Below are 68,820 nucleotides of genomic sequence, written 5' to 3'. Positions count from 1 at the left end.
TGGGCTGATAGCTTTGAAGATATGTTCTGATGGTGGTGAGAGTGGAGCAGGACTGTCTCCATGGCGCAATTGGCTAGCGTGATCGGCTGTTGACCGAAAGGTTGGAGTTTCGAGCCGTCCCGGGAGTTGTGTGTTGCTTTTTTCTTTGCGCTGATAGCTTTGAAGATATGTTCTGATGGTGGTGAGAGTGGAGCAAGACTGTCTCCGTGGCGCAATGGGCTAGCGAGATCAGCAGTTAACCGAAAGGTTAGAGGTTCGAGCCCACCTGGTGTTGGTGCAGCGCTTTTTTTCCTTGCGCTGATAGCTTTGAAGATATGTTCTGATGATGGTGAGAGTGAAGCAAGACTGCCTCCATAGCGCAATGGGCTAGCGCGATCGGTTGTTAACCGAAAGGTTGGAGTATCGAGCCCTCCCGGGATGGTGTGTTGCTTTTTTCTTTGCGGTAATAGCTTTGAAGATATTTTCTGATGGTGGTGAGAGTGGAGCAGGACTGTCTCCTTGGCGCAATTGGCTAGCGTGATCGGCTGTTAACCAAAAAGTTGGAGGTTCGAGCCCACCCGGTGGTGGTATGGCGCTTTTTTTTCTTTGGGCTGATAGCTTTGAAGATATGTAATGATGGTGGTGAGAGTGGAGCAGTACTGTCTCCGTGGCGCAATTGGCTAGCGCGATCGGCTGTTGACCGAAAGGTTGGAGTTTCGAGCCCTCCCGGGAATGGTGTGTTGCTTTTTTCTTTGCGCTAATAGCTTTGAAGATATTTTCTGATAGTGGTGAGAGTGGAGCAAGACTGTCACCGTGGCGCAATGGGCTAGCGCAATCGGCTGTTAACCGAAAAGTTGGAGGTTCGAGCCTACCCGGTGGTTGCGCGGCGCTTTTTTCTGTGGGCTGATAGCTTTGAAGATATGTTCTGATGGTGGTGAGAGTGGAGCAGGACTGTCTCCATGGCGCAATTGGCTAGCGTGATCGGCTGTTGACCGAAAGGTTGGAGTTTCGAGCCCTCCCGGGAGTTGTGTGTTGCTTTTTTCTTTTTCGCTGATAGCTTTGAAGATATGTTCTGATGGTGGTGAGAGTGGAGCAAGACTGTCTCCGTGGCGCAATGGGCTAGCGCGATCAGCATTTAACCGAAAGGTTAGAGGTTCGAGCCCACCTGGTGGTGGTGCAGCGCTTTTTTTTCCTTGCGCTGATAGCTTTGAAGATATGTTCTGATGATGGTGAGAGTGGAGCAAGACTGCCTCCATAGCGCAATGGGCTAGCGCGATCGGCTGTTAACCGAAAGGTTGGAGTATCGAGCCCTCCCGGGAGTGGTGTGTTGCTTTTGTCTTTGCGGTAATAGCTTTGAAGATATTTTCTGATGGTGGTGAGAGTGGAGCAGGACTGTCTCCTTGGCGCAATTGGCTAGCGTGATCGGCTGTTAACCGAAAAGTTGGAGGTTCGAGCCCACCCGGTGGTGGTGCGGCGCTTTTTTTTCTTTGGGCTGATAGCTTTTGACCGTAGCTTTGAAGATATGTTCTGATGGTGGTGAGAGTGGTGCAGGACTTTCTCCATGGCGCAATTGGCTAGCGCGATGGGCTGTTATTCAAAAGGTCGGAGGTTCGAGCCCACCCGGTGGTGGTATGGCGCTTTTTTTTCTTTGGGCTGATAGCTCTGAAGATATGTTCTGATGGTGGTGAGAGTGGAGCAGTACTGTCTCCGTGGCGCAATTGGCTAGCGCGATCGGCTGTTGACCGAAAGGTTGGAGTTTCGAGCCCTCCCGGGAGTGGTGTTGCTTTTTTCTTTGCGCTGATAGCTTTGAAGATATGTTCTGATGGTGGTGAGAGTGGAGCAAGACTGTCTTGGTGGCGCAATTGGCTAGCGCGATCGGCTGTTAACCGAAAGGTTGGAGGTTCGAGCCGACCTGGTGGTGGTGCAGCGCTTTTTTTTCCTTGCGCTGATAGCTTTGAAGATATGTTCTGATGATGGTGAGAGTGGAGCAAGACTGCCTCCGTAGCGCAATGGGCTAGCGTGATCGGCTGTTAACCGAAAGGTTGGAGTTTCGAGCCCTCCCGGGAGTGGTGTGTTGCTTTTTTCTTTGCGCTGATAGCTTTGAAGATATGTTCTGATGGTGGTGAGAGTGGAGCAAGACTGTCTCCGTGGCGCAATGGGCTAGCACGATCGGCTGTTAACCGAAAGGTTGGAGGTTCGAGCCCACCTGGTGGTGGTGCAGCGCTTTTTTTTCCTTGCGCTGATAGCTTTGAAGATATGTTCTGATGATGGTGAGAGTGGAGCAGGACTGTCTCCGTGGCGCAATTGGCTAGCGTGATCGGCTGTTAACCGGAAAGTTGGAGGTTCGAGTCCACCCGTTGGTGGTGCGGTGCTTTTTTTTTTGTTTGGGCTGATAGCTTTGAAGATATGTTCTAATGGTGGTAAGAGTGGAGCAGGACTGTCTCCGTGGCGCCATTGGCTAGCGCAATCGGCAGTTAACCGAAAGGTTGGAGTTTCGAGCCCACCCGGTGGTGGTGCGGCGCTTTTTTTTCTTTGGGCTGATAGCTTTGAAGATATGTTCTGATGGGGGTGAGAGTGAAGCAGGACTGTCTCTGTGGCGCAATTGGCTAGCGTGATCGGCTGTTAACCGGAAAGTTGGAGGTTCGAGCCCACCCGTTGGTGGTGCGGCGCTTTTTTTTCTTTGGGCTGATAGCTTTGAAGATATGTTCTAATGGTGGTAAGAGTGGAGCAGGACTGTCTCCGTGGCGCCATTGGCTAGCGCGATCGGCTGTTAACCGAAAGGTTGGAGTTTCGAGCCCTCCCTGGAGTGGTGTGTTGCTTTTTTCTTTGCGCTGATAGCTTTGAAGATATGTTCTGATGGTGGTGAGAGTGGAGCAAGACTGTCTCCGTGGCGCAATGGGCTAGCGCGATCGGCTGTTAACCGAAAGGTTGGAGGTTCGAGCCCACCTGGTGGTGGTGCAGCGCTTTTTTTCCTTGCGCTGATAGCTTTGAAGATATGTTCTGATGATGGTGAGAGTGGAGCAAGACTGCCTCCGTAGCGCAATGGGCTAGCGCGATCGGCTGTTAACCGAAAGGTTGGAGTTTCGAGCCCTCCCGGGAGTGGTGTGTTGCATTTTTCTTTGCGCTGATAGCTTTGAAGATATGTTCTGATGGTGGTGAGAGTGGAGCAAGACTGTCTCCGTGGCGCAATGGGCTAGCGCGATCGGCTTTTAACCGAAAGGTTGGAGGTTCGAGCCCACCTGGTGGTGGTGCAGCGCTTTTTTTTCTTGCGCTGATAGCTTTGAAGATATGTTCTGATGATGGTGAGAGTGGAGCAGGACTGTCTCCGTGGCGCAATTGGCTAGCGCGATCGGCTGTTAACCGAAAAGTTGGAGGTTCGAGCCTACCCGGTGGTTGCGCGGCGCTTTTTTCTGTGGGCTGATAGCTTTGAAGATATGTTCTGATGGTGGTGAGAGTGGAGCAGTACTGTCTCCGTGGCGCAATTGGCTAGCGCGATCGGCTGTTGACCGAAAGGTTGGAGTTTCGAGCCCTCCCGGGAGTGGTGTGTTGCTTTTTTCTTTGCGCTGATAGCTTTGAAGATATGTTCTGATGGTGGTGAGAGTGGAGCAAGACTGTCTCCGTGGCGCAATGGGCTAGCGCGATCGGCTGTTAACCGAAAGGTTGGAGCTTCGAGCCCACCTGGTGGTGGTGCAGCGCTTTTTTTCCTTGCGCTGATAGCTTTGAAGTAATGTTCTGATGGTGGTGAGAGTGGAGCAGGACTGTCTCCATGGCGCAATTGGCTAGCGTGATCGGCTGTTGACAAGAAAGGTTGGAGTTTCGAGCCCTCCCGGGAGTCGTGTGTTGCTTTTTTCTTTGCGCTGATAGCTTTGAAGATATGTTCTGATGGTGGTGAGAGTGGAGCAAGACTGTCTCCGTGGCGCAATGGGCTAGCGCGATCAGCTGTTAACCGAAAGGTTGGAGGTTCGAGCCCACCTGGTGGTGGTGCAGCGCTTTTTTTTCCTTGCGCTGATAGCTTTGAAGATATGTTCTGATGATGGTGAGAGTGGAGCAAGACTGCCTCCGTAGCGCAATGGGCTAGCGCGATCGGCTGTTATCCGAAAGGTTGGAGTATCGAGCCCTCCTGGGAGTGGTGTGTTGCTTTTTTCTTTGCGGTAATAGCTTTGAAGATATTTTCTGATGGTGGTGAGAGTGGAGCAGGACTGTCTCCTTGGCGCAATTGGCTAGCGTGATCGGCTGTTAACCGAAAAGTTGGAGGTTCGAGCCCACCCGGTGGCGGTGCGGCGCTTTTTTTTCTTTGGGCTGATAGCTTTGAAGATATGTTCTGATGGTGGTGAGAGTGGAGCAGGACTGTCTCCGTGGCGCAATTGGCTAGCGCGATCGGCTGTTGACCGAAAGGTTGGAGTTTCGAGCCCTCCCGGGAGTGGTGTTGCTTTTTTCTTTGCGCTGATAGCTTTGAAGATATGTTCTGATGGTGGTGAGAGTGGAGCAAGACTGTCTCCGTGGCGGAATTGGCTAGCGCGATCGGCTGTTAACCGAAAGGTTGGAGGTTCGAGCCCACCTGGTGGTGGTGCAGCGCTTTTTTTTCCTTGCGCTGATAGCTTTGAAGATATGTTCTGATGATGGTGAGAGTGGAGCAAGACTGCCTCCGTAGCGCAATGGGCTAGCGTGATCGGCTGTTAACCGAAAGGTTGGAGTTTCGAGCCCTCCCGGGAGTGGTGTGTTGCTTTTTTCTTTGCGCTGATAGCTTTGAAGATATGTTCTGATGGTGGTGAGAGTGTAGCAAGACTGTCTCCGTGGCGCAATGGGCTAGCGCGATCGGCTGTTAACCGAAAGGTTGGAGGTTCGTGCCCACCTGGTGGTGGTGCAGCGCTTTTCTTTCCTTGCGCTGATAGCTTTGAAGATATGTTCTGATGATGGTGAGAGTGGAGCAGGACTGTCTCCGTGGCGCAATTGGCTAGCGCTATCGGCTGTTAACAGAAAAGTTGGAGGTTCGAGCCTAAGCAGTGGTTGCGCGGCGCTTTTTTTCTGTGGGCTGATAGCTTTGAAGATATGTTCTGATGGTGGTGAGAGTGGAGCAGGACTGTCTCCGTGGCGCAATTGGCTAGCGTGATCGGCTGTTGACCGAAAGGTTGGAGTTTCGAGCCCTCCCGGGAGTGGTGTGTTGCTTTTTTCTTTGCGCTGATATCTTTGAAGATATGTTCTGATGGTGGTGAGAGTGGAGCAAGACTGTCTCCGTGGCGCAATGGGCTAGCGCGATCGGCTGTTAACCGAAAGGTTGGAGGTTCGAGCCCACCTGGTGGTGGTGCAGCGCTTTTTTTCCTTGCGCTGATAGCTTTGAAGATATGTTCTGATGATGGTGAGAGTGGAGCAGGACTGTCTCCGTGGCGCAATTGGCTAGCGTGATCTGCTGTTAACCGGAAAGTTGGAGGTTCGAGTCCACCCGTTGGTGGTGCGGCGCTTTTTTTTTCTTTGGGCTGATAGCTTTGAAGATATGTTCTAATGGTGGTAAGAGTGGAGCAGGACTGTCTCCGTGGCGCCATTGGCTAGCGCAATCGGCAGTTAACCGAAAGGTTGGAGTTTGGAGCCCACCCGGTGGTGGTGCGGCGCTTTTTTTTCTTTGGGCTGATAGCTTTGAAGATATGTTCTGATGGGGGTGAGAGTGAAGCAGGACTGTCTCTGTGGCGCAATTGGCTAGCGTGATCGGCTGTTAACCGGAAAGTTGGAGGTTCGAGCCCACCCGTTGGTGGTGCGGCGCTTTTTTTTCTTTGGGCTGATAGCTTTGAAAATATGTTCTAATGGTGGTAAGAGTGGAGAAGGACTGTCTCCGTGGCGCCATTGGCTAGCGCGATCGGCTATTAACCGAAAGGTTGGAGTTTCGAGCCCTCCCTGGAGTGGTGTGTTGCTTTTTTTGCGCTGATAGCTTTGAAGATATGTTCTGATGGTGGTGAGAGTGGAGCACGACTGTCTCCTTGGCGCAGTTGGCTAGCGCGATCGGCTGTTAACCGAAAGGTTGGAAGTTCGAGCCCACCCGGTGATGCTGGGGCGCTTTTTTTTCTTTGTGCTGATAGCTTTGAAGATATGTTCTGATGGTGGTGAGAGTGAAGCAGGACTGTCTCTGTGGCGCAATTGGCTAGCGTAATCGGCTGTTAACCGAAAGGTTGGAGTTCCGAGCCCTTCCGGGAGTGGTGTGTTGCTTTTTTCTTTGCGGTAATAGCTTTGAAGATATGTTCTGATGGTGGTGAGAGTGGAGCAGGACTGTCTTCGTGGCGCAATTGGCTAGCGCGATCGGCTGTTAACCGAAAAGTTGGAGGTTCGAGCCTACCTGGTGGTTGCGCGGCGCTTTTTTCTGTGGGCTGATAGCTTTGAAGATATGTTCTGATGGTGGTGAGAGTGGAGCAGGACTGTCTCCATGGCGCAATTGGCTAGCGTGATCGGCTGTTGACCGAAAGGTTGGAGTTTCGAGCCCTCCCGGGAGTTGTGCGTTGCTTTTTTCTTTGCGCTGATAGCTTTGAAGATATGTTCTGATGGTGGTGAGAGTGGAGCAAGACTGTCTCCGTGGCGCAATGGGCTAGCGCGATCAGCTGTTAACCGAAAGGTTAGAGGTTCGAGCCCACCTGGTGGTGGTGCAGCGCTTTTTTTTCCTTGCGCTGATAGCTTTGAAGATATGTTCTGATGATGGTGAGAGTGGAGCAAGACTGCCTCCATAGCGCAGTGGGCTAGCGCGATCGGCTGTTAACCGAAAGGTTGGAGTATCGAGCCCTCCCGGGAGTGGTGTGTTGCTCTTTTCTTTGCGGTAATAGCTTTGAAGATATTTTCTGATGGTGGTGAGAGTGGAGCAGGACTGTCTCCTTGGCGCAATTGGCTAGCGCGATGGGCTGTTAATCAAAAGGTCGGAGGTTCGAGCCCACCCGGTGGTGGTATGGCGCTTTTTTTTCTTTGGGCTGATAGCTTTGAAGATATGTTCTGATGGTGGTGAGAGTGGAGCAGTACTGTCTCCGTGGCGCAATTGGCTAGCGCGATCGGCTGTTGACCGAAAGGTTGGAGTTTCGAGCCCTCCCGGGAATGGTGTGTTGCTTTTTTCTTTGCGCTGATAGCTTTGAAGATATGTTCTGATGGTGGTGAGAGTGGAGCAAGACTGTCTCCGTGGCGCAATGGGCTAGCGCGATCGGCTGTTAACCGAAAGGTTGGAGGTTCGAGCCCACCTGGTGGTGGTGCAGCGCTTTTTTTCCTTGCGCTGATAGCTTTGAAGATATGTTCTGATGATGGTGAGAGTGGAGCAAGACTGCCTCCGTAGCGCAATGGGCTAGCGCGATCGGCTGTTAACCGAAAGGTTGGAGTTTCGAGCCCTCCCGGGAGTGGTGTGTTGCTTTTTTCTTTGCGCTGATAGCTTTGAAGATATGTTCTGATGGTGGTGAGAGTGGAGCAAGACTGTCTCCGTGGCGCAATGGGCTAGCGCGATCGGCTTTTACCCGAAAGGTTGGAGGTTCGAGCCCACCTGGTGGTGGTGCAGCGCTTTTTTTTCTTGCGCTGATAGCTTTGAAGATATGTTCTGATGATGGTGAGAGTGGAGCAGGACTGTCTCCGTGGCGCAATTGGCTAGCGCGATCGGCTGTTAACCGAAAACTTGGAGGTTCGAGCCTACCCGGTGGTTGCGCGCGGCGCTTTTTTCTGTGGGCTGATAGCTTTGAAGATATGTTCTGATGGTGGTGAGAGTGGAGCAGGACTGTCTCCATGGCGCAATTGGCTAGCGTGATCGGCTGTTGACCGAAAGGTTGGAGTTTCGAGCCCTCCCGGGAGTTGTGTGTTGCTTTTTTCTTTGCGCTGATAGCTTTGAAGATATGTTCTGATGGTGGTGAGAGTGGAGCAAGACTGTCTCCGTGGGGCAATGGGCTAGCGCGATCAGCTGTTAACCGAAAGGTTAGAGGTTCGAGCCCACCTGGTGGTGGTGCAGCGCTTTTTTTCCTTGCGCTGATAGCTTTGAAGATATGTTCTGATGATGGTGAGAGTGGAGCAAGACTGCCTCCATAGTGCAATGGGCTAGCGCGATCGGCTGTTAACCGAAAGGTTGGAGTATCGAGCCCTCCCGGGAGTGGTGTGTTGCTTTTTTCTTTGCGGTAATAGCTTTGAAGATATTTTCTGATGGTGGTGAGAGTGGAGCAGGACTGTCTCCTTGGCGCAATTGGCTAGCGTGATCGGCTGTTAACCGAAAAGTTGGAGGTTCGAGCCCACCTGGTGGTGGTGCAGCGCTGTTTTTTCCTTGCGCTGATAGCTTTGAAGATATGTTCTGATGATGGTGAGAGTGGAGCAGGACTGTCTCCGTGGCGCAATTGGCTAGCGTGATCGGCTGTTAACCAGAAAGTTGGAGGTTCGAATCCACCCGGTGGTGGTATGGCGCTTTTTTTTCTTTGGGCTGATAGCTCTGAAGATATGTTCTGATGGTGGTGAGAGTGGAGCAGTACTGTCTCCGTGGCGCAATTGGCTAGCGCGATCGGCTGTTGACCGAAAGGTTGGAGTTTCGAGCCCTCCCGGGAGTGGTGTTGCTTTTTTCTTTGCGCTGATAGCTTTGAAGATATGTTCTGATGGTGGTGAGAGTGGAGCAAGACTGTCTCCGTGGCGCAATTGGCTAGCGCGATCGGCTGTTAACCGAAAGGTTGGAGGTTCGAGCCCACCTGGTGGTGGTGCAGCGCTTTTTTTCCTTGCGCTGATAGCTTTGAAGATATGTTCTGATGATGGTGAGAGTGGAGCAAGACTGCCTCCGTAGCGCAATGGGCTAGCGTGATCGGCTGTTAACCGAAAGGTTGGAGTTTCGAGCCCACCTGGTGGTGGTGCAGCGCTTTTTTTTCCTTGCGCTGATAGCTTTGAAGATATGTTCTGATGATGGTGAGAGTGGAGCAGAACTGTCTCCGTGGCGCAATTGGCTAGCGTGATCGGCTGTTAACCGGAAAGTTGGAGGTTCGAATCCACCCGTTGGTGGTGCGGCGCTTTTTTTTCTTTGGGCTGATAGCTTTGAAGATATGTTCTAATGGTGGTAAGAGTGGAGCAGGACTGTCTCCGTGGCGCCATTGGCTAGCGCAATCGGCAGTTAACCGAAAGGTTGGAGTTTCGAGCCCACCCGGTGGTGGTGCGGCGCTTTTTTTTCTTTGGGCTGATAGCTTTGAAGATATGTTCTTATGGGGGTGAGAGTGAAGCAGGACTGTCTCTGTGGCGCAATTGGCTAGCGTGATCGGCTGTTAACCGGAAAGTTGGAGGTTCGAGCCCACCCGTTGGTGGTGCGGCGCTTTTTTTTCTTTGGGCTGATAGCTTTGAAGATATGTTCTAATGGTGGTAAGAGTGGAGCAGGACTGTCTCCGTGGCGCCATTGGCTAGCGCGATCGACTGTTAACCGAAAGGTTGGAGTTTCGAGCCCTCCCTGGAGTGGTGTGTTGCTTTTTTTTCTTTGGGCTGATAGCTTTGAAGATATGTTATGATGGTAGTGAGAGTGAAGCAGGACTGTCTCCGTGGCGCAATTGGCTAGCGTGATCGGCTGTTAACCGAAAAGTTGGAGGTTCGAGCCCACCCGGTGATGCTGGGGCGCTTTTTTTTCTTTGTGCTGATAGCTTTGAAGATAAGATCTGATGGTGGTGAGAGTGGAGCAGGAATGTCTCCGTGGCGCAATTGGCTAGCGTGATCGGCTGTTAACCGGAAAGTTAGAGGTTCGAGTCCACCCGTTGGTGGTGCGGCGCTTTTTTTTTCTTTGGGCTGATAGCTTTCAAGATATGTTCTAATGGTGGTAAGAGTGGAGCAGGACTGTCTCCGTGGCGCCATTGGCTAGCGCGATCGGCAGTTAACCGAAAGGTTGGAGTTTCGAGCCCACCCGGTTGTGGTGCGCCGCTTTTTTTTCTTTGGGCTGATAGCTTTGAAGATATGTTCTGATGGTGGTGAGAGTGGAGCAGGACTGTCTCCGTGGCGCAATTGGCTAGCGTGATCGGCTGTTAACCGAAAAGTTGGAGGCTCGAGCCCACCCGGTGGTGGTGCGGCGCTTTTTTTTCTTTGGGCTGATAGCTTTGAAGATATGTTCTAATGGTGGTAAGAGTGGAGCAGGACTGTCTCCGTGGCGCCATTGGCTAGCGCGATCGGCTGTTAACCGAAAGGTTGGAGTTTCGAGCCCTCCTGGAGTGGTGTGTTGCTTTTTTTTTTGCGCTGATAGCTTTGAAGATATGTTCTGATGATGGAAGAGTGGAGCACGACTGTCTCCTTGGCGCAATTGGCTAGCGTGATCGGCTGTTAACCGAAAAGTTGGAGGTTCGAGCCCACCCGGTGGTGGTGCGGCGCTTTTTTTTCTTTGGGCTGATAGCTTTGAAGATATGTTCTGATGGTGGTGAGAGTGGTGCAGGACTTTCTCCATGGCGCAATTGGCTAGCGCGATGGGCTGTTAATCAAAAGGTCGGAGGTTCGAGCCCACCCGGTGGTGGTATGGCGCTTTTTCTTCTTTGGGCTGATAGCTTTGAAGATATGTTCTGATGGTGGTGAGAGTGGAGCAGTACTGTCTCCGTGGCGCAATTGGCTAGCGCGATCGGCTGTTGACCGAAAGGTTGGAGTTTCGAGCCCTCCCGGGAGTGGTGTGTTGCTTTTTTCTTTGCGCTGATAGCTTTGAAGATATGTTCTGATGGTGGTGAGAGTGGAGCAAGACTGTCTCCGTGGCGCAATGGGCTAGCGCGATCGGCTGTTAACTGAAAGGTTGGAGGTTCGAGCCCACCTGGTGGTGGTGCAGCGCTTTTTTCCTTGCGCTGATAGCTTTGAAAATATGTTCTGATGGTGGTGAGAGTGGAGCAGGACTGTCTCCATGGCGCAATTGGCTAGCGTGATCGGCTGTTGACCGAAAGGTTGGAGTTTCGAGCCCTCCCTGGAGTGGTGTTCCTTTTTTTGCGCTGATAGCTTTGAAGATATGTTCTGATGGTGGTGAGAGTGGAGCACGACTGTCTCCTTGGCGCAGTTGGCTAGCGCGATCGGCTGTTAACCGAAAGGTTGGAAGTTCGAGCCCACCCGGTGATGCTGGGGCGCTTTTTTTTCTTTGTGCTGATAGCTTTGAAGATATGTTCTGATGGTGGTGAGAGTGAAGCAGGACTGTCTCCGTGGCGCAATTGGCTAGCGTAATCGGCTGTTAACCGAAAGGTTGGAGTTTCGAGCCCTTCCGGGAGTGGTGTGTTGCTTTTTTCTTTGCGGTAATAGCTTTGAAGATATGTTCTGATGGTGGTGAGAGTGGAGCAGGACTGTCTTCGTGGCGCAATTGGCTAGCGCGATCGGCTGTTAACCGAAAAGTTGGAGGTTCGAGCCTACCTGGTGGTTGCGCGGCGCTTTTTTCTGTGGGCTGATAGCTTTGAAGATATGTTCTGATGGTGGTGAGAGTGGAGCAGGACTGTCTCCATGGCGAAATTGGCTAGCGTGATCGGCTGTTGACCGAAAGGTTGGAGTTTCGAGCCCTCCCGGGAGTTGTGTGTTGCTTTTTTCTTTGCGCTGATAGCTTTGAAGATATGTTCTGATGGTGGTGAGAGTGGAGCAAGACTGTCTCCGTGGCGCATTGGGCTAGCGCGATCAGCTGTTAACCGAAAGGTTAGAGGTTCGAGCCCACCTGGTGGTGGTGCAGCGCTTTTTTTTCCTTGCGCTGATAACTTTGAAGATATGTTCTGATGATGGTGAGAGTGGAGCAAGACTGCCTCCATAGCGCAGTGGGCTAGCGCGATCGGCTGTTAACCGAAAGGTTGGAGTATCGAGCCCTCCCGGGAGTGGTGTGTTGCTCTTTTCTTTGCGGTAATAGCTTTGAAGATATTTTCTGATGGTGGTGAGAGTGGAGCAGGACTGTCTCCTTGGCGCAATTGGCTAGCGCGATGGGCTGTTAATCAAAAGGTCGGAGGTTCGAGCCCACCCGGTGGTGGTATGGCGCTTTTTTTTCTTTGGGCTGATAGCTTTGAAGATATGTTCTGATGGTGGTGAGAGTGGAGCAGTACTGTCTCCGTGGCGCAATTGGCTAGCGCGATCGGCTGTTGACCGAAAGGTTGGAGTTTCGAGCCCTCCCGGGAATGGTGTGTTGCTTTTTTCTTTGCGCTGATAGCTTTGAAGATATGTTCTGATGGTGGTGAGAGTGGAGCAAGACTGTCTCCGTGTCGCAATGGGCTAGCGTGATCGGCTGTTAACCGAAAGGTTGGAGGTTCGAGCCCACCTGGTGGTGGTGCAGCGCTTTTTTTCCTTGCGCTGATAGCTTTGAAGATATGTTCTGATGATGGTGAGAGTGGAGCAAGACTGCCTCCGTAGCGCAATGGGCTAGCGCGATCGGCTGTTAACCGAAAGGTTGGAGTTTCGAGCCCTCCCGGGAGTGGTGTGTTGCTTTTTTCTTTGCGCTGATAGCTTTGAAGATATGTTCTGATGGTGGTGAGAGTGGAGCAAGACTGTCTCCGTCGCGCAATGGGCCGGCGCGATCGGCTTTTACCCGAAAGGTTGGAGGTTCGAGCCCACCTGGTGGTGGTGCAGCGCTTTTTTTTCTTGCGCTGATAGCTTTGAAGATATGTTCTGATGATGGTGAGAGTGGAGCAGGACTGTCTCCGTGGCGCAATTGGCTAGCGCGATCGGCTGTTAACCGAAAACTTGGAGGTTCGAGCCTACCCGGTGGTTGCGCGGCGCTTTTTTCTGTGGGCTGATAGCTTTGAAGATATGTTCTGAAGGTGGTGAGAGTGGAGCAGGACTGTCTCCATGGCGCAATTGGCTAGCGTGATCGGCTGTTGACCGAAAGGTTGGAGTTTCGAGCCCTCCCGGGAGTTGTGTGTTGCTTTTTTCTTTGCGCTGATAGCTTTGAAGATATGTTCTGATGGTGGTGAGAGTGGAGCAAGACTGTCTCCGTGGCGCAATGGGCTAGCGCGATCAGCTGTTAACCGAAAGGTTAGAGGTTCGAGCCCACCTGGTGGTGGTGCAGCGCTTTTTTTCCTTGCGCTGATAGCTTTGAAGATATGTTCTGATGATGGTGAGAGTGGAGCAAGACTGCCTCCATAGTGCAATGGGCTAGCGCGATCGGCTGTTAACCGAAAGGTTGGAGTATCGAGCCCTCCCGGGAGTGGTGTGTTGCTTTTTTCTTTGCGGTAATAGCTTTGAAGATATTTTCTGATGGTGGTGAGAGTGGAGCAGGACTGGCTCCTTGGCGCAATTGGCTAGCGTGATCGGCTGTTAACCGAAAAGTTGGAGGTTCGAGCCCACCCGGTGGTGGTGCGGCGCTTTTTTTTCTTTGGGCTGATAGCTTTGAAGATATGTTCTGATGGTGGTGAGAGTGTTGCAGGACTTTCTCCATGGCGCGATTGGCTAGCGCGATGGGCTGTTAATCAAAAGGTCGGAGGTTCGAGCCCACCCGGTGGTGGTATGGCGCTTTTTTTTCTTTGGACTGATAGCTCTGAAGATATGTTCTGATGGTGGTGAGAGTGGAGCAGTACTGTCTCCGTGGCGCAATTGGCTAGCGCGATCGGCTGTTGACCGAAAGGTTGGAGTTTCGAGCCCTCCCGGGAGTGGTGTTGCTTTTTTCTTTGCGCTGATAGCTTTGAAGATATGTTCTGATGGTGGTGAGAGTGGAGCAAGACTGTCTCCGTGGCGCAATTGGCTAGCGCGATCGGCTGTTAACCGAAAGGTTGGAGGTTCGAGCCCACCTGGTGGTGGTGCAGCGCTTTTTTTTCCTTGCGCTGATAGCTTTGAAGATATGTTCTGATGATGGTGAGAGTGGAGCAAGACTGCCTCCGTAGCGCAATGGGCTAGCGAGATCGGCTGTTAACCGAAAGGTTGGAGTTTCGAGCCCTCCCGGGAGTGGTGTGTTGCTTTTTTCTTTGCGCTGATAGCTTTGAAGATATGTTCTGATGGTGGTGAGAGTGGAGCAAGACTGTCTCCGTGGCGCAATGGGCTAGCGCGATCGGCTGTTAACCGAAAGGTTGGAGGTTCGAGCCCACCTGGTGGTGGTGCAGCGCTTTTTTTTCCTTGCGCTGATAGCTTTGAAGATATGTTCTGATGATGGTGAGAGTGGAGCAGGACTGTCTCCGTGGCGCAATTGGCTAGCGTGATCGGCTGTTAACCGGAAAGTTGGAGGTTCGAATCCACCCGTTGGTGGTGCGGCGCTTTTTTTTCTTTGGGCTGATAGCTTTGAAGATATGTTCTAATGGTGGTAAGAGTGGAGCAGGACTGTCTCCGTGGCGCCATTGGCTAGCGCAATCGGCAGTTAACCGAAAGGTTGGAGTTTCGAGCCCACCCGGTGGTGGTGCGGCGCTTTTTTTTCTTTGGGCTGATAGCTTTGAAGATATGTTCTTATGGGGGTGAGAGTGAAGCAGGACTGTCTCTGTGGCGCAATTGGCTAGCGTGATCGGCTGTTAACCGGAAAGTTGGAGGTTCGAGCCCACCCGTTGGTGGTGCGGCGCTTTTTTTTCTTTGGGCTGATAGCTTTGAAGATATGTTCTAATGGTGGTAAGAGTGGAGCAGGATTGTCTCCGTGGCGCCATTGGCTAGCGCGATCGACTGTTAACCGAAAGGTTGGAGTTTCGAGCCCTCCCTGGAGTGGTGTGTTGCTTTTTTTTCTTTGGGCTGATAGCTTTGAAGATATGTTATGATGGTAGTGAGAGTGAAGCAGGACTGTCTCCGTGGCACAATTGGCTAGCGTGATCGGCTGTTAACCGAAAAGTTGGAGGTTCGAGCCCACCCGGTGATGCTGGGGCGCTTTTTTTTCTTTGTGCTGATAGCTTTGAAGATAAGATCTGATGGTGGTGAGAGTGGAGCAGGAATGTCTCCGTGGCGCAATTGGCTAGCGTGATCGGCTGTTAACCGGAAAGTTAGAGGTTCGAGTCCACCCGTTGGTGGTGCGGCGCTTTTTTTTTCTTTGGGCTGATAGCTTTCAAGATATGTTCTAATGGTGGTAAGAGTGGAGCAGGACTGTCTCCGTGGCGCCATTGGCTAGCGCGATCGGCAGTTAACCGAAAGGTTGGAGTTTCGAGCCCACCCGGTTGTGGTGCGCCGCTTTTTTTCTTTGGGCTGATAGCTTTGAAGATATGTTATGATGGTAGTGAGAGTGAAGCAGGACTGTCTCCGTGGCGCAATTGGCTAGCGTGATCGGCTGTTAACCGAAAAGTTGGAGGTTCGAGCCCACACGGTGGTGGTGCGGCGCTTTTTTTCTTTGGGCTGATAGCTTTGAATATATGTTCTGATGGTGGTGAGAGTGGAGCAGGACTGTCTCCGTGGCGCAATTCGCTAGCGTGATCGGCTGTTAACCGAAAACTTGGAGGTTCGAGCCTACCCGGTGGTTGCGCGGCGCTTTTTTCTGTGGGCTGATAGCTTTGAAGATATGTTCTGAAGGTGGTGAGAGTGGAGCAGGACTGTCTCCATGGCGCAATTGGCTAGCGTGATCGGCTGTTGACCGAAAGGTTGGAGTTTCGAGCCATCCCGGGAGTTGTGTGTTGCTTTTTTCTTTGCGCTGATAGCTTTGAAGATATGTTCTGATGGTGGTGAGAGTGGAGCAAGACTGTCTCCGTGGCGCAATGGGCTAGCGCGATCAGCTGTTAACCGAAAGGTTAGAGGTTCGAGCCCACCTGGTGGTGGTGCAGCGCTTTTTTTCCTTGCGCTGATAGCTTTGAAGATATGTTCTGATGGTGGTGAGAGTGGAGCAGGACTGGCTCCTTGGCGCAATTGGCTAGCGTGATCGGCTGTTAACCGAAAAGTTGGAGGTTCGAGCCCACCCGGTGGTGGTGCGGCGCTTTTTTTTCTTTGGGCTGATAGCTTTGAAGATATGTTCTGATGGTGGTGAGAGTGGTGCAGGACTTTCTCCATGGCGCAATTGGCTAGCGCGATGGGCTGTTAATCAAAAGGTCGGAGGTTCGAGCCCACCCGGTGGTGGTATGGCGCTTTTTTTTCTTTGGACTGATAGCTCTGAAGATATGTTCTGATGGTGGTGAGAGTGGAGCAGTACTGTCTCCGTGGCGCAATTGGCTAGCGCGATCGGCTGTTGACCGAAAGGTTGGAGTTTCGAGCCCTCCCGGGAGTGGTGTTGCTTTTTTCTTTGCGCTGATAGCTTTGAAGATATGTTCTGATGGTGGTGAGAGTGGAGCAAGACTGTCTCCGTGGCGCAATTGGCTAGCGGGATCGGCTGTTAACCGAAAGGTTGGAGGTTCGAGCCCACCTGGTGGTGGTGCAGCGCTTTTTTTTCCTTGCGCTGATAGCTTTGAAGATATGTTCTGATGATGGTGAGAGTGGAGCAAGACTGCCTCCGTAGCGCAATGGGCTAGCGAGATCGGCTGTTAACCGAAAGGTTGGAGTTTCGAGCCCTCCCGGGAGTGGTGTGTTGCTTTTTTCTTTGCGCTGATAGCTTTGAAGATATGTTCTGATGGTGGTGAGAGTGGAGCAAGACTGTCTCCGTGGCGCAATGGGCTAGCGCGATCGGCTGTTAACCGAAAGGTTGGAGGTTCGAGCCCACCTGGTGGTGGTGCAGCGCTTTTTTTTCCTTGCGCTGATAGCTTTGAAGATATGTTCTGATGATGGTGAGAGTGGAGCAGGACTGTCTCCGTGGCGCAATTGGCTAGCGTGATCGGCTGTTAACCGGAAAGTTGGAGGTTCGAATCCACCCGTTGGTGGTGCGGCGCTTTTTTTTCTTTGGGCTGATAGCTTTGAAGATATGTTCTAATGGTGGTAAGAGTGGAGCAGGACTGTCTCCGTGGCGCCATTGGCTAGCGCAATCGGCAGTTAACCGAAAGGTTGGAGTTTCGAGCCCACCCGGTGGTGGTGCGGCGCTTTTTTTTCTTTGGGCTGATAGCTTTGAAGATATGTTCTTATGGGGGTGAGAGTGAAGCAGGACTGTCTGTGTGGCGCAATTGGCTAGCGTGATCGGCTGTTAACCGGAAAGTTGGAGGTTCGAGCCCACCCGTTGGTGGTGCGGCGCTTTTTTTTTCTTTGGGCTGATAGCTTTGAAGATATGTTCTAATGGTGGTAAGAGTGGAGCAGGATTGTCTCCGTGGCGCCATTGGCTAGCGCGATCGACTGTTAACCGAAAGGTTGGAGTTTCGAGCCCTCCCTGGAGTGGTGTGTTGCTTTTTTTTCTTTGGGCTGATAGCTTTGAAGATATGTTATGATGGTAGTGAGAGTGAAGCAGGACTGTCTCCGTGGCACAATTGGCTAGCGTGATCGGCTGTTAACCGAAAAGTTGGAGGTTCGAGCCCACCCGGTGATGCTGGGGCGCTTTTTTTTCTTTGTGCTGATAGCTTTGAAGATAAGATCTGATGGTGGTGAGAGTGGAGCAGGAATGTCTCCGTGGCGCAATTGGCTAGCGTGATCGGCTGTTAACCGGAAAGTTAGAGGTTCGAGTCCACCCGTTGGTGGTGCGGCGCTTTTTTTTCTTTGGGCTGATAGCTTTCAAGATATGTTCTAATGGTGGTAAGAGTGGAGCAGGACTGTCTCCGTGGCGCCATTGGCTAGCGCGATCGGCAGTTAACCGAAAGGTTGGAGTTTCGAGCCCACCCGGTTGTGGTGCGCCGCTTTTTTTTCTTTGGGCTGATAGCTTTGAAGATATGTTATGATGGTAGTGAGAGTGAAGCAGGACTGTCTCCGTGGCGCAATTGGCTAGCGTGATCGGCTGTTAACCGAAAAGTTGGAGGTTCGAGCCCACACGGTGGTGGTGCGGCGCTTTTTTTCTTTGGGCTGATAGCTTTGAATATATGTTCTGATGGTGGTGAGAGTGGAGCAGGACTGTCTCCGTGGCGCAATTCGCTAGCGTGATCGGCTGTTAACCGAAAAGTTGGTAGTTTGAGCCCACCCGGTGGTGGTGCGGCGCTTTTTTTTTCTTTGGGCTGATAGCTTTGAAGATATGTTATGATGGTGGTGAGAGTGAAGCAGGACGGTCTCCGTGGCGCAATTGGCTAGCGTGATCGGCTGTTAACCGAAAAGTTGGAGGTTCGAGCCCACCCGGTGGTGGTGCGGCGCTTTTTTTTCTGTGGGCTGATAGCTTTGAAGATATGTTCTGATGGTGGTGAGAGTGGAGCAGGACTGTCTCCGTGGCGCAATTGGCTAGCGCGATCGGCTGTTAACCGAAAAGTTGGAGGCTCGAGCCCACCCGGTGGTGGTGCGGCGCTTTTTTTTCTTTGGGCTGATAGCTTTGAAGATATGTTCTGATGGTGGTGAGAGTGGAGCAGGACTGTCTCCGTGGCGCAATTGGCTAGCGTGATCGGCTGTTAACCGGAAATTTGAAGGTTCGAGCCCACCCGTTGGTGGTGCGGCGCTTTTTTTTCTTTGGGCTGATAGCTTTGAAGATATGTTCTAATGGTGGTAAGAGTGGAGCAGGACTGTCTCCGTGGCGCCATTGGCTAGCGCGATCGGCTGTTAACCGAAAGGTTGGAGTTTCGAGCCCTCCTGGAGTGGTGTGTTGCTTTTTTTTTGCGCTGATAGCTTTGAAGATATGTTCTGATGATGGAAGAGTGGAGCACGACTGTCTCCTTGGCGCAATTGGCTAGCGTGATCGGCTGTTAACCGAAAAGTTGGAGGTTCGAGCCCACCCGGTGGTGGTGCGGCGCTTTTTTTCTTTGGGCTGATAGCTTTGAAGATATGTTCTGATGGTGGTGAGAGTGGTGCAGGACTTTCTCCATGGCGCAATTGGCTAGCGCGATGGGCTGTTAATCAAAAGGTCGGAGGTTCGAGCCCACCCGGTGGTGGTATGGCGCTTTTTTTTCTTTGGGCTGATAGCTTTGAAGATATGTTCTGATGGTGGTGAGAGTGGAGCAGTACTGTCTCCGTGGCGCAATTGGCTAGCGCGATCGGCTGTTGACCGAAAGGTTGGAGTTTCGAGCCCTCCCGGGAGTGGTGTGTTGCTTTTTTCTTTGCGCTGATAGCTTTGAAGATATGTTCTGATGGTGGTGAGAGTGGAGCAAGACTGTCTCCGTGGCGCAATGGGCTAGCGCGATCGGCTGTTAACTGAAAGGTTGGAAATTCGAGCCCACCTGGTGGTGGTGCAGCGCTTTTTTCCTTGCGTTGATAGCTTTGAAAATATGTTCTGATGGTGGTGAGAGTGGAGCAGGACTGTCTCCATGGCGCAATTGGCTAGCGTGATCGGCTGTTGACCGAAAGGTTGGAGTTTCGAGCCCTCCCTGGAGTGGTGTTCCTTTTTTTGCGCTGATAGCTTTGAAGATATGTTCTGATGGTGGTGAGAGTGGAGCACGACTGTCTCCTTGGCGCAGTTGGCTAGCGCGATCGGCTGTTAACCGAAAGGTTGGAAGTTCGAGCCCACCCGGTGATGCTGGGGCGCTTTTTTTTCTTTGTGCTGATAGCTTTGAAGATATGTTCTGATGGTGGTGAGAGTGAAGCAGGACTGTCTCCGTGGCGCAATTGGCTAGCGTAATCGGCTGTTAACCGAAAGGTTGGAGTTTCGAGCCCTTCCGGGAGTGGTGTGTTGCTTTTTTCTTTGCGGTAATAGCTTTGAAGATATGTTCTGATGGTGGTGAGAGTGGAGCAGGACTGTCTTCGTGGCGCAATTGGCTAGCGCGATCGGCTGTTAACCGAAAAGTTGGAGGTTCGAGCCTACCTGGTGGTTGCGCGGCGCTTTTTTCTGTGGGCTGATAGCTTTGAAGATATGTTCTGATGGTGGTGAGAGTGGAGCAGGACTGTCTCCATGGCGCAATTGGCTAGCGTGATCGGCTGTTGACCGAAAGGTTGGAGTTTCGAGCCCTCCCGGGAGTTGTGTGTTGCTTTTTTCTTTGCGCTGATAGCTTTGAAGATATGTTCTGATGGTGGTGAGAGTGGAGCAAGACTGTCTCCGTGGCGCAATGGGCTAGCGCGATCAGCTGTTAACCGAAAGGTTAGAGGTTCGAGCCCACCTGGTGGTGGTGCAGCGCTTTTTTTTCCTTGCGCTGATAACTTTGAAGATATGTTCTGATGATGGTGAGAGTGGAGCAAGACTGCCTCCATAGCGCAGTGGGCTAGCGCGATCGGCTGTTAACCGAAAGGTTGGAGTATCGAGCCCTCCCGGGAGTGGTGTGTTGCTCTTTTCTTTGCGGTAATAGCTTTGAAGATATTTTCTGATGGTGGTGAGAGTGGAGCAGGACTGTCTCCTTGGCGCAATTGGCTAGCGCGATGGGCTGTTAATCAAAAGGTCGGAGGTTCGAGCCCACCCGGTGGTGGTATGGCGCTTTTTTTTCTTTGGGCTGATAGCTTTGAAGATATGTTCTGATGGTGGTGAGAGTGGAGCAGTACTGTCTCCGTGGCGCAATTGGCTAGCGCGATCGGCTGTTGACCGAAAGGTTGGAGTTTCGAGCCCTCCCGGGAATGGTGTGTTGCTTTTTTCTTTGCGCTGATAGCTTTGAAGATATGTTCTGATGGTGGTGAGAGTGGAGCAAGACTGTCTCCGTGTCGCAATGGGCTAGCGTGATCGGCTGTTAACCGAAAGGTTGGAGGTTCGAGCCCACCTGGTGGTGGTGCAGCGCTTTTTTTCCTTGCGCTGATAGCTTTGAAGATATGTTCTGATGATGGTGAGAGTGGAGCAAGACTGCCTCCGTAGCGCAATGGGCTAGCGCGATCGGCTGTTAACCGAAAGGTTGGAGTTTCGAGCCCTCCCGGGAGTGGTGTGTTGCTTTTTTCTTTGCGCTGATAGCTTTGAAGATATGTTCTGATGGTGGTGAGAGTGGAGCAAGACTGTCTCCGTGGCGCAATGGGCCGGCGCGATCGGCTTTTACCCGAAAGGTTGGAGGTTCGAGCCCACCTGGTGGTGGTGCAGCGCTTTTTTTTCTTGCGCTGATAGCTTTGAAGATATGTTCTGATGATGGTGAGAGTGGAGCAGGACTGTCTCCGTGGCGCAATTGGCTAGCGCGATCGGCTGTTAACCGAAAACTTGGAGGTTCGAGCCTACCCGGTGGTTGCGCGGCGCTTTTTTCTGTGGGCTGATAGCTTTGAAGATATGTTCTGAAGGTGGTGAGAGTGGAGCAGGACTGTCTCCATGGCGCAATTGGCTAGCGTGATCGGCTGTTGACCGAAAGGTTGGAGTTTCGAGCCCTCCCGGGAGTTGTGTGTTGCTTTTTTCTTTGCGCTGATAGCTTTGAAGATATGTTCTGATGGTGGTGAGAGTGGAGCAAGACTGTCTCCGTGGCGCAATGGGCTAGCGCGATCAGCTGTTAACCGAAAGGTTAGAGGTTCGAGCCCACCTGGTGGTGGTGCAGCGCTTTTTTTCCTTGCGCTGATAGCTTTGAAGATATGTTCTGATGATGGTGAGAGTGGAGCAAGACTGCCTCCATAGTGCAATGGGCTAGCGCGATCGGCTGTTAACCGAAAGGTTGGAGTATCGAGCCCTCCCAGGAGTGGTGTGTTGCTTTTTTCTTTGCGGTAATAGCTTTGAAGATATTTTCTGATGGTGGTGAGAGTGGAGCAGGACTGTCTCCTTGGCGCAATTGGCTAGCGTGATCGGCTGTTAACCGAAAGGTCGGAGGTTCGAGCCCACCCGGTGGTGGTATGGCGCTTTTTTTTCTTTGGGCTGATAGCTTTGAAGATATGTTATGATGGTGGTGAGAGTGAAGCAGGACGGTCTCCGTGGCGCAATTGGCTAGCGTGATCGGCTGTTAACCGAAAAGTTGGAGGTTCGAGCCCACCCGGTGGTGGTGCGGCGCTTTTTTTTCTGTGGGCTGATAGCTTTGAAGATATGTTCTGATGGTGGTGAGAGTGGAGCAGGACTGTCTCCGTGGCGCAATTGGCTAGCGCGATCGGCTGTTAACCGAAAAGTTGGAGGCTCGAGCCCACCCGGTGGTGGTGCGGCGCTTTTTTTTCTTTGGGCTGATAGCTTTGAAGATATGTTCTGATGGTGGTGAGAGTGGAGCAGGACTGTCTCCGTGGCGCAATTGGCTAGCGTGATCGGCTGTTAACCGGAAATTTGAAGGTTCGAGCCCACCCGTTGGTGGTGCGGCGCTTTTTTTTCTTTGGGCTGATAGCTTTGAAGATATGTTCTAATGGTGGTAAGAGTGGAGCAGGACTGTCTCCGTGGCGCCATTGGCTAGCGCGATCGGCTGTTAACCGAAAGGTTGGAGTTTCGAGCCCTCCTGGAGTGGTGTGTTGCTTTTTTTTTGCGCTGATAGCTTTGAAGATATGTTCTGATGATGGAAGAGTGGAGCACGACTGTCTCCTTGGCGCAATTGGCTAGCGTGATCGGCTGTTAACCGAAAAGTTGGAGGTTCGAGCCCACCCGGTGGTGGTGCGGCGCTTTTTTTCTTTGGGCTGATAGCTTTGAAGATATGTTCTGATGGTGGTGAGAGTGGTGCAGGACTTTCTCCATGGCGCAATTGGCTAGCGCGATGGGCTGTTAATCAAAAGGTCGGAGGTTCGAGCCCACCCGGTGGTGGTATGGCGCTTTTTTTTCTTTGGGCTGATAGCTTTGAAGATATGTTCTGATGGTGGTGAGAGTGGAGCAGTACTGTCTCCGTGGCGCAATTGGCTAGCGCGATCGGCTGTTGACCGAAAGGTTGGAGTTTCGAGCCCTCCCGGGAGTGGTGTGTTGCTTTTTTCTTTGCGCTGATAGCTTTGAAGATATGTTCTGATGGTGGTGAGAGTGGAGCAAGACTGTCTCCGTGGCGCAATGGGCTAGCGCGATCGGCTGTTAACTGAAAGGTTGGAAATTCGAGCCCACCTGGTGGTGGTGCAGCGCTTTTTTCCTTGCGTTGATAGCTTTGAAAATATGTTCTGATGGTGGTGAGAGTGGAGCAGGACTGTCTCCATGGCGCAATTGGCTAGCGTGATCGGCTGTTGACCGAAAGGTTGGAGTTTCGAGCCCTCCCTGGAGTGGTGTTCCTTTTTTTGCGCTGATAGCTTTGAAGATATGTTCTGATGGTGGTGAGAGTGGAGCACGACTGTCTCCTTGGCGCAGTTGGCTAGCGCGATCGGCTGTTAACCGAAAGGTTGGAAGTTCGAGCCCACCCGGTGATGCTGGGGCGCTTTTTTTTCTTTGTGCTGATAGCTTTGAAGATATGTTCTGATGGTGGTGAGAGTGAAGCAGGACTGTCTCCGTGGCGCAATTGGCTAGCGTAATCGGCTGTTAACCGAAAGGTTGGAGTTTCGAGCCCTTCCGGGAGTGGTGTGTTGCTTTTTTCTTTGCGGTAATAGCTTTGAAGATATGTTCTGATGGTGGTGAGAGTGGAGCAGGACTGTCTTCGTGGCGCAATTGGCTAGCGCGATCGGCTGTTAACCGAAAAGTTGGAGGTTCGAGCCTACCTGGTGGTTGCGCGGCGCTTTTTTCTGTGGGCTGATAGCTTTGAAGATATGTTCTGATGGTGGTGAGAGTGGAGCAGGACTGTCTCCATGGCGCAATTGGCTAGCGTGATCGGCTGTTGACCGAAAGGTTGGAGTTTCGAGCCCTCCCGGGAGTTGTGTGTTGCTTTTTTCTTTGCGCTGATAGCTTTGAAGATATGTTCTGATGGTGGTGAGAGTGGAGCAAGACTGTCTCCGTGGCGCAATGGGCTAGCGCGATCAGCTGTTAACCGAAAGGTTAGAGGTTCGAGCCCACCTGGTGGTGGTGCAGCGCTTTTTTTTCCTTGCGCTGATAACTTTGAAGATATGTTCTGATGATGGTGAGAGTGGAGCAAGACTGCCTCCATAGCGCAGTGGGCTAGCGCGATCGGCTGTTAACCGAAAGGTTGGAGTATCGAGCCCTCCCGGGAGTGGTGTGTTGCTCTTTTCTTTGCGGTAATAGCTTTGAAGATATTTTCTGATGGTGGTGAGAGTGGAGCAGGACTGTCTCCTTGGCGCAATTGGCTAGCGCGATGGGCTGTTAATCAAAAGGTCGGAGGTTCGAGCCCACCCGGTGGTGGTATGGCGCTTTTTTTTCTTTGGGCTGATAGCTTTGAAGATATGTTCTGATGGTGGTGAGAGTGGAGCAGTACTGTCTCCGTGGCGCAATTGGCTAGCGCGATCGGCTGTTGACCGAAAGGTTGGAGTTTCGAGCCCTCCCGGGAATGGTGTGTTGCTTTTTTCTTTGCGCTGATAGCTTTGAAGATATGTTCTGATGGTGGTGAGAGTGGAGCAAGACTGTCTCCGTGTCGCAATGGGCTAGCGTGATCGGCTGTTAACCGAAAGGTTGGAGGTTCGAGCCCACCTGGTGGTGGTGCAGCGCTTTTTTTCCTTGCGCTGATAGCTTTGAAGATATGTTCTGATGATGGTGAGAGTGGAGCAAGACTGCCTCCGTAGCGCAATGGGCTAGCGCGATCGGCTGTTAACCGAAAGGTTGGAGTTTCGAGCCCTCCCGGGAGTGGTGTGTTGCTTTTTTCTTTGCGCTGATAGCTTTGAAGATATGTTCTGATGGTGGTGAGAGTGGAGCAAGACTGTCTCCGTGGCGCAATGGGCCGGCGCGATCGGCTTTTACCCGAAAGGTTGGAGGTTCGAGCCCACCTGGTGGTGGTGCAGCGCTTTTTTTTCTTGCGCTGATAGCTTTGAAGATATGTTCTGATGATGGTGAGAGTGGAGCAGGACTGTCTCCGTGGCGCAATTGGCTAGCGCGATCGGCTGTTAACCGAAAACTTGGAGGTTCGAGCCTACCCGGTGGTTGCGCGGCGCTTTTTTCTGTGGGCTGATAGCTTTGAAGATATGTTCTGAAGGTGGTGAGAGTGGAGCAGGACTGTCTCCATGGCGCAATTGGCTAGCGTGATCGGCTGTTGACCGAAAGGTTGGAGTTTCGAGCCCTCCCGGGAGTTGTGTGTTGCTTTTTTCTTTGCGCTGATAGCTTTGAAGATATGTTCTGATGGTGGTGAGAGTGGAGCAAGACTGTCTCCGTGGCGCAATGGGCTAGCGCGATCAGCTGTTAACCGAAAGGTTAGAGGTTCGAGCCCACCTGGTGGTGGTGCAGCGCTTTTTTTCCTTGCGCTGATAGCTTTGAAGATATGTTCTGATGATGGTGAGAGTGGAGCAAGACTGCCTCCATAGTGCAATGGGCTAGCGCGATCGGCTGTTAACCGAAAGGTTGGAGTATCGAGCCCTCCCAGGAGTGGTGTGTTGCTTTTTTCTTTGCGGTAATAGCTTTGAAGATATTTTCTGATGGTGGTGAGAGTGGAGCAGGACTGTCTCCTTGGCGCAATTGGCTAGCGTGATCGGCTGTTAACCGAAAGGTCGGAGGTTCGAGCCCACCCGGTGGTGGTATGGCGCTTTTTTTTCTTTGGGCTGATAGCTTTGAAGATATGTTCTGATGGTGGTGAGAGTGGAGCAGTACTGTCTCCGTGGCGCAATTGGCTAGCGCGATCGGCTGTTGACCGAAAGGTTGGAGTTTCGAGCCCTGCCGGGAATGGTGTGTTGCTTTTTTCTTTGCGCTGATAGCTTTGAAGATATGTTCTGATGGTGGTGAGAGTGGAGCAAGACTGTCTCCGTGTCGCAAATGGCTAGCGTGATCGGCTGTTAACCGAAAGGTTGGAGGTTCGAGCCCACCTGGTGGTGGTGCAGCGCTTTTTTTCCTTGCGCTGATAGCTTTGAAGATATGTTCTGATGATGGTGAGAGTGGAGCAAGACTGCCTCCGTAGCGCAATGGGCTAGCGCGATCGGCTGTTAACCGAAAGGTTGGAGTTTCGAGCCCTCCCGGGAGTGGTGTGTTGCTTTTTTCTTTGCGCTGATAGCTTTGAAGATATGTTCTGATGGTGGTGAGAGTGGAGCAAGACTGTCTCCGTGGCGCAATGGGCCGGCGCGATCGGCTTTTACCCGAAAGGTTGGAGGTTCGAGCCCACCTGGTGGTGGTGCAGCGCTTTTTTTTCTTGCGCTGATAGCTTTGAAGATATGTTCTGATGATGGTGAGAGTGGAGCAGGACTGTCTCCGTGGCGCAATTGGCTAGCGCGATCGGCTGTTAACCGAAAACTTGGAGGTTCGAGCCTACCCGGTGGTTGCGCGGCGCTTTTTTCTGTGGGCTGATAGCTTTGAAGATATGTTCTGAAGGTGGTGAGAGTGGAGCAGGACTGTCTCCATGGCGCAATTGGCTAGCGTGATCGGCTGTTGACCGAAAGGTTGGAGTTTCGAGCCCTCCCGGGAGTTGTGTGTTGCTTTTTTCTTTGCGCTGATAGCTTTGAAGATATGTTCTGATGGTGGTGAGAGTGGAGCAAGACTGTCTCCGTGGCGCAATGGGCTAGCGCGATCAGCTGTTAACCGAAAGGTTAGAGGTTCGAGCCCACCTGGTGGTGGTGCAGCGCTTTTTTTCCTTGCGCTGATAGCTTTGAAGATATGTTCTGATGATGGTGAGAGTGGAGCAAGACTGCCTCCATAGTGCAATAGGCTAGCGCGATCGGCTGTTAACCGAAAGGTTGGAGTATCGAGCCCTCCCGGGAGTGGTGTGTTGCTTTTTTCTTTGCGGTAATAGCTTTGAAGATATTTTCTGATGGTGGTGAGAGTGGAGCAGGACTGTCTCCTTGGCGCAATTGGCTAGCGTGATCGGCTGTTAACCGAAAAGTTGGAGGTTCGAGCCCACCCGGTGGTGGTGCGGCGCTTTTTTTTCTTTGGGCTGATAGCTTTGAAGATATGTTCTGATGGTGGTGAGAGTGGTGCAGGACTTTCTCCATGGCGCAATTGGCTAGCGCGATGGGCTGTTAATCAAAAGGTCGGAGGTTCGAGCCCACCCGGTGGTGGTATGGCGCTTTTTTTTCTTTGGACTGATAGCTCTGAAGATATGTTCTGATGGTGGTGAGAGTGGAGCAGTACTGTCTCCGTGGCGCAATTGGCTAGCGCGATCGGCTGTTGACCGAAAGGTTGGAGTTTCGAGCCCTCCCGGGAGTGGTGTTGCTTTTTTCTTTGCGCTGATAGCTTTGAAGATATGTTCTGATGGTGGTGAGAGTGGAGCAAGACTGTCTCCGTGGCGCAATTGGCTAGCGCGATCGGCTGTTAACCGAAAGGTTGGAGGTTCGAGCCCACCTGGTGGTGGTGCAGCGCTTTTTTTTCCTTGCGCTGATAGCTTTGAAGATATGTTCTGATGATGGTGAGAGTGGAGCAAGACTGCCTCCGTAGCGCAATGGGCTAGCGAGATCGGCTGTTAACCGAAAGGTTGGAGTTTCGAGCCCTCCCGGGAGTGGTGTGTTGCTTTTTTCTTTGCGCTGATAGCTTTGAAGATATGTTCTGATGGTGGTGAGAGTGGAGCAAGACTGTCTCCGTGGCGCAATGGGCTAGCGCGATCGGCTGTTAACCGAAAGGTTGGAGGTTCGAGCCCACCTGGTGGTGGTGCAGCGCTTTTTTTTCCTTGCGCTGATAGCTTTGAAGATATGTTCTGATGATGGTGAGAGTGGAGCAGGACTGTCTCCGTGGCGCAATTGGCTAGCGTGATCGGCTGTTAACCGGAAAGTTGGAGGTTCGAATCCACCCGTTGGTGGTGCGGCGCTTTTTTTTTCTTTGGGCTGATAGCTTTGAAGATATGTTCTAATGGTGGTAAGAGTGGAGCAGGACTGTCTCCGTGGCGCCATTGGCTAGCGCAATCGGCAGTTAACCGAAAGGTCGGAGTTTCGAGCCCACCCGGTGGTGGTGCGGCGCTTTTTTATCTTTGGGCTGATAGCTTTGAAGATATGTTCTGATGGGGGTGAGAGTGAAGCAGGACTGTCTCTGTGGCGCAATTGGCTAGCGTGATCGGCTGTTAACCGGAAAGTTGGAGGTTCGAGCCCACCCGTTGGTGGTGCGGCGCTTTTTTTTCTTTGGGCTGATAGCTTTGAAGATATGTTCTAATGGTGGTAAGAGTGGAGCAGGACTGTCTCCGTGGCGCCATTGGCTAGCGCGATCGGCTGTTAACCGAAAGGTTGGAGTTTCGAGCCCTCCCTGGAGTGGTGTGTTGCTTTTTTTTCTTTGGGCTGATAGCTTTGAAGATATGTTATGATGGTAGTGAGAGTGAAGCAGGACTGTCTCCGTGGCGCAATTGGCTAGCGTGATCGGCTGTTAACCGAAAAGTTGGAGGTTCGAGCCCACCCGGTGATGCTGGGGCGCTTTTTTTTTCTTTGTGCTGATAGCTTTGAAGATAAGATCTGATGGTGGTGAGAGTGGAGCAGGACTGTCTCCGTGGCGCAATTGGCTAGCGTGATCGGCTGTTAACCGGAAAGTTAGAGGTTCGAGTCCACCCGTTGGTGGTGCGGGGCTTTTTTATTCTTTGGGCTGATAGCTTTCAAGATATGTTCTAATGGTGGTAAGAGTGGAGCAGGACTGTCTCCGTGGCGCCATTGGCTAGCGCGATCGGCAGTTAACCGAAAGGTTGGAGTTTCGAGCCCACCCGGTTGTGGTGCGCCGCTTTTTTTTCTTTGGGCTGATAGCTTTGAAGATATGTTATGATGGTAGTGAGAGTGAAGCAGGACTGTCTCCGTGGCACAATTGGCTTGCGTGATCGGCTGTTAACCGAAAAGTTGGAGGTTCGAGCCCACACGGTGGTGGTGCGGCGCTTTTTTTCTTTGGGCTGATAGCTTTGAATATATGTTCTGATGGTGGTGAGAGTGGAGCAGGACTGTCTCCGTGGCGCAATTCGCTAGCGTGATCGGCTGTTAACCGAAACGTTGGTAGTTTGAGCCCACCCGGTGGTGGTGCGGCGCTTTTTTTTCCTTGGGCTGATAGCTTTGAAGATATGTTATGATGGTGGTGGGAGTGAAGCAGGACGGTCTCCGTGGCGCAATTGGCTAGCGTGATCGTCTGTTAACCGAAAAGTTGGAGTTTCGAGCCCTCCTGGAGTGGTGTGTTGCTTTTTTTTGCGCTGATAGCTTTGAAGATATGTTCTGATGATGGAAGAGTGGAGCACGACTGTCTCCTTGGCGCAATTGGCTAGCGTGATCGTCTGTTAACCGAAAAGTTGGAGGTTCGAGCCCACCCGGTGGTGGTGCGGCGCTTTTTTTTCTTTGGGCTGATAGCTTTGAAGATATGTTCTGATGGTGGTGAGAGTGGTGCAGGACTTTCTCCATGGCGCAATTGGCTAGCGCGATGGGCTGTTAATCAAAAGGTCGGAGGTTCGAGCCCACCCGGTGGTGGTATGGCGCTTTTTTTTCTTTGGGCTGATAGCTTTGAAGATATGTTCTGATGGTGGTGAGAGTGGAGCAGTACTGTGTCCGTGGCGCAATTGGCTAGCGCGATCGGCTGTTGACCGAAAGGTTGGAGTTTCGAGCCCTCCCGGGAGTGGTGTGTTGCTTTTTTCTTTGCGCTGATAGCTTTGAAGATATGTTCTGATGGTGGTGAGAGTGGAGCAAGACTGTCTCCGTGGCGCAATGGGCTATCGCGATCGGCTGTTAACCGAAAGGTTGGAGGTTCGAGCCCACCTGGTGGTGGTGCAGCGCTTTTTTCCTTGCGCTGATAGCTTTGAAAATATGTTCTGACGGTGGTGAGAGTGGAGCAGGACTGTCTCCATGGCGCAATTGGCTAGCGTGACCGGCTGTTGACCGAAAGGTTGGAGTTTCGAGCCCTCCCGGGAGTCGTGTGTTGCTTTTTTCTTTGCGCTGATAGCTTTGAAGTTATGTTCTGATGGTGGTGAGAGTGGAGCAAGACTGTCTCCGTGGCGCAATGGGCTAGCGCGATCAGCTGTTAACCGAAAGGTTGGAGGTTCGAGCCCACCTGGTGGTGGTGCAGCGCTTTTTTTTTCCTTGCGCTGATAGCTTTGAAGATATGTTCTGATGATGGTGAGAATGGAGCAACACTGCCTCCGTAGCGCAATGGGCTAGCGCGATCGGCTGTTAACCGAAAGGTTGGAGTATCGAGCCCTCCTGGGAGTGGTGTGTTGCTTTTTTCTTTGCGGTAATAGCTTTGAAGATATTTTCTGATGGTGGTGAGAGTGGAGCAGGACTGTCTCCTTGGCGCAATTGGCTAGCGTGATCGGCTGTTAACCGAAAAGTTGGAGGTTCGAGCCCACCCGGTGGTGGTGCGGCGCTTTTTTTTCTTTGGGCTGATAGCTTTGAAGATATGTTCTGATGGTGGTGAGAGTGGTGCAGGACTTTCTCCATGGCGCAATTGGCTAGCGCGATGGGCTGTTAATCAAAAGGTCGGAGGTTCGAGCCCACCCGGTGGTGGTATGGCGCTTTTTTTTCTTTGGGCTGATAGCTCTGAAGATATGTTCTGATGGTGGTGAGAGTGGAGCAGGACTGTCTCCGTGGCGCCATTGGCTAGCGCGATCGGCAGTTAACCGAAAGGTTGGAGTTTCGAGCCCACCCGGTTGTGGTGCGCCGCCTTTTTTTTCTTTGGGCTGATAGCTTTGAAGATATGTTATGATGGTGGTGAGAGTGAAGCAGGACTGTCTCCGTGGCGCAATTGGCTAGCGTGATCGGCTGTTAACCGAAAAGTTGGAGGTTCCAGCCCACACGGTGGTGGTGCGGCGCTTTTTTTCTTTGGGCTGATAGCTTTGAAGATATGTTCTGATGATGGTGAGAGTGGAGCAGGACTGTCTCCGTGGCGCAATTGGCTAGCGTGATCGGCTGTTGACCGAAAGGTTGGAGTTTCGAGCCCTCCCGGGAGTGGTGTGTTGCTTTTTTCTTTGCGCTGATAGCTTTGAAGATATGTTCTGATGGTGGTGAGAGTGGAGCAAGACTGTCTCCGTGGCGCAATGGGCTAGCGCGATCGGCTGTTAACCGAAAGGTTGGAGGTTCGAGCCCACCTGGTGGTGGTGCAGCGCTTTTTTTTCCTTGCGCTGATAGCTTTGAAGATATGTTCTGATGATGGTGAGAGTGGAGCAGGACTGTCTCCGTGGCGCAATTGGCTAGCGTGATCGGCTGTTAACCGGAAAGTTGGAGGTTCGAGTCCACCCGTTGGTGGTGCGGCGCTTTTTTTTTCTTTGGGCTGATAGCTTTGAAGATATGTTCAAATGGTGGTAAGAGTGGAGCAGGACTGTCTCCGTGGCGCCATTGGCTAGCGCAATCGGCAGTTAACCGAAAGGTTGGAGTTTCGAGCCTACCCGGTGGTGGTGCGGCGCTTTTTTTTCTTTGGGCTGATAGCTTTGAAGATATGTTCTGATGGGGCTGAGAGTGAAGCAGGACTGTCTCTGTGGCGCAATTGGCTAGCGTGATCGGCTGTTAACCGGAAAGTTGGAGGTTCGAGCCCACCCGTTGGTGGTGCGGCGCTTTTTTTTCTTTGGGCTGATAGCTTTGAAGATATGTTCTAATGGTGGTAAGAGTGGAGCAGGACTGTCTCCGTGGCGCCATTGGCTAGCGCGATCGGCTATTAACCGAAAGGTTGGAGTTTCGAGCCCTCCCTGGAGTGGTGTGTTGCTTTTTTTGCGCTGATAGCTTTGAAGATATGTTCTGATGGTGGTGAGAGTGGAGCACGACTGTCTTCTTGGCGCAGTTGGCTAGCGCGATCGGCTGTTAACCGAAAGGTTGGAAGTTCGAGCCCACCCGGTGATGCTGGGGCGCTTTTTTTTCTTTGTGCTGATAGCTTTGAAGATATGTTCTGATGGTGGTGAGAGTGAAGCAGGACTGTCTCCGTGGCGCAATTGGCTAGCGTGATCGGCTGTTAACCGAAAGGTTGGAGTTTCGAGCCCTTCCGGGAGTGGTGTGTTGCTTTTTTCTCTGCGGTAATAGCTTTGAAGATATGTTCTGATGGTGGTGAGAGTGGAGCAGGACTGTCTTCGTGGCGCAATTGGCTAGCGCGATCGGCTGTTAACCGGAAAGTTGGAGGTTCGAGTCCACCCGTTGGTGGTGCAGCGCTTTTTTTTTCTTTGGGCTGATAGCTGTGATGATATGTTCTAATGGTGGTAAGAGTGGAGCAGGACTGTCTCCGTGGCGCCATTGGCTAGCGCGATCGGCAGTTAACCGAAAGGTTGGAGTTTCGAACCCACCCGGTGATGCTGGGGCGCGTTTTTTTTCTTTGTGCTGATAGCTTTGAAGATAAGTTCTGATGGTGGTGAGAGTGGAGCAGGACTGTCTCCGTGGTGCAATTGGCTAGCGTGATCGGCTGTTAACCGGAAAGTTGGAGGTTCGAGTCCACCCGTTGGTGGTGCAGCGCTTTTTTTTTTTCTTTGGGCTGATAGCTGTGATGATATGTTATGATGGTGGTGAGAGTGAAGCAGGACTGTCTCCGTGGCGCAATTGGCTAGCGTGATCGGCTGTTAACCGAAAAGTTGGAGGTTCGAGCCCACACGGTGGTGGTGCGGCGCTTTTTTTCTTTGGGCTGATAGCTTTGAATATATGTTCTGATGGTGGTGAGAGTGGAGCAGGACTGTCTCCGTGGCGCAATTCGCTAGCGTGATCAGCTGTTAACCGAAAAGTTGGTAGTTTGAGCCCACCCGGTGGTGGTGCGGCGCTTTTTTTTTCTTTGGGCTGATAGCTTTGAAGATATGTTATGATGGTGGTGAGAGTGAAGCAGGACGGTCTCCGTGGCGCAATTGGCTAGCGTGATCGGCTGTTAACCGAAAAGTTGGAGGTTCGAGCCCACCCGGTGGTGGTGCGGCGCTTTTTTTTCTGTGGGCTGATAGCTTTGAAGATATGTTTTGAAGGTGGTGAGAGTGGAGCAGGACTGTCTCCGTGGCGCAATTGGCTAGCGTGATCGGCTGTTAACCGAAAAGTTGGAGGCTCGAGCCCACCCGGTGGTGGTGCGGCGCTTTTTTTTCTTTGGGCTGATAGCTTTGAAGATATGTTCTGATGGTGGTGAGAGCGGAGCAGGACTGTCTCCGTGGCGCAATTGGCTAGCGTGATCGGCTGTTAACCGGAAATTTGGAGGTTCGAGCCCACCCGTTGGTGGTGCGGCGCTTTTTTTTCTTTGGGCTGATAGCTTTGAATATATGTTTTAATGGTGGTAAGAGTGGAGCAGGACTGTCTCCGTGGCGCCATTGGCTAGCGCGATCGGCTGTTGACCGAAAGGTTGGAGTTTCGAGCCCTCCTGGAGTGGTGTGTTGCTTTTTTTTGCGCTGATAGCTTTGAAGATATGTTCTGATGATGGTGAGAGTGGAGCACGACTGTCTCCTTGGCGCAATTAGCTAGCGTGATCGGCTGTTAACCGAAAAGTTGGAGGTTCGAGCCCACCCGGTGGTGGTGCGGCGCTTTTTTTTCTTTGGGCTGATAGCTTTGAAGATATGTTCTGATGGTGGTGAGAGTGGTGCAGGACTTTCTCCGTGGTGCAATTGGCTAGCGTGATCGGCTGTTAACCCGAAAGTTGGAGTATCGAGCCCTCCCGGGAGTGGTGTGTTGCTCTTTTCTTTGCGGTAATAGCTTTGATGATATTTTCTGATGGTGGTGAGAGTGGAGCAGGACTGTCTCCTTGGCGCAATTGGCTAGCGCGATGGGCTGTTAATCAAAAGGTCGGAGGTTCGAGCCCACCCGGTGGTGGTATGGCGCTTTTTTTTCTTTGGGCTGATAGCTTTGAAGATATGTTCTGATGGTGGTGAGAGTGGAGCAGTACTGTCTCCGTGGCGCAATTGGCTAGCGCGATCGGCTGTTGACCGAAAGGTTGGAGTTTGGAGCCCTCCCGGGAATGGTGTGTTGCTTTTTTTTGCGCTGATAGCTTTGAAGATATGTTCTGATGGTGGTGAGAGTGGAGCAAGACTGTCTCCGTGGCGCAATGGGCTAGCGCGATCGGCTGTTAACCGAAAGGTTGGAGGTTCGAGCCCACCTGGTGGTGGTGCAGCGCTTTTTTTCCTTGCGCTGATAGCTTTGAAGATATGTTCTGATGATGGTGAGAGTGGAGCAAGACTGCCTCCGTAGCGCAATGGGCTAGCGCGATCGGCTGTTAACCGAAAGGTTGGAGTTTCGAGCCCTCCCGGGAGTGGTGTGTTGCTTTTTTCTTTGCGCTGATAGCTTTGAAGATATGTTCTGATGGTGGTGAGAGTGGAGCAAGACTGTCTCCGTGGCGCAATGGGCTAGCGCGATCGGCTTTTACCCGAAAGGTTGGAGGTTCGAGCCCACCTGGTGGTGGTGCAGCGCTTTTTTTTCTTGCACTGATAGCTTTGAAGATATGTTCTGATGATGGTGAGAGTGGAGCAGGACTGTCTCCGTGGCGCAATTGGCTAGCGCGATCGGCTGTTAACCGAAAACTTGGAGGTTCGAGCCTACCCGGTGGTTGCGCGGCGCTTTTTTCTGTGGGCTGATAGCTTTGAAGATATGTTCTGATGGTGGTGAGAGTGGAGCAGGACTGTCTCCATGGCGCAATTGGCTAGCGTGATCGGCTGTTGACCGAAAGGTTGGAGTTTCGAGCCCTCCCGGGAGTTGTGTGTTGCTTTTTTCTTTGCGCTGATAGCTTTGAAGATATGTTCTCATGGTGGTGAGAGTGGAGCAAGACTGTCTCCGTGGCGCAATGGGCTAGCGCGATCAGCTGTTAACCGAAAGGTTAGAGGTTCGAGCCCACCTGGTGGTGGTGCAGCGCTTTTTTCCTTGCGCTGATAGCTTTGAAGATATGTTCTGATGATGGTGAGAGTGGAGCAAGACTGCCTCCATAGTGCAATGGGCTAGCGCGATCGGCTGTTAACCGAAAGGTTGGAGTATCGAGCCCTCCCGGGAGTGGTGTGTTGCTTTTTTCTTTGCGGTAATAGCTTTGAAGATATTTTCTGATGGTGGTGAGAGTGGAGCAGGACTGTCTCCTTGGCGCAATTGGCTAGCGTGATCGGCTGTTAACCGAAAAGTTGGAGGTTCGAGCCCACCCGGTGGTGGTGCGGCGCTTTTTTTTCTTTGGGCTGATAGCTTTGAAGATATGTTCTGATGGTGGTGAGAGTGGTGCAGGACTTTCTCCATGGCGCAATTGGCTAGCGCGATGGGCTGTTAATCAAAAGGTCGGAGGTTCGAGCCCACCCGGTGGTGGTATGGCGCTTTTTTTTCTTTGGGCTGATAGCTCTGAAGATATGTTCTGATGGTGGTGAGAGTGGAGCAGTACTGTCTCCGTGGCGCAATTGGCTAGCGCGATCGGCTGTTGACCGAAAGGTTGGAGTTTCGAGCCCTCCCGGGAGTGGTGTTGCTTTTTTCTTTGCGCTGATAGCTTTGAAGATATGTTCTGATGGTGGTGAGAGTGGAGCAAGACTGTCTCCGTGGCGCAATTGGCTAGCGCGATCGGCTGTTAACCGAAAGGTTGGAGTTTCGAGCCCTCCCGGGAGTGGTGTGTTGCTTTTTTCTTTGCGCTGATAGCTTTGAAGAAATGTTCTGATGGTGGTGAGAGTGGAGCAAGACTGTCTCCGTGGCGCAATGGGCTAGCGCGATCGGCTGTTAACCGAAACGTTGGAGGTTCGAGCCCACCTGGTGGTGGTGCAGCGCTTTTTTTTCCTTGCGCTGATAGCTTTGAAGATATGTTCTGATGATGGTGAGAGTGGAGCAGGACTGTCTCCGTGGCGCAATTGGCTAGCGTGATCGGCTGTTAACCGGAAAGTTGGAGGTTCGAATCCACCCGTTGGTGGTGCGGCGCTTTTTTATTCTTTGGGCTGATAGCTTTGAAGATACGTTCTAATGGTGGTAAGAGTGGAGCAGGACTGTCTCCGTGGCGCCATTGGCTAGCGCAATCGGCAGTTAACCGAAAGGTTGGAGTTTCGAGCCCACCCGGTGGTGGTGCGGCGCTTTTTTTTCTTTGGGCTGATAGCTTTGAAGATATGTTCTGATGGGGGTGAGAGTGAAGCAGGACTGTCTCTGTGGCACAATTGGCTAGCGTGATCGGCTGTTAACCGGAAAGTTGGAGGTTCGAGCCCACCCGTTGGTGGTGCGGCGCTTTTTTTTCTTTGGGCTGATAGCTTTGAAGATATGTTCTAATGGTGGTAAGAGTGGAGCAGGACTGTCTCCGTGGCGCCATTGGCTAGCGCGATCGGCTGTTAACCGAAAGGTTGGAGTTTCGAGCCCTCCCTGGAGTGGTGTGTTGCTTTTTTCTTTGCGCTGATAGCTTTGAAGATATGTTCTGATGGTGGTGAGAGTGGAGCACGACTGTCTCCTTGGCGGAGTTGGCTAGCGCGATCGGCTGTTAACCGAAAGGTTGGAAGTTCGAGCCCACCCGGTGATGCTGGCGCGCTTTTTTTTCTTTGTGCTGATAGCTTTGAAGATATGTTCTTATGGTGGTGAGAGTGAAGCAGGACTGTCTCCGTGGCGCAATTGGCTAGCGTGATCGGCTGTTAACCGAAAGGTTGGAGTTTCGAGCCCTTCCGGGAGTGGTGTGTTGCTTTTTTCTTTGCGGTAATAGCTTTGAAGATATGTTCTGATGGTGGTGAGAGTGGAGCAGGACTGTCTTCGTGGCGCAATTGGCTAGCGCGATCGGCTGTTAAACGAAAGGTTGGAGGTTCGAGCCCACCCGGTGATGCTGCGGCGCTTTTTTTTCTTTGTGCTGATAGCTTTGAAGATAAGATCTGATGGTGGTGAGAGTGGAGCAGGACTGTCTCCGTGGCGCAATTGGCTAGCGTGATCGGCTGTTAACCGGAAAGTTAGAGGTTCGAGTCCACCCGTTGGTGGTGCGGCGCTTTTTTTTTCTTTGGGCTGATAGCTTTCAAGATATGTTCTAATGGTGGTAAGAGTGGAGCAGGACTGTCTCCGTGGCGCCATTGGCTAGCGCGATCGGCAGTTAACCGAAAGGTTGTAGTTTCGAGCCCACCCGGTTGTGGTGCGCCGCTTTTTTTTCTTTGGGCTGATAGCTTTGAAGATATGTTATGATGGTAGTGAGAGTGAAGCAGGACTGTCTCCGTGGCGCAATTGGCTAGCGTGATCGGCTGTTAACCGAAAAGTTGGAGGTTCGAGCCCACACGGTGGTGGTGCGGCGCTTTTTTTCTTTGGGCTGATAGCTTTGAATATATGTTCTGATGGTGGTGAGAGTGGAGCAGGACTGTCTCCGTGGCGCAATTCGCTAGCGTGATCGGCTGTTAACCGAAAAGTTGGTAGTTTGAGCCCACCCGGTGGTGGTGCGGCGCTTTGTTTTCTGTGGGCTGATAGCTTTGAAGATATGTTCTGATGGTGGTGAGACTGGAGCAGGACTGTCTCCGTGGCGCAATTGGCTAGCGTGATCGGCTGTTAACCGAAAAGTTGGAGGCTCGAGCCCACCCGGTGGTGGTGCGGCGCTTTTTTTTCTTTGGGCTGATAGCTTTGAAGATATGTTCTGATGGTGGTGAGAGTGGAGCAGGACTGTCTCCGTGGCGCAATTGGCTAGCGTGATCGGCTGTTAACCGGAAATTTGGAGGTTCGAGCCCACCCGTTGGTGGTGCGGCGCTTTTTTTTCTTTGGGCTGATAGCTTTGAAGATATGTTCTAATGGTGGTAAGAGTGGAGCAGGACTGTCTCCGTGGCGCCATTGGCTAGCGCGATCGGCTGTTAACCGAAAGGTTGGAGTTTCGAGCCCTCCTGGAGTGGTGTGTTGCTTTTTTTTGCGCTGATAGCTTTGAAGATATGTTCTGATGATGGAAGAGTGGAGCACGACTGTCTCCTTGGCGCAATTGGCTAGCGTGATCGGCTGTTAACCGAAAAGTTGGAGGTTCGAGCCCACCCGGTGGTGGTGCGGCGCTTTTTTTTCTTTGGGCTGATAGCATTGAAGATATGTTCTGATGGTGGTGAGAGTGGTGCAGGACTTTCTCCATGGCGCAATTGGCTAGCGCGATGGGCTATTAATCAAAAGGTCGGAGGTTCGAGCCCACCCGGTGGTGGTATGGCGCTTTTTTTTCTTTGGGCTGATAGCTTTGAAGATATGTTCTGATGGTGGTGAGAGTGGAGCAGTACTGTCTCCGTGGCGCAATTGGCTAGCGCGATCGGCTGTTGACCGAAAGGTTGGAGTTTCGAGCCCTCCCGGGAGTGGTGTGTTGCTATTTTCTTTGCGCTGATAGCTTTGAAGATATGTTCTGATGGTGGTGAGAGTGGAGCAAGACTGTCTCCGTGGCGCAATGGGCTAGCGCGATCGGCTGTTAACCGAAAGGTTGGAGGTTCGAGCCCACCTGGTGGTGGTGCAGCGCTTTTTTCCTTGCGCTGATAGCTTTGAAAATATGTTCTGATGGTGGTGAGAGTGGAGCAGGACTGTCTCCATGGCGCAATTGGCTAGCGTGATCGGCTGTTGATCGAAAGGTTGGAGTTTCGAGCCCTCCCGGGAGTCGTGTGTTGCTTTTTTCTTTGCGCTGATAGCTTTGAAGTTATGTTCTGATGGTGGTGAGAGTGGAGCAAGACTGTCTCCGTGGCGCAATGGGCTAGCGCGATCAGCTGTTAACCGAAAGGTTGGAGGTTCGAGCCCACCTGGTGGTGGTGCAGCGCTTTTTTTTCCTTGCGCTGATAGCTTTGAAGATATGTTCTGATGATGGTGAGAATGGAGCAAGACTGTCTCCGTAGCGCAATGGGCTAGCGCGATCAGCTGTTAACCGAAAGGTTGGAGTATCGAGCCCTCCTGGGAGTGGTGTGTTGCTTTTTTCTTTGCGGTAATAGCTTTGAAGATATTTTCTGATGGTGGTGAGAGTGGAGCAGGACTGTCTCCTTGGCGCAATTGGCTAGCGTGATCGGCTGTTAACCGAAAAGTTGGAGGTTCGAGCCCACCCGGTGGTGGTGCGGCGCTTTTTTTTCTTTGGGCTGATAGCTTTGAAGATATGTTCTGATGGTGGTGAGAGTGGTGCAGGACTTTCTCCATGGCGCAATTGGCTAGCGCGATGGGCTGTTAATCAAAAGGTCGGAGGTTCGAGCCCACCCGGTGGTGGTATGGCGCTTTTTTTTCTTTGGGCTGATAGCTCTGAAGATATGTTCTGATGGTGGTGAGAGTGGAGCAGTACTGTCTCCGTGGCGCAATTGGCTAGCGCGATCGGCTGTTGACCGAAAGGTTGGAGTTTCGAGCCCTCCCGGGAGTGGTGTTGCTTTTTTCTTTGCGCTGATAGCTTTGAAGATATGTTCTGATGGTGGTGAGAGTGGAGCAAGACTGTCTCCGTGGCGCAATTGGCTAGCGCGATCGGCTGTTAACCGAAAGGTTGGAGGTTCGAGCCCACCTGGTGGTGGTGCAGCGCTTTTTTTTCCTTGCGCTGATAGCTTTGAAGATATGTTCTGATGATGGTGAGAGTGGAGCAAGAGTGCCTCCGTAGCGCAATGGGCTAGCGTGATCGGCTGTTAACCGAAAGGTTGGAGTTTGGAGTCCTCCCGGGAGTGGTGTGTTGCTTTTTTCTTTGCGCTGATAGCTTTGAAGATATGTTCTGATGGTGGTGAGAGTGGAGCAAGACTGTCTCCGTGGCGCAATGGGCTAGCGCGATCGGCTGTTAACCGAAAGGTTGGAGGTTCGAGCCCACCTGGTGGTGGTGCAGCGCTTTTCTTTCCTTGCGCTGATAGCTTTGAAGATATGTTCTGATGATGGTGAGAGTGGAGCAGGACTGTCTCCGTGGCGCAATTGGCTAGCGCTATCGGCTGTTAACCGAAAAGTTGGAGGTTCGAGCCTAAGCGGTGGTTGCGCGGCGCTTTTTTTCTGTGGGCTGATAGCTTTGAAGATATGTTCTGATGGTGGTGAGAGTGGAGCAGGACTGTCTCCGTGGCGCAATTGGCTAGCGTGATCGGCTGTTGACCGAAAGGTTGGAGTTTCGAGCCCTCCCGGGAGTGGTGTGTTGCTTTTTTCTTTGCGCTGATAGCTTTGAAGATATGTTCTGATGGTGGTGAGAGTGGAGCAAGACTGTCTCCGTGGCGCAATGGGCTAGCGCGATCGGCTGTTAACTGAAAGGTTGGAGGTTCGAGCCCACCTGGTGGTGGTGCAGCGCTTTTTATTCCTTGCGCTGATAGCTTTGAAGATATGTTCTGATGATGGTGAGAGTGGAGCAGGACTGTCTCCGTGGCGCAATTGGCTAGCGTGATCGGCTGTTAACCGGAAAGTTGGAGGTTCGAGTCCACCCGTTGGTGGTGCGGCGCTTTTTTTTTTCTTTGGGCTGATAGCTTTGAAGATATGTTCTAATGGTGGTAAGAGTGGAGCAGGACTGTCTCCGTGGCGCCATTGGCTAGCGCAATCGGCAGTTAACCGAAAGGTTGGAGTTTCGAGCCCACCCGGTGGTGGTGCGGCGCTTTTTTTTCTTTGGGCTGATAGCTTTGAAGATATGTTCTGATGGGGGTGAGAGTGAAGCAGGAATGTCTCTGTGGCGCAATTGGCTAGCGCGATCGGCTGTTAACCGAAAGGTCGGAAGTTCGAGCCCACCCGGTGATGCTGGGGCGCTTTTTTTTCTTTGTGCTGATAGCTTTGAAGATATGTTCTGATGGTGGTGAGAGTGAAGCAGGACTGTCTCCGTGGCGCAATTGGCTAGCGTGATCGGCTGTTAACCGAAAGGTTGGAGTTTCGAGCCCTTCCGGGAGTGGTGTGTTGCTTTTTTCTTTGCGGTAATAGCTTTGAAGATATGTTCTGATGGTGGTGAGAGTGGAGCACGACTGTCTTCGTGGCGCAATTGGCTAGCGCGATCGGCTGTTAAACGAAAGGTTGGAGGTTCGAGCCCACCCGGTGATGCTGGGGCGCTTTTTTTTCTTTGTGCTGATAGCTTTGAAGATAAGTTCTGATGGTGGTGAGAGTGGAGCAGGACTGTCTCCGTGGTGCAATTGGCTAGCGTGATCGGCTGTTAACCGGAAAGTTGGAGGTTCGAGTCCACCCGTTGGTGGTGCAGCGCTTTTTTTTTTCTTTGGGCTGATAGCTTTGAAGATATGTTATGATGGTGGTGAGAGTGAAGCAGGACTGTCTCCGTGGCGCAATTGGCTAGCGTGATCGGCTGTTAACCGAAAAGTTGGAGGTTCGAGCCCACACGGTGGTGGTGCGGCGCTTTTTTTCTTTGGGCTGATAGCTTTGAATATATGTTGTGATGGTGGTGAGAGTAGAGCAGGACTGTCTCCGTGGCGCCATTGGCTAGCGCGATCGGCAGTTAACCGAAAGGTTGTAGTTTCGAGCCCACCCGGTTGTGGTGCGCCGTTTTTTTTTCTTTGGGCTGATAGCTTTGAAGATATGTTATGATGGTAGTGAGAGGGAAGCAGGACTGTCTCCGTGGCGCAATTGGCTAGCGTGATCGGCTGTTAACCGAAAAGTTGGAGGTTCGAGCCCACACGGTGGTGGTGCGGCGCTTTTTTTCTTTGGGCTGATAGCTTTGAATATATGTTCTGATGGTGGTGAGAGTGGAGCAGGACTGTCTCCGTGGCGCAATTCGCTAGCGTGATCGGCTGTTAACCGAAAAGTTGGTAGTTTGAGCCCACCCGGTGGTGGTGCGGCGCTTTTTTTTTCTTTGGGCTGATAGCTTTGAAGATATGTTATGATGGTGGTGAGAGTGAAGCAGGACGGTCTCCGTGGCGCAATTGGCTAGCGTGATCGGCTGTTAACCGAAAAGTTGGAGGTTCGAGCCCACCCGGTGGTGGTGCGGCGCTTTTTTTTCTGTGGGCTGATAGCTTTGAAGATATGTTCTGATGGTGGTGAGAGTGGAGCAGGACTGTCTCCGTGGCGCAATTGGCTAGCGTGATCGGCTGTTAACCGAAAAGTTGGAGGCTCGAGCCCACCCGGTGGTGGTGCGGCGCTTTTTTTTCTTTGGGCTGATAGCTTTGAAGATATGTTCTGATGGTGGTGAGAGTGGAGCAGGACTGTCTCCGTGGCGCAATTGGCTAGCGTGATCGGCTGTTAACCGGAAATTTGGAGGTTCGAGCCCACCCGTTGGTGGTGCGGCGCTTTTTTTTCTTTGGGCTGATAGCTTTGAAGATATGTTCTAATGGTGGTAAGAGTGGAGCAGGACTGTCTCCGTGGCGCCATTGGCTAGCGCGATCGGCTGTTAACCGAAAGGTTGGAGTTTCGAGCCCTCCTGGAGTGGTGTGTTGCTTTTTTTTGCGCTGATAGCTTTGAAGATATGTTCTGATGATGGAAGAGTGGAGCACGACTGTCTCCTTGGCGCAATTGGCTAGCGTGATCGGCTGTTAACCGAAAAGTTGGAGGTTCGAGCCCACCCGGTGGTGGTGCGGCGCTTTTTTTTTCTTTGGGCTGATAGCATTGAAGATATGTTCTGATGGTGGTGAGAGTGGTGCAGGACTTTCTCCATGGCGCAATTGGCTAGCGCGATGGGCTATTAATCAAAAGGTCGGAGGTTCGAGCCCACCCGGTGGTGGTATGGCGCTTTTTTTTCTTTGGGCTGATAGCTTTGAAGATATGTTCTGATGGTGGTGAGAGTGGAGCAGTACTGTCTCCGTGGCGCAATTGGCTAGCGCGATCGGCTGTTGACCGAAAGGTTGGAGTTTCGAGCCCTCCCGGGAGTGGTGTGTTGCTATTTTCTTTGCGCTGATAGCTTTGAAGATATGTTCTGATGGTGGTGAGAGTGGAGCAAGACTGTCTCCGTGGCGCAATGGGCTAGCGCGATCGGCTGTTAACCGAAAGGTTGTAGTTTCGAGCCCACCCGGTTGTGGTGCGCCGCTTTTTTTTCTGTGGGCTGATAGCTTTGAAGATATGTTCTGATGGTGGTGAGAGTGGAGCAGGACTGTCTCCGTGGCGCAATTGGCTAGCGTGATCGGCTGTTAACCGAAAAGTTGGAGGCTCGAGCCCACCCGGTGGTGGTGCGGCGCTTTTTTTTCTTTGGGCTGATAGCTTTGAAGATATGTTCTGATGGTGGTGAGAGTGGAGCAGGACTGTCTCCGTGGCGCAATTGGCTAGCGTGATCGGCTGTTAACCGGAAATTTGGAGGTTCGAGCCCACCTGGTGGTGGTGCAGCGCTTTTTTCCTTGCGCTGATAGCTTTGAAAATATGTTCTGATGGTGGTGAGAGTGGAGCAGGACTGTCTCCATGGCGCAATTGGCTAGCGTGATCGGCTGTTGATCGAAAGGTTGGAGTTTCGAGCCCTCCCGGGAGTCGTGTGTTGCTTTTTTCTTTGCGCTGATAGCTTTGAAGTTATGTTCTGATGGTGGTGAGAGTGGAGCAAGACTGTCTCCGTGGCGCAATGGGCTAGCGCGATCAGCTGTTAACCGAAAGGTTGGAGGTTCGAGCCCACCTGGTGGTGGTGCAGCGCTTTTTTTTCTTTGGGCTGATAGCATTGAAGATATGTTCTGATGGTGGTGAGAGTGGTGCAGGACTTTCTCCATGGCGCAATTGGCTAGCGCGATGGGCTATTAATCAAAAGGTCGGAGGTTCGAGCCCACCCGGTGGTGGTATGGCGCTTTTTTTTCTTTGGGCTGATAGCTTTGAAGATATGTTCTGATGGTGGTGAGAGTGGAGCAGGACTGTCTCCTTGGCGCAATTGGCTAGCGTGATCGGCTGTTAACCGAAAAGTTGGAGGTTCGAGCCCACCCGGTGGTGGTGCGGCGCTTTTTTTTCTTTGGGCTGATAGCTTTGAAGATATGTTCTGATGGTGGTGAGAGTGGTGCAGGACTTTCTTCATGGCGCAATTGGCTAGCGCGATGGGCTGTTAATCAAAAGGTCGGAGGTTCGAGCCCACCCGGTGGTGGTATGGCGCTTTTTTTCTTTGGGCTGATAGCTCTGAAGATATGTTCTGATGGTGGAGAGAGTGGAGCAGTACTGTCTCCGTGGCGCAATTGGCTAGCGCGATCGGCTGTTGACCGAAAGGTTGGAGTTTCGAGCCCTCCCGGGAGTGGTGTTGCTTTTTTCTTTGCGCTGATAGCTTTGAAGATATGTTCTGATGGTGGTGAGAGTGGAGCAAGACTGTCTCCGTGGCGCAATTGGCTAGCGCGATCGGCTGTTAACCGAAAGGTTGGAGGTTCGAGCCCACCTGGTGGTGGTGCAGCGCTTTTTTTTCCTTGCGCTGATAGCTTTGAAGATATGTTCTGATGATGGTGAGAGTGGAGCAAGAGTGCCTCCGTAGCGCAATGGGCTAGCGTGATCGGCTGTTAACCGAAAGGTTGGAGTTTGGAGTCCTCCCGGGAGTGGTGTGTTGCTTTTTTCTTTGCGCTGATAGCTTTGAAGATGTGTTCTGATGGTGGTGAGAGTGGAGGAAGACTGTCTCCGTGGCGCAATGGGCTAGCGCGATCGGCTGTTAACCGAAAGGTTGGAGGTTCGAGCCCACCTGGTGGTGGTGCAGCGCTTTTCTTTCCTTGCGCTGATAGCTTTGAAGATATGTTCTGATGATGGTGAGAGTGGAGCAGGACTGTCTCCGTGGCGCAATTGGCTAGCGCTATCGGCTGTTAACCGAAAAGTTGGAGGTTCGAGCCTAAGCGGTGGTTGCGCGGCGCTTTTTTTCTGTGGGCTGATAGCTTTGAAGATATGTTCTGATGGTGGTGAGAGTGGAGCAGGACTGTCTCCGTGGCGCAATTGGCTAGCGTGATCGGCTGTTGACCGAAAGGTTGGAGTTTCGAGCCCTCCCGGGAGTGGTGTGTTGCTTTTTTCTTTGCGCTGATAGCTTTGAAGATATGTTCTGATGGTGGTGAGAGTGGAGCAAGACTGTCTCCGTGGCGCAATGGGCTAGCGCGATCGGCTGTTAACTGAAAGGTTGGAGGTTCGAGCCCACCTGGTGGTGGTGCAGCGCTTTTTTTTCCTTGCGCTGATAGCTTTGAAGATATGTTCTGATGATGGTGAGAGTGGAGCAGGACTGTCTCCGTGGCGCAATTGGCTAGTGTGATCGGCTGTTAACCGGAAAGTTGGAGGTTCGAGTCCACCCGTTGGTGGTGCGGCGCTTTTTTTTTCTTTGGGCTGATAGCTTTGAAGATATGTTCTAATGGTGGTAAGAGTGGAGCAGGACTGTCTCCGTGGCGCCATTGGCTAGCGCAATCGGCAGTTAACCGAAAGGTTGGAGTTTCGAGCCCACCCGGTGGTGGTGCGGCGCTTTTTTTTCTTTGGGCTGATAGCTTTGAAGATATGTTCTGATGGGGGTGAGAGTGAAGCAGGAATGTCTCTGTGGCGCAATTGGCTAGCGCGATCGGCTGTTAACCGAAAGGTCGGAAGTTCGAGCCCACCCGGTGATGCTGGGGCGCTTTTTTTTCTTTGTGCTGATAGCTTTGAAGATATGTTCTGATGGTGGTGAGAGTGAAGCAGGACTGTCTCCGTGGCGCAATTGGCTAGCGTGATCGGCTGTTAACCGAAAGGTTGGAGTTTCGAGCCCTTCCGGGAGTGGTGTGTTGCTTTTTTCTTTGCGGTAATAGCTTTGAAGATATGTTCTGATGGTGGTGAGAGTGGAGCACGACTGTCTTCGTGGCGCAATTGGCTAGCGCGATCGGCTGTTAAACGAAAGGTTGGAGGTTCGAGCCCACCCGGTGATGCTGGGGCGCTTTTTTTTCTTTGTGCTGATAGCTTTGAAGATAAGTTCTGATGGTGGTGAGAGTGGAGCAGGACTGTCTCCGTGGTGCAATTGGCTAGCGTGATCGGCTGTTAACCGGAAAGTTGGAGGTTCGAGTCCACCCGTTGGTGGTGCAGCGCTTTTTTTTTCTTTGGGCTGATAGCTGTGATGATATGTTCTAATGGTGGTAAGAGTGGAGCAGGACTGTCTCCGTGGCGCCATTGGCTAGCGCGATCGGCAGTTAACCGAAAGGTTGGAGTTTCGAGCCCACCGGGTTGTGGTGCACCGCCTTTTTTTTCTTTGGGCTGATAGCTTTGAAGATATGTTATGATGGTGGTGAGAGTGAAGCAGGACTGTCTCCGTGGCGCAATTGGCTAGCGTGATCGGCTGTTAACCGAAAAGTTGGAGGTTCGAGCCCACACGGTGGTGGTGCGGCGCTTTTTTTCTTTGGGCTGATAGCTTTGAATATATGTTGTGATGGTGGTGAGAGTGGAGCAGGACTGTCTCCGTGGCGCAATTCGCTAGCGTGATCGGCTGTTAACCGAAAAGTTGGTAGTTTGAGCCCACCCGGTGGTGGTGCGGCGCTTTTTTTTTCTTTGGGCTGATAGCTTTGAAGATATGTTATGATGGTGGTGAGAGTGAAGCAGGACGGTCTCCGTGGCGCAATTGGCTAGGGTGATCGGCTGTTAACCGAAAAGTTGGAGGTTCGAGCCCACCCGGTGGTGGTGCGGCGCTTTTTTTTCTGTGGGCTGATAGCTTTGAAGATATGTTCTGATGGTGGTGAGAGTGGAGCAGGACTGTCTCCGTGGCGCAATTGGCTAGCGTGATCGGCTGTTAACCGAAAAGTTGGAGGCTCGAGCCCACCCGGTGGTGGTGCGGCGCTTTTTTTTCTTTGGGCTGATAGCTTTGAAGTTATGTTCTGATGGTGGTGAGAGTGGAGCAGGACTGTCTCCGTGGCGCAATTGGCTAGCGTGATCGGCTGTTAACCGGAAATTTGGAGGTTCGAGCCCACCCGTTGGCGGGGCGGCGCTTTTTTTTCTTTGGGCTGATAGCTTTGAATATATGTTTTAATGGTGGTAAGAGTGGAGCAGGACTGTCTCCGTGGCGCCATTGGCTAGCGCGATCGGCTGTTAACCGAAAGGTTGGAGTTTCGAGCCCTCCTGGAGTGGTGTGTTGCTTTTTTCTTTGCGCTGATAGCTTTGAAGATATGTTCTGATGATGGTGAGAGTGGAGCACGACTGTCTCCTTGGCGCAATTGGCTAGCGTGATCGGCTGTTAACCGAAAAGTTGGAGGTTCGAGCCCACCCGGTGGTGGTGCGGCGCTTTTTTTTCTTTGGGCTGATAGCTTTGAAGATATGTTCTGATGGTGGTGAGAGTGCAGCAGGACTGTCTCCGTGGCGCAATTGGCTAGCGTGATCGGCTGTTAACCGGAAATTTGGAGGTTCGAGCCCACCCGTTGGTGGTGCGGCGCTTTTTTTTCTTTGGGCTGATAGCTTTGAAGATATGTTCTAATGGTGGTAAGAGTGGAGCAGGACTGTCTCCGTGGCGCCATTGGCTAGCGCGATCGGCTGTTAACCGAAAGGTTGGAGTTTCGAGCCCTCCTGGAGTGGTGTGTTGCTTTTTTTTGCGCTGATAGCTTTGAAGATATGTTCTGATGATGGAAGAGTGGAGCACGACTGTCTCCTTGGCGCAATTGGCTAGCGTGATCGGCTGTTAACCGAAAAGTTGGAGGTTCGAGCCCACCCGGTGGTGGTGCGGCGCTTTTTTTTCTTTGGGCTGATAGCATTGAAGATATGTTCTGATGGTGGTGAGAGTGGTGCAGGACTTTCTCCATGGCGCAATTGGCTAGCGCGATGGGCTATTAATCAAAAGGTCGGAGGTTCGAGCCCACCCGGTGGTGGTATGGCGCTTTTTTTTCTTTGGGCTGATAGCTTTGAAGATATGTTCTGATGGTGGTGAGAGTGGAGCAGTACTGTCTCCGTGGCGCAATTGGCTAGCGCGATCGGCTGTTGACCGAAAGGTTGGAGTTTCGAGCCCTCCCGGGAGTGGTGTGTTGCTATTTTCTTTGCGCTGATAGCTTTGAAGATATGTTCTGATGGTGGTGAGAGTGGAGCAAGACTGTCTCCGTGGCGCAATGGGCTAGCGCGATCGGCTGTTAACCGAAAGGTTGGAGGTTCGAGCCCACCTGGTGGTGGTGCAGCGCTTTTTTCCTTGCGCTGATAGCTTTGAAAATATGTTCTGATGGTGGTGAGAGTGGAACAGGACTGTCTCCATGGCGCAATTGGCTAGCGTGATCGGCTGTTGATCGAAAGGTTGGAGTTTCGAGCCCTCCCGGGAGTCGTGTGTTGCTTTTTTCTTTGCGCTGATAGCTTTGAAGTTATGTTCTGATGGTGGTGAGAGTGGAGCAAGACTGTCTCCGTGGCGCAATGGGCTAGCGCGATCAGCTGTTAACCGAAAGGTTGGAGGTTCGAGCCCACCTGGTGGTGGTGCAGCGCTTTTTTTTCCTTGCGCTGATAGCTTTGAAGATATGTTCTGATGATGGTGAGAATGGAGCAAGACTGTCTCCGTAGCGCAATGGGCTAGCGCGATCGGCTGTTAACCGAAAGGTTGGAGTATCGAGCCCTCCTGGGAGTGGTGTGTTGCTTTTTTCTTTGCGGTAATAGCTTTGAAGATATTTTCTGATGGTGGTGAGAGTGGAGCAGGACTGTCTCCTTGGCGCAATTGGCTAGCGTGATCGGCTGTTAACCGAAAAGTTGGAGGTTCGAGCCCACCCGGTGGTGGTGCGGCGCTTTTTTTTCTTTGGGCTGATAGCTTTGAAGATATGTTCTGATGGTGGTGAGAGTGGTGCAGGACTTTCTCCATGGCGCAATTGGCTAGCGCGATGGGCTGTTAATCAAAAGGTCGGAGGTTCGAGCCCACCCGGTGGTGGTATGGCGCTTTTTTTTCTTTGGGCTGATAGCTCTGAAGATATGTTCTGATGGTGGTGAGAGTGGAGCAGTACTGTCTCCGTGGCGCAATTGGCTAGCGCGATCGGCTGTTGACCGAAAGGTTGGAGTTTCGAGCCCTCCCGGGAGTGGTGTTGCTTTTTTCTTTGCGCTGATAGCTTTGAAGATATGTTCTGATGGTGGTGAGAGTGGAGCAAGACTGTCTCCGTGGCGCAATTGGCTAGCGCGATCGGCTGTTAACCGAAAGGTTGGAGGTTCGAGCCCACCTGGTGGTGGTGCAGCGCTTTTTTTTCCTTGCGCTGATAGCTTTGAAGATATGTTCTGATGATGGTGAGAGTGGAGCAAGAGTGCCTCCGTAGCGCAATGGGCTAGCGTGATCGGCTGTTAACCGAAAGGTTGGAGTTTGGAGTCCTCCCGGGAGTGGTGTGTTGCTTTTTTCTTTGCGCTGATAGCTTTGAAGATATGTTCTGATGGTGGTGAGAGTGGAGCAAGACTGTCTCCGTGGCGCAATGGGCTAGCGCGATCGGCTGTTAACCGAAAGGTTGGAGGTTCGAGCCCACCTGGTGGTGGTGCAGCGCTTTTCTTTCCTTGCGCTGATAGCTTTGAAGATATGTTCTGATGATGGTGAGAGTGGAGCAGGACTGTCTCCGTGGCGCAATTGGCTAGCGCTATCGGCTGTTAACCGAAAAGTTGGAGGTTCGAGCCTAAGCGGTGGTTGCGCGGCGCTTTTTTTCTGTGGGCTGATAGCTTTGAAGATATGTTCTGATGGTGGTGAGAGTGGAGCAGGACTGTCTCCGTGGCGCAATTGGCTAGCGTGATCGGCTGTTGACCGAAAGGTTGGAGTTTCGAGCCCTCCCGGGAGTGGTGTGTTGCTTTTTTCTTTGCGCTGATAGCTTTGAAGATATGTTCTGATGGTGGTGAGAGTGGAGCAAGACTGTCTCCGTGGCGCAATGGGCTAGCGCGATCGGCTGTTAACTGAAAGGTTGGAGGTTCGAGCCCACCTGGTGGTGGTGCAGCGCTTTTTTTTCCTTGCGCTGATAGCTTTGAAGATATGTTCTGATGATGGTGAGAGTGGAGCAGGACTGTCTCCGTGGCGCAATTGGCTAGCGTGATCGGCTGTTAACCGGAAAGTTGGAGGTTCGAGTCCACCCGTTGGTGGTGCGGCGCTTTTTTTTTCTTTGGGCTGATAGCTTTGAAGATATGTTCTAATGGTGGTAAGAGTGGAGCAGGACTGTCTCCATGGCGCCATTGGCTAGCGCAATCGGCAGTTAACCGAAAGGTTGGAGTTTCGAGCCCACCCGGTGGTGGTGCGGCGCTTTTTTTTCTTTGGGCTGATAGCTTTGAAGATATGTTCTGATGGGGGTGAGAGTGAAGCAGGAATGTCTCTGTGGCGCAATTGGCTAGCGCGATCGGCTGTTAACCGAAAGGTCGGAAGTTCGAGCCCACCCGGTGATGCTGGGGCGCTTTTTTTTCTTTGTGCTGATAGCTTTGAAGATATGTTCTGATGGTGGTGAGAGTGAAGCAGGACTGTCTCCGTGGCGCAATTGGCTAGCGTGATCGGCTGTTAACCGAAAGGTTGGAGTTTCGAGCCCTTCCGGGAGTGGTGTGTTGCTTTTTTCTTTGCGGTAATAGCTTTGAAGATATGTTCTGATGGTGGTGAGAGTGGAGCACGACTGTCTTCGTGGCGCAATTGGCTAGCGCGATCGGCTGTTAAACGAAAGGTTGGAGGTTCGAGCCCACCCGGTGATGCTGGGGCGCTTTTTTTTCTTTGTGCTGATAGCTTTGAAGATAAGTTCTGATGGTGGTGAGAGTGGAGCAGGACTGTCTCCGTGGTGCAATTGGCTAGCGTGATCGGCTGTTAACCGGAAAGTTGGAGGTTCGAGTCCACCCGTTGGTGGTGCAGCGCTTTTTTTTTCTTTGGGCTGATAGCTGTGATGATATGTTCTAATGGTGGTAAGAGTGGAGCAGGACTGTCTCCGTGGCGCCATTGGCTAGCGCGATCGGCAGTTAACCGAAAGGTTAGAGTTTCGAGCCCACCCGGTTGTGGTGCACCGCCTTTTTTTTCTTTGGGCTGATAGCTTTGAAGATATGTTATGATGGTGGTGAGAGTGAAGCAGGACTGTCTCCGTGGCGCAATTGGCTAGCGTGATCGGCTGTTAACCGAAAAGTTGGAGGTTCGAGCCCACACGGTGGTGGTGCGGCGCTTTTTTTCTTTGGGCTGATAGCTTTGAAGATATGTTATGATGGTAGTGAGAGGGAAGCAGGACTGTCTCCGTGGCGCAATTGGCTAGCGTGATCGGCTGTTAACCGAAAAGTTGGAGGTTCGAGCCCACACGGTGGTGGTGCGGCGCTTTTTTTCTTTGGGCTGATAGCTTTGAATATATGTTCTGATGGTGGTGAGAGTGGAGCAGGACTGTCTCCGTGGCGCAATTCGCTAGCGTGATCGGCTGTTAACCGAAAAGTTGGTAGTTTGAGCCCACCCGGTGGTGGTGCGGCGCTTTTTTTTTCTTTGGGCTGATAGCTTTGAAGATATGTTATGATGGTGGTGAGAGTGAAGCAGGACGGTCTCCGTGGCGCAATTGGCTAGCGTGATCGGCTGTTAACCGAAAAGTTGGAGGTTCGAGCCCACCCGGTGGTGGTGCGGCGCTTTTTTTTCTGTGGGCTGATAGCTTTGAAGATATGTTCTGATGGTGGTGAGAGTGGAGCAGGACTGTCTCCGTGGCGCAATTGGCTAGCGTGATCGGCTGTTAACCGAAAAGTTGGAGGCTCGAGCCCACCCGGTGGTGGTGCGGCGCTTTTTTTTCTTTGGGCTGATAGCTTTGAAGATATGTTCTGATGGTGGTGAGAGTGGAGCAGGACTGTCTCCGTGGCGCAATTGGCTAGCGTGATCGGCTGTTAACCGGAAATTTGGAGGTTCGAGCCCACCCGTTGGTGGTGCGGCGCTTTTTTTTCTTTGGGCTGATAGCTTTGAAGATATGTTCTAATGGTGGTAAGAGTGGAGCAGGACTGTCTCCGTGGCGCCATTGGCTAGCGCGATCGGCTGTTAACCGAAAGGTTGGAGTTTCGAGCCCTCCTGGAGTGGTGTGTTGCTTTTTTTTGCGCTGATAGCTTTGAAGATATGTTCTGATGATGGAAGAGTGGAGCACGACTGTCTCCTTGGCGCAATTGGCTAGCGTGATCGGCTGTTAACCGAAAAGTTGGAGGTTCGAGCCCACCCGGTGGTGGTGCGGCGCTTTTTTTTCTTTGGGCTGATAGCATTGAAGATATGTTCTGATGGTGGTGAGAGTGGTGCAGGACTTTCTCCATGGCGCAATTGGCTAGCGCGATGGGCTATTAATCAAAAGGTCGGAGGTTCGAGCCCACCCGGTGGTGGTATGGCGCTTTTTTTTCTTTGGGCTGATAGCTTTGAAGATATGTTCTGATGGTGGTGAGAGTGGAGCAGTACTGTCTCCGTGGCGCAATTGGCTAGCGCGATCGGCTGTTGACCGAAAGGTTGGAGTTTCGAGCCCTCCCGGGAGTGGTGTGTTGCTATTTTCTTTGCGCTGATAGCTTTGAAGATATGTTCTGATGGTGGTGAGAGTGGAGCAAGACTGTCTCCGTGGCGCAATGGGCTAGCGCGATCGGCTGTTAACCGAAAGGTTGGAGGTTCGAGCCCACCTGGTGGTGGTGCAGCGCTTTTTTCCTTGCGCTGATAGCTTTGAAAATATGTTCTGATGGTGGTGAGAGTGGAGCAGGACTGTCTCCATGGCGCAATTGGCTAGCGTGATCGGCTGTTGATCGAAAGGTTGGAGTTTCGAGCCCTCCCGGGAGTCGTGTGTTGCTTTTTTCTTTGCGCTGATAGCTTTGAAGTTATGTTCTGATGGTGGTGAGAGTGGAGCAAGACTGTCTCCGTGGCGCAATGGGCTAGCGCGATCAGCTGTTAACCGAAAGGTTGGAGGTTCGAGCCCACCTGGTGGTGGTGCAGCGCTTTTTTTTCTTTGGGCTGATAGCATTGAAGATATGTTCTGATGGTGGTGAGAGTGGTGCAGGACTTTCTCCATGGCGCAATTGGCTAGCGCGATGGGCTATTAATCAAAAGGTCGGAGGTTCGAGCCCACCCGGTGGTGGTATGGCGCTTTTTTTTCTTTGGGCTGATAGCTTTGAAGATATGTTCTGATGGTGGTGAGAGTGGAGCAGGACTGTCTCCTTGGCGCAATTGGCTAGCGTGATCGGCTGTTAACCGAAAAGTTGGAGGTTCGAGCCCACCCGGTGGTGGTGCGGCGCTTTTTTTTCTTTGGGCTGATAGCTTTGAAGATATGTTCTGATGGTGGTGAGAGTGGTGCAGGACTTTCTCCATGGCGCAATTGGCTAGCGCGATGGGCTGTTAATCAAAAGGTCGGAGGTTCGAGCCCACCCGGTGGTGGTATGGCGCTTTTTTTCTTTGGGCTGATAGCTCTGAAGATATGTTCTGATGGTGGAGAGAGTGGAGCAGTACTGTCTCCGTGGCGCAATTGGCTAGCGCGATCGGCTGTTGACCGAAAGGTTGGAGTTTCGAGCCCTCCCGGGAGTGGTGTTGCTTTTTTCTTTGCGCTGATAGCTTTGAAGATATGTTCTGATGGTGGTGAGAGTGGAGCAAGACTGTCTCCGTGGCGCAATTGGCTAGCGCGATCGGCTGTTAACCGAAAGGTTGGAGGTTCGAGCCCACCTGGTGGTGGTGCAGCGCTTTTTTTCCCTTGCGCTGATAGCTTTGAAGATATGTTCTGATGATGGTGAGAGTGGAGCAAGAGTGCCTCCGTAGCGCAATGGGCTAGCGTGATCGGCTGTTAACCGAAAGGTTGGAGTTTGGAGTCCTCCCGGGAGTGGTGTGTTGCTTTTTTCTTTGCGCTGATAGCTTTGAAGATATGTTCTGATGGTGGTGAGAGTGGAGGAAGACTGTCTCCGTGGCGCAATGGGCTAGCGCGATCGGCTGTTAACCGAAAGGTTGGAGGTTCGAGCCCACCTGGTGGTGGTGCAGCGCTTTTCTTTCCTTGCGCTGATAGCTTTGAAGATATGTTCTGATGATGGTGAGAGTGGAGCAGGACTGTCTCCGTGGCGCAATTGGCTAGCGCTATCGGCTGTTAACCGAAAAGTTGGAGGTTCGAGCCTAAGCGGTGGTTGCGCGGCGCTTTTTTTCTGTGGGCTGATAGCTTTGAAGATATGTTCTGATGGTGGTGAGAGTGGAGCAGGACTGTCTCCGTGGCGCAATTGGCTAGCGTGATCGGCTGTTGACCGAAAGGTTGGAGTTTCGAGCCCTCCCGGGAGTGGTGTGTTGCTTTTTTCTTTGCGCTGATAGCTTTGAAGATATGTTCTGATGGTGGTGAGAGTGGAGCAAGACTGTCTCCGTGGCGCAATGGGCTAGCGCGATCGGCTGTTAACTGAAAGGTTGGAGGTTCGAGCCCACCTGGTGGTGGTGCAGCGCTTTTTTTCCTTGCGCTGATAGCTTTGAAGATATGTTCTGATGATGGTGAGAGTGGAGCAGGACTGTCTCCGTGGCGCAATTGGCTAGCGTGATCGGCTGTTAACCGGAAAGTTGGAGGTTCGAGTCCACCCGTTGGTGGTGCGGCGCTTTTTTTTTCTTTGGGCTGATAGCTTTGAAGATATGTTCTAATGGTGGTAAGAGTGGAGCAGGACTGTCTCCGTGGCGCCATTGGCTAGCGCAATCGGCAGTTAACCGAAAGGTTGGAGTTTCGAGCCCACCCGGTGGTGGTGCGGCGCTTTTTTTTCTTTGGGCTGATAGCTTTGAAGATATGTTCTGATGGGGGTGAGAGTGAAGCAGGAATGTCTCTGTGGCGCAATTGGCTAGCGCGATCGGCTGTTAACCGAAAGGTCGGAAGTTCGAGCCCACCCGGTGATGCTGGGGCGCTTTTTTTTCTTTGTGCTGATAGCTTTGAAGATATGTTCTGATGGTGGTGAGAGTGAAGCAGGACTGTCTCCGTGGCGCAATTGGCTAGCGTGATCGGCTGTTAACCGAAAGGTTGGAGTTTCGAGCCCTTCCGGGAGTGGTGTGTTGCTTTTTTCTTTGCGGTAATAGCTTTGAAGATATGTTCTGATGGTGGTGAGAGTGGAGCACGACTGTCTTCGTGGTGCAATTGGCTAGCGCGATCGGCTGTTAAACGAAAGGTTGGAGGTTCGAGCCCACCCGGTGATGCTGGGGCGCTTTTTTTTCTTTGTGCTGATAGCTTTGAAGATAAGTTCTGATGGTGGTGAGAGTGGAGCAGGACTGTCTCCGTGGTGCAATTGGCTAGCGTGATCGGCTGTTAACCGGAAAGTTGGAGGTTCGAGTCCACCCGTTGGTGGTGCAGCGCTTTTTTTTTCTTTGGGCTGATAGCTGTGATGATATGTTCTAATGGTGGTAAGAGTGGAGCAGGACTGTCTCCGTGGCGCCATTGGCTAGCGCGATCGGCAGTTAACCGAAAGGTTGGAGTTTCGAGCCCACCCGGTTGTGGTGCACCGCCTTTTTTTTCTTTGGGCTGATAGCTTTGAAGATATGTTATGATGGTGGTGAGAGTGAAGCAGGACTGTCTCCGTGGCGCAATTGGCTAGCGTGATCGGCTGTTAACCGAAAAGTTGGAGGTTCGAGCCCACACGGTGGTGGTGCGGCGCTTTTTTTCTTTGGGCTGATAGCTTTGAATATATGTTGTGATGGTGGTGAGAGTGGAGCAGGACTGTCTCCGTGGCGCAATTCGCTAGCGTGATCGGCTGTTAACCGAAAAGTTGGTAGTTTGAGCCCACCCGGTGGTGGTGCGGCGCTTTTTTTTTCTTTGGGCTGATAGCTTTGAAGATATGTTATGATGGTGGTGAGAGTGAAGCAGGACGGTCTCCGTGGCGCAATTGGCTAGGGTGATCGGCTGTTAACCGAAAAGTTGGAGGTTCGAGCCCACCCGGTGGTGGTGCGGCGCTTTTTTTTCTGTGGGCTGATAGCTTTGAAGATATGTTCTGATGGTGGTGAGAGTGGAGCAGGACTGTCTCCGTGGCGCAATTGGCTAGCGTGATCGGCTGTTAACCGAAAAGTTGGAGGCTCGAGCCCACCCGGTGGTGGTGCGGCGCTTTTTTTTCTTTGGGCTGATAGCTTTGAAGTTATGTTCTGATGGTGGTGAGAGTGGAGCAGGACTGTCTCCGTGGCGCAATTGGCTAGCGTGATCGGCTGTTAACCGGAAATTTGGAGGTTCGAGCCCACCCGTTGGCGGGGCGGCGCTTTTTTTTCTTTGGGCTGATAGCTTTGAATATATGTTTTAATGGTGGTAAGAGTGGAGCAGGACTGTCTCCGTGGCGCCATTGGCTAGCGCGATCGGCTGTTAACCGAAAGGTTGGAGTTTCGAGCCCTCCTGGAGTGGTGTGTTGCTTTTTTCTTTGCGCTGATAGCTTTGAAGATATGTTCTGATGATGGTGAGAGTGGAGCACGACTGTCTCCTTGGCGCAATTGGCTAGCGTGATCGGCTGTTAACCGAAAAGTTGGAGGTTCGAGCCCACCCGGTGGTGGTGCGGCGCTTTTTTTTCTTTGGGCTGATAGCTTTGAAGATATGTTCTGATGATGGTGAGAGTGGAGCAAGACTGCCTCCGTAGCGCAATGGGCTAGCGTGATCGGCTGTTAACCGAAAGGTTGGAGTTTCGAGCCCTCCCGGGAGTGGTGTGTTGCTTTTTTCTTTGCGCTGATAGCTTTGAAGATATGTTCTGATGGTGGTGAGAGTGGAGCAAGACTGTCTCCGTGGCGCAATGGGCTAGCGCGATCGGCTGTTAACCGAAAGGTTGGAGGTTCGAGCTCACCTGGTGGTGGTGCAGCGCTTTTCTTTCCTTGCGCTGATAGCTTTGAAGATATGTTCTGATGATGGTGAGAGTGGAGCAGGACTGTCTCCGTGGCGCAATTGGCTAGCGCTATCGGCTGTTAACCGAAAAGTTGGAGGTTCGAGCCTAAGCGGTGGTTGCGCGGCGCTTTTTTTTCTGTGGGCTGATAGCTTTGAAGATATGTTCTGATGGTGGTGAGAGTGGAGCAGGACTGTCTCCGTGGCGCAATTGGCTAGCGTGATCGGCTGTTGACCGAAAGGTTGGAGTTTCGAGCCCTCCCGGGAGTGGTGTGTTGCTTTTTTCTTTGCGCTGATAGCTTTGAAGATATGTTCTGATGGTGGTGAGAGTGGAGCAAGACTGTCTCCGTGGCGCAATGGGCTAGCGCGATCGGCTGTTAACCGAAAGGTTGGAGGTTCGAGCCCACCTGGTGGTGGTGCAGCGCTTTTTTTCCTTGCGCTGATAGCTTTGAAGATATGTTCTGATGATGGTGAGAGTGGAGCGGGACTGTCTCCGTGGCGCAATTGGCTAGCGTGATCGGCTGTTAACCGGAAAGTTGGAGGTTCGAGTCCACCCGTTGGTGGTGCGGCGCTTTTTTTTCTTTGGGCTGATAGCTTTGAAGATATGTTCTAATGGTGGTAAGAGTGGAGCTGGACTGTCTCCGTGGCGCCATTGGCTAGCGCAATCGGCAGTTAACCGAAAGGTTGGAGTTTCGAGCCCACCCGGTGGTGGTTCGGCGCTTTTTTTTCTTTGGGCTGATAGCTTTGAAGATATGTTCTGATGGGGGTGAGAGTGAAGCAGGACTGTCTCTGTGGCGCAATTGGCTAGCGTGATCGGCTGTTAACCGGAAAGTTGGAGGTTCGAGCCCACCCGTTGGTGGTGCGGCGCTTTTTTTTCTTTGGGCTGATAGCTTTGAAGATATGTTCTAATGGTGGTAAGAGTGGAGCAGGACTGTCTCCGTGGCGCCATTGGCTAGCGCGATCGGCTATTAACCGAAAGGTTGGAGTTTCGAGCCCTCCCTGGAGTGGTGTGTTGCTTTTTTTGCGCTGATAGCTTTGAAGATATGTTCTGATGGTGGTGAGAGTGAAGCACGACTGTCTCCTTGGCGCAGTTGGCTAGCGCGATCGGCTGTTAACCGAAAGGTTGGAAGTTCGAGCCCACCCGGTGATGCTGGGGCGCTTTTTTTTCTTTGTGCTGATAGCTTTGAAGATATGTTCTGATGGTGGTGAGAGTGAAGCAGGACTGTCTCCGTGGCGCAATTGGCTAGCGTGATCGGCTGTTAACCGAAAGGTTGGAGTTTCGAGCCCTTCCGGGAGTGGTGTGTTGCTTTTTTCTTTGCGGTAATAGCTTTGAAGATATGTTTTGATGGTGGTGAGAGTGGAGCAGGACTGTCTTCGTGGCGCAATTGGCTAGCGCGATCGGCTGTTAAACGAAAGGTTGGAGGTTCGAGCCCACCCGGTGATGCTGGGGCGCGTTTTTTTTCTTTGTGCTGATAGCTTTGAAGATAAGTTCTGATGGTGGTGAGAGTGGAGCAGGACTGTCTCCGTGGTGCAATTGGCTAGCGTGATCGGCTGTTAACCGGAAAGTTGGAGGTTCGAGTCCACCCGTTGGTGGTGCAGCGCTTTTTTTTTCTTTGGGCTGATAGCTGTGATGATATGTTCTAATGGTGGTAAGAGTGGAGCAGGACTGTCTCCGTGGCGCCATTGGCTAGCGCGATCGGCAGTTAACCGAAAGGTTGGAGTTTCGAGCCCACCCGGTTGTGGTGCGCCGCCTTTTTTTTCTTTGGGCTGATAGCTTTGAAGATATGTTATGATGGTGGTGAGAGTGAAGCAGGACTGTCTCCGTGGCGCAATTGGCTAGCGTGATCGGCTGTTAACCGAAAAGTTGGAGGTTCGAGCCCACACGGTGGTGGTGCGGCGCTTTTTTTCTTTGGGCTGATAGCTTTGAATATATGTTCTGATGGTGGTGAGAGTGGTGCAGGACTTTCTCCGCGGTGCAATTGGCTAGCATGATCGGCTGTTAACCGGAAAGTTGGAGGTTCGAGTCCACCCGTTGGTGGTGCAGCGCTTTTTTTTCTTTGGGCTGATAGCTGTGATGATATGTTCTAAGGGTGGTAAGAGTGGAGCAGGACTGTCTCCGTGGCGCCATTGGCTAGCGCGATCGGCAGTTAACCGAAAGGTTGGAGTTTCGAGCCCACCCGGTTGTGGTGCGCCGCCTTTTTTTTCTTTGGGCTGATAGCTTTGAAGATATGTTATGATGGTGGTGAGAGTGAAGCAGGACTGTCTCCGTGGCGCAATTGGCTAGCGTGATCGGCTGTTAACCGAAAAGTTGGAGGTTCCAGCCCACACGGTGGTGGTGCGGCGCTTTTTTTCTTTGGGCTGATAGCTTTGAAGATATGTTCTGATGATGGTGAGAGTGGAGCAAGACTGCCTCCGTAGCGCAATGGGCTAGCGTGATCGGCTGTTAACCGAAAGGTTGGAGTTTCGAGCCCTCCCGGGAGTGGTGTGTTGCTTTTTTCTTTGCGCTGATAGCTTTGAAGATATGTTCTGATGATGGTGAGAGTGGAGCAGGACTGTCTCCGTGGCGCAATTGGCTAGCGCTATCGGCTGTTAACCGAAAAGTTGGAGGTTCGAGCCTAAGCGGTGGTTGCGCGGCGCTTTTTTTCTGTGGGCTGATAGCTTTGAAGATATGTTCTGATGGTGGTGAGAGTGGAGCAGGACTGTCTCCGTGGCGCAATTGGCTAGCGTGATCGGCTGTTGACCGAAAGGTTGGAGTTTCGAGCCCTCCCGGGAGTGGTGTGTTGCTTTTTTCTTTGCGCTGATAGCTTTGAAGACATGTTCTGATGGTGGTGAGAGTGGAGCAGTACTGTCTCCGTGGCGCAATTGGCTAGCGCGATCGGCTGTTGACCGAAAGGTTGGAGTTTCGAGCCCTCCCGGGAGTGGTGTGTTGCTTTTTTCTTTGCGCTGATAACTTTGAAGATATGTTCTGATGATGGTGAGAGTGGAGCGGGACTGTCTCCGTGGCGCAATTGGCTAGCGTGATCGGCTGTTAACCGGAAAGTTGGAGGTTCGAGTCCACCCGTTGGTGGTGCGGCGCTTTTTTTTCTTTGGGCTGATAGCTTTGAAGATATGTTCTAATGGTGGTAAGAGTGGAGCAGGACTATCTCCGTGGCGCCATTGGCTAGCGCAATCGGCAGTTAACCGAAAGGTTGGAGTTTCGAGCCCACCCGGTGGTGGTTCGGCGCTTTTTTTTCTTTGGGCTGATAGCTTTGAAGATATGTTCTGATGGGGTTGAGAGTGAAGCAGGACTGTCTCTGTGGCGCAATTGGCTAGCGTGATCGGCTGTTAACCGGAAAGTTGGAGGTTCGAGCCCACCCGTTGGTGGTGCGGCGCTTTTTTTTCTTTGGGCTGATAGCTTTGAAGATATGTTCTAATGGTGGTAAGAGTGGAGCAGGACTGTCTCCGTGGCGCCATTGGCTAGCGCGATCGGCTATTAACCGAAAGGTTGGAGTTTCGAGCCCTCCCTGGAGTGGTGTGTTGCTTTTTTTGCGCTGATAGCTTTGAAGATATGTTCTGATGGTGGTGAGAGTGAAGCACGACTGTCTCCTTGGCGCAGTTGGCTAGCGCGATCGGCTGTTAACCGAAAGGTTGGAAGTTCGAGCCCACCCGGTGATGCTGGGGCGCTTTTTTTTCTTTGTGCTGATAGCTTTGAAGATATGTTCTGATGGTGGTGAGAGTGAAGCAGGACTGTCTCCGTGGCGCAATTGGCTAGCGTGATCGGCTGTTAACCGAAAGGTTGGAGTTTCGAGCCCTTCCGGGAGTGGTGTGTTGCTTTTTTCTTTGCGGTAATAGCTTTGAAGATATGTTCTGATGGTGGTGAGAGTGGAGCAGGACTGTCTTCGTGGCGCAATTGGCTAGCGCGATCGGCTGTTAAACGAAAGGTTGGAGGTTCGAGCCCACCCGGTGATGCTGGGGCGCGTTTTTTTTCTTTGTGCTGATAGCTTTGAAGATAAGTTCTGATGGTGGTGAGAGTGGAGCAGGACTGTCTCCGTGGTGCAATTGGCTAGCGTGATCGGCTGTTAACCGGAAAGTTGGAGGTTCGAGTCCACCCGTTGGTGGTGCAGCGCTTTTTTTTTCTTTGGGCTGATAGCTGTGATGATATGTTCTAATGGTGGTAAGAGTGGAGCAGGACTGTCTCCGTGGCGCCATTGGCTAGCGCGATCGGCAGTTAACCGAAAGGTTGGAGTTTCGAGCCCACCCGGTTGTGGTGCGCCGCCTTTTTTTTCTTTGGGCTGATAGCTTTGAAGATATGTTATGATGGTGGTGAGAGTGAAGCAGGACTGTCTCCGTGGCGCAATTGGCTAGCGTGATCGGCTGTTAACCGAAAAGTTGGAGGTTCGAGCCCACACGGTGGTGGTGCGGCGCTTTTTTTCTTTGGGCTGATAGCTTTGAATATATGTTCTGGTGGTGGTGAGAGTGGAGCAGGACTGTCTCCGTGGCGCAATTCGCTAGCGTGATCGGCTGTTAACCGAAAAGTTGGTAGTTTGAGCCCACCCGGTGGTGGTGCGGCGCTTTTTTTTTTCTTTGGGCTGATAGCTTTGAAGATATGTTATGATGGTGGTGAGAGTGAAGCAGGACGGTCTCCGTGGCGCAATTGGCTAGCGTGATCGGCTGTTAATCGAAAAGTTGGAGGTTCGAGCCCACCCGGTGGTGGTGCGGCGCTTTTTTTTCTGTGGGCTGATAGCTTTGAAGATATGTTCTGATGGTGGTGAGAGTGGAGCAGGACTGTCTCCGTGGCGCAATTGGCTAGCGTGATCGGCTGTTACCCGAAAAGTTGGAGGCTCGAGCCCACCCGGTGGTGGTGCGGCGCTTTTTTTTCTTTGGGCTGATAGCTTTGAAGATATGTTCTGATGGTGGTGAGAGTGGTGCAGGACTTTCTCCGTGGTGCAATTGGCTAGCGTGATCGGCTGTTAACCCGAAAGTTGGAGGTTCGAGTCCACCCGTTGGTGGTGCAGCGCTTTTTTTTTCTTTGGGCTGATAGCTGTGATGATATGTTCTAATGGTGGTAAGAGTGGAGCAGGTCTTTCTCCGTGGCGCCATTGGCTAGCGCGATCGGCAGTTAACCGAAAGGTCGGAGTTTCGAGCCCACCCGGTTGTGGTGCGCCGCCTTTTTTTTCTTTGGGCTGATAGCTTTGAAGATATGTTATGATGGTGGTGAGAGTGAAGCAGGACTGTCTCCGTGGCGCAATTGGCTAGCGTGATCGGCTGTTAACCGAAAAGTTGGAGGTTCGAGCCCACCCGTTGGTGGTGCGGCGCTTTTTTTTCTTTGGGCTGATAGCTTTGAAGATATGTTCTAATGGTGGTAAGAGTGGAGCAGGACTGTCTCCGTGGCGCCATTGGCTAGCGCGATCGGCTATTAACCGAAAGGTTGGAGTTTCGAGCCCTCCCTGGAGTGGTGTGTTGCTTTTTTGCGCTGATAGCTTTGAAGATATGTTCTGATGGTGGTGAGAGTGGAGCACGACTGTCTCCTTGGCGCAGTTGGCTAGCGCGATCGGCTGTTAACCGAAAGGTTGGAAGTTCGAGCCGACCCGGTGATGCTGGGGCGCTTTTTTTTCTTTGTGCTGATAGCTTTGAAGATATGTTCTGATGGTGGTGAGAGTGAAGCAGGACTGTCTCCGTGGCGCAATTGGCTAGCGTGATCGGCTGTTAACCGAAAGGTTGGAGTTTCGAGCCCTTCCGGGAGTGGTGTGTTGCTTTTTTCTTTGCGGTAATAGCTTTGAAGATATGTTCTGATGGTGGTGAGAGTGGAGCAGGACTGTCTTCGTGGCGCAATTGGCTAGCGCAATCGGCTGTTAAACGAAAGGTTGGAGGTTCGAGCCCACCCGGTGATGCTGGGGCGCGTTTTTTTTCTTTGTGCTGATAGCTTTGAAGATAAGTTCTGATGGTGGTGAGAGTGGAGCAGGACTGTCTCCGTGGTGCAATTGGCTAGCGTGATCGGCTGTTAACCGGAAAGTTGGAGGTTCGAGTCCACCCGTTGGTGGTGCAGCGCTTTTTTTTTCTTTGGGCTGATAGCTGTGATGATATGTTCTAATGGTGGTAAGAGTGGAGCAGGACTGTCTCCGTGGCGCCATTGGCTAGCGCGATCGGCAGTTAACCGAAAGGTTGGAGTTTCGAGCCCACCCGGTTGTGGTGCGCCGCCTTTTTTTTCTTTGGGCTGATAGCTTTGAAGATATGTTATGATGGTGGTGAGAGTGAAGCAGGACTGTCTCCGTGGCGCAATTGGCTAGCGTGATCGGCTGTTAACCGAAAAGTTGGAGGTTCGAGCCCACACGGTGGTGGTGCGGCGCTTTTTTTCTTTGGGCTGATAGCTTTGAATATATGTTCTGATGGTGGTGAGAGTGGAGCAGGACTGTCTCCGTGGCGCAATTCGCTAGCGTGATCGGCTGTTAACCGAAAAGTTGGTAGTTTGAGCCCACCCGGTGGTGGTGCGGCGCTTTTTTTTTCTTTGGGCTCATAGCTTTGAAGATATGTTATGATGGTGGTGAGAGTGAAGCAGGACGGTCTCCGTGGCGCAATTGGCTAGCGTGATCGGCTGTTAACCGAAAAGTTGGAGGTTCAAGCCCACCCGGTGGTGGTGCAGCGCTTTTTTTTTCTGTGGGCTGATAGCTTTGAAGATATGTTCTGATGGTGGTGAGAGTGGAGCAGGACTGTCTCCGTGGCGCAATTGGCTAGCGTGATCGGCTGTTAACCGAAAAGTTGGAGGCTCGAGCCCACCCGGTGGTGGTGCGGCGCTTTTTTTCTTTGGGCTGATAGCTTTGAAGATATGTTCTGATGGAGGTGAGAGCGGAGCACGACTGTCTCCGTGGCGCAATTGGCTAGCGTGATCGGCTGTTAACCGGAAATTTGGAGGTTCGAGCCCACCCGTTGGTGGTGCGGCGCTTTTTTTTCTTTGGGCTGATAGCTTTGAATATATGTTTTAATGGTGGTAAGAGTGGAGCAGGACTGTCTCCGTGGCGCCATTGGCTAGCGCGATCGGCTGTTAACCGAAAGGTTGGAGTTTCGAGCCCTCCTGGAGTGGTGTGTTGCTTTTTTCTTTGCGCTGATTAGCTTTGAAGATATGTTCTGATGATGGTGAGAGTGGAGCACGACTGTCTCCTTGGCGCAATTGGCTAGCGTGATCGGCTGTTAACCGAAAAGTTGGAGGTTCGAGCCCACCCGGTGGTGGTGCGGCGCTTTTTTTTCTTTGGGCTGATAGCTTTGAAGATATGTTCTGATGGTGGTGAGAGTGGTTCAGGACTTTCTCCGTGGTGCAATTGGCTAGCGTGATTGGCTGTTAACCGGAAAGTTGGAGGTTCGAGTCCACCCGTTGGTGGTGCAGCGCTTTTTTTTTCTTTGGGCTGATAGCTGTGATGATATGTTCTAATGGTGGTAAGAGTGGAGCAGGACTGTCTCCGTGGCGCCATTGGCTAGCGCGATCGGCAGTTAACCGAAAGGTTGGAGTTTCGAGCCCACCCGGTTGTGGTGCGCCGCCTTTTTTTTCTTTGGGCTGATAGCTTTGAAGATATGTTATGATGGTGGTGAGAGTGAAGCAGGACTGTCTCCGTGGCGCAATTGGCTAGCGTGATCGGCTGTTAACCGAAAAGTTGGAGGTTCGAGCCCACACGGTGGTGGTGCGGCGCTTTTTTTCTTTGGGCTGATAGCTTTGAATATATGTTCTGATGGTGGTGAGAGTGGAGCAGGACTGTCTCCGTGGCGCAATTCGCTAGCGTGATCGGCTGTTAACCGAAAAGTTGGTAGTTTGAGCACACCCGGTGGTGGTGCGGCGCTCTTTTTTCTTTGGGCTGATAGCTTTGAAGATATGTTATGATGGTGGTGAGAGTGAAGCAGGACGGTCTCCGTGGCGCAATTGGCTAGCGTGATCGGCTGTTAACCGAAAAGTTGGAGGTTCGAGCCCACCCGGTGGTGGTGCTGCGCTTTTTTTCTGTGGGCTGATAGCTTTGAAGATATGTTCTGATGGTGGTGAGAGTGGAGCAGGACTGTCTCCGTGGCGCAATTGGCTAGCGTGATCGGCTGTTAACCGGAAATTTGGAGGTTCGAGCCCACCCGTTGGTGGTGCGGCGCTTTTTTTTCTTTGGGCTGATAGCTTTGAATATATGTTTTAATGGTGGTAAGAGTGGAGCAGGACTGTCTCCGTGGCGCCATTGGCTAGCGCGATCGGCTGTTAACCGAAAGGTTGGAGTTTCGAGCCCTCCTGGAGTGGTGTGTTGCTTTTTTCTTTGCGCTGATAGCTTTGAAGATATGTTCTGATGATGGTGAGAGTGGGGCACGACTGTCTCCTTGGCGCAATGGGCTAGCGTGATCGGCTGTTAACCGAAAAGTTGGAGGTTCGAGCCCACCCGGTGGTGGTGCGGCGCTTTTTTTTCTTTGGGCTGATAGCTTTGAAGATATGTTCTGATGGTGGTGAGAGTGGTGCAGGACTTTCTCCATGGCGCAATTGGCTAGCGCGATGGGCTGTTAATCAAAAGGTCGGAGGTTCGAGCCCACCCGGTGGTGGTATGGCGCTTTTTTTTCTTTGGGCTGATAGCTTTGAAGATATGTTCTGATGGTGGTGAGAGTGGAGCTGTACTGTCTCCGTGGCGCAATTGGCTAGCGCGATCGGCTGTTGACCGAAAGGTTGGAGTTTCGAGCCCTCCCGGGAGTGGTGTGTTGCTTTTTTCTTTGCGCTGATAGCTTTGAAGATACGTTCTGATGGTGGTGAGAGTGGAGCAAGACTATCTCCGTGGCGCAATGGGCTAGCGCGATCGGCTGTTAACCGAAAGGTTGGAGGTTCGAGCCCACCTGGTGGTGGTGCAGCGCTTTTTTTCCTTGCGCTGATAGCTTTGAATATATGTTCTGATGATGGTGAGAGTGGAGCAAGACTGCCTCCGTAGCGCAATGGGCTAGCGCGATCGGCTGTTAACCGAAAGGTTGGAGTTTCGAGCCCTCCCGGGAGTGGTGTGTTGCTTTTTTCTTTGCGCTGATAGCTTTGAAGATATGTTCTGATGGTGGTGAGAGTGCAGCAAGACTGTCTCCGTGGCGCAATGGGCTAGTGCGATCGGCTTTTAACCGAAAGGTTGGAGGTTCGAGCCCACCTGGTGGTGGTGCAGCGCTTTTTTTTCCTTGCGCTGATAGCTTTGAAGATATGTTCTGATTATGGTGAGAGTGGAGCAGGACTGTCTCCGTGGCGCAATTGGCTAGCGCGATCGGCTGTTAACCGAAAAGTTGGAGGTTCGAGCCTACCCGGTGGTTGCGCGGCGCTTTTTTCTGTGGGCTGATAGCTTTGAAGATATGTTCTGATGGTGGTGAGAGTGGAGCAGGACTGTCTCCATGGCGCAATTGGCTAGCGTGATCGGCTGTTGACCGAAAGGTTGGAGTTTCGAGCACTCCCGGGAGTCGTGTAATGCTTTTTTCTTTGCGCTGATAGCTTTGAAGATATGTTCTGATGGTGGTGAGAGTGGAGCAAGACTGTCTCCGTGGCGCAATGGGCTAGCGCGATCGGCTGTTAACCGAAAGGTTGGAGGTTCGAGCCCACCTGGTGGTGGTGCAGCGCTTTTTTTTCCTTGCGCTGATAGCTTTGAAGATATGTTCTGATGATGGTGAGAGTGGAGCAAGACTGCCTCCGTAGCGCAATGGGCTAGCGCGATCGGCTGTTAACCGAAAGGTTGGAGTTTCGAGCCCTCCCGGGAGTGGTGTGTTGCTTTTTTCTTTGCGGTAATAGCTTTGAAGATATTTTCTGATGGTGGTGAGAGTGGAGCAGGACTGTCTCCGTGGCCCAATTGGCAAGCGTGATCGGCTTTTAACCGGAAAGTTGGAGGTTCGAGCCCACCCGTTGGTGGTGCGGCGCTTTTTTTTCTTTGGGCTGATAGCTTTGAAGATATGTTCTAATGGTGGTAAGAGTGGAGCAGGACTGTCTCCGTGGCGCCATTGGCTAGCGCGATCGGCTGTTAACCGAAAGGTTGGAGTTTCGAGCCCTCCCTGGAGTGGTGTGTTGCTTTTTTCTTTGCGCTGATAGCTTTAAAAATATGTTCTGATGGTGGTGAGAGTGGAGCACGACTGTCTCCTTGGCGCAGTTGGCTACCGCGATCGGCTGTTAACCGAAAGGTTGGAAGTTCGAGCCCACCCGGTGATGCTGGGGCGCTTTTTTTTCTTTGTGCTGATAGCTTTGAAGATATGTTCTGATGATGGTGAGAGTGGAGCAGGACTGTCTCCGTGGCGCAATTGGCTAGCGTGATCGGCTGTTAAACCGGAAAGTTTGAGGTTCAAGTCCACCCGTTGGTGGTGGGGCGCTTTTTTTTTCTTTGTGCTGATAGCTTTGAAGATATGTTCTAATGGTGGTAAGAGTGGAGCAGGACTGTCTCCGTGGCGCCATTGGCTAGCGCGATCGGCAGTTAACCGAAAGGTTGGAGTTTCGAGCCCACCCGGTGGTGGTGCGGCGCTTTTTTTTCTTTGGGCTGATAGCTTTGAAGATATGTTATGATGGTGGTGAGAGTGAAGCAGGACTGTCTCCGTGGCGCAATTGGCTAGCGTGATCGGCTGTTAACCGAAAAGTTGGAGGTTCGAGCCCACCCGGTGGTGCTGGGGCGCTTTTGTTTCTTTGTGCTGATAGCTTTGAAGATATGTTCTGATGGTGGTGAGAGTGAAGCAGGACTGTCTCCGTGGCGCAATTGGCTAGCGTGATCGGCTGTTAACCCAAAAGTTGGAGGTTCGAGCCCACCCGGTGGTGGTGCGGCGCTTTTTTTTCTTTGGGCTGATAGCTTTGAAGATATGTTCTGATGGTGGTGAGAGTGGTGCAGGACTGTCTCCATGGCGCAATTGGCTAGCGCGATGGGCTGTTAATCAAAAGGTCGGAGATTCGAGCCCACCCGGTGGTGGTAAGGCGCTTTTTTTTCTTTGGGCTGATAGCTTTGAAGACATGTTCTGATGGTGGTGAGAGTGGAGCAGTACTGTCTCCGTGGCGCAATTGGCTAGCGCGATCGGCTGTTGACCGAAAGGTTGGAGTTTCGAGCCCTCCCGGGAGTGGTGTGTTGCTTTTTTCTTTGCGCTGATAACTTTGAAGATATGTTCTGATGGTGGTGAGAGTGAAGCAAGACTGTCTCCGTGGCGCAGTGGGCTAGCGCGATCGGCTGTTAACCGAAAGGTTGGAGGTTCGAGCACAACCGGTGGTGGTGCGGCGCTTTTTTTTTCTTTGGGGTGATAGCTCTGAAGAAATGTTTTGACGGTGGTGAGAGTGGAGCACGACTGTCTCCGTGGGGCAATTGGCTAGCGCGATCGGCTGTTAACCGAAAGGTTGGATGTTTGAGCCCACCCGGTGGTGGTGCGGCGCTTTTTTTTCTTTGGGCTGATAGCTTTGAAGATATGTTCTTATGGTGGTGAGAGTTGAGCAGGACTGTCTCCGTAGCGCAATTGGCTAGCGCGATCGGCTGTTAACCTAAAAGTTGGAGGTGCGAGCCTACCTGGTGGTTGCGCGGCGCTTTTTTTTCTGTGGGCTGATAGCTTTGAAGATATGTTCTAATGGTGGTAAGAGTGGAGCAGGACTGTCTCCGTGGCGCCATTGGCTAGCGCGATCGGCTGTTAACCGAAAGGTTGGAGTTTCGAGCCCTCCCTGGAGTGGTGTGTTGCTTTTTTCTTTGCGCTGATAGCTTTGAAGATATGTTCTGATGGTGGTGAGAGTGGAGCACGACTGTCTCCTTGGCGCAGTTGGCTAGCGCGATCGGCTGTTAACCGGAAAGTTTGAGGTTCGAGTCCACCCGTTGGTGGTGCGGCGCTTTTTTTTCTTTGGGCTGATAGCTTTGAAGATAGGTTCTAATGGTGGTAAGAGTGGAGCAGGACTGTCTCCGTGGCGCCATTGGCTAGCGCGATCGGCAGTTAACCGAAAGGTTGGAGTTTCGAACCCACCCGGTGGTGGTGCGGCGCTTTTTTTTCTTTGGGCTGATAGCTTTGAAGATATGTTATGATGGTGGTGAGAGTGAAGCAGGACTGTCTCCGTGGCGCAATTGGCTAGCGTGATCGGCTGTTAACCGAAAAGTTGGAGGTTCGAGCCCACCCGGTGGTGCTGCGGCGCTTTTTTTTCTTTGGGCTGATAGCTTTGAAGATATGTTCTGATGGTGGTGAGAATGGAGCAGGACTGTCTCCGTGGCGCAATTCGCTGGCGTGATCGCCTGTTAACCGAAAAGTTGGTAGTTTGAGCCCACCCGGTGGTGGTGCGGCGCTTTTTTTTCTTTGGGCTGATAGCTTTGAAGATATGTTATGATGGTGGTGAGAGTGAAGCAGGACTGTCTCTGTGGCGCAATTGGCTAGCGTGATCGGCTGTTAACCGAAAAGTTGGAGGTTCGAGCCCACCCGGTGGTGCTGGGGCGCTTTTGTTTCTTTGTGCTGATAGCTTTGAAGATATGTTCTGATGGTGGTGAGAGTGAAGCAGGACTGTCTCCGTGGCGCAATTGGCTAGCGTGATCGGCTGTTAACCGAAAAGTTGGAGGCTCGAGCCCACCCGGTGGTGGTGCGGCGCTTTTTTTTCTTTGGGCTGATAGCTTTGAAGATACGTTCTGATGGTGGTGAGAGTGGTGCAGGACTGTCTCCATGGCGCAATTGGCTAGCGCGATGGGCTGTTAATCAAAAGGTCGGAGGTTCGAGCCCACCCGGTGGTGGTATGGCGCTTTTTTTTCTTTGGGCTGATAGCTTTGAAGACATGTTCTGATGGTGGTGAGAGTGGAGCAGTACTGTCGCCGTGGCGCAATTGGCTAGCGCGATCGGCTGTTGACCGAAAGGTTGGAGTTTCGAGCCCTCCCGGGAGTGGTGTGTTGCTTTTTTCTTTGCGCTGATAGCTTTGAAGATATGTTCTGATGGTGGTGCGAGTGAAGCAAGACTGCCTCCGTAGCGCAATGGGCTAGCGCGATCGGGTGTTAACCGAAAGGTTGGAGTTTCGAGCCCTCCCGGGAGTGGTGTGTTGTTTTTTTCTTTGCGGTAATAGCTTTGAAGATATGTTCTGATGGTGGTGAGAGTGGAGCAGGACTGTCTTCTTGGCGCAATTGGCTAGCGCGATCGGCTGCTA

Source organism: Rhipicephalus microplus, unplaced genomic scaffold, assembly GCF_043290135.1.
Source record: "Rhipicephalus microplus isolate Deutch F79 unplaced genomic scaffold, USDA_Rmic scaffold_29, whole genome shotgun sequence".
Classification (NCBI taxonomy): domain Eukaryota; kingdom Metazoa; phylum Arthropoda; class Arachnida; order Ixodida; family Ixodidae; genus Rhipicephalus; species Rhipicephalus microplus.
Note: the sequence above shows the minus strand (reverse complement) of the source record.